This window comes from Chenopodium album, chromosome 11 (assembly GCF_948465745.1).
Source record: "Chenopodium album chromosome 11, dcCheAlbu1.1, whole genome shotgun sequence".
NCBI lineage: Eukaryota > Viridiplantae > Streptophyta > Magnoliopsida > Caryophyllales > Amaranthaceae > Chenopodium > Chenopodium album.
This window is the reverse complement of record NC_137844.1, coordinates 25,068,101-25,140,189: the sequence shown is the minus strand read 5'-3', so window position 1 is coordinate 25,140,189 and position 72,089 is coordinate 25,068,101. Positions and strand designations below refer to the sequence as shown.

At 39.3% G+C, this 72,089-nt stretch overlaps 2 protein-coding genes and 1 non-coding gene across 3 annotated transcripts; 1 reads left to right on the top strand and 2 right to left on the bottom strand.

Moving 5' to 3' along the window:
• Nucleotides 1-18,536: 18,536 nt before the first annotated feature.
• Nucleotides 18,537-22,323, bottom strand: LOC145568752 (uncharacterized). Its single transcript, XM_081628166.1, has 3 exons — nt 22,198-22,323; nt 19,109-21,412; nt 18,537-19,002 (listed from the first exon to the last, which is right to left on the bottom strand). Exons 2-3 carry the CDS (start codon nt 21,359-21,361, stop codon nt 18,727-18,729), a joined length of 2,529 nt encoding a protein of 842 aa, XP_081484292.1. The 5' UTR covers nt 21,362-21,412; nt 22,198-22,323; the 3' UTR covers nt 18,537-18,726.
• A 21,773-nt stretch (nt 22,324-44,096) lies between these two features.
• LOC145566476 (uncharacterized) lies at nt 44,097-44,660 on the top strand. Its single transcript, XM_081625885.1, has one exon. The coding sequence runs from the start codon at nt 44,097-44,099 to the stop codon at nt 44,658-44,660; it is 564 nt and encodes a 187-aa protein (XP_081482011.1).
• A 22,414-nt stretch (nt 44,661-67,074) lies between these two features.
• On the bottom strand, nt 67,075-67,180 carry LOC145569821 (small nucleolar RNA R71). Its single transcript, XR_014096350.1, has one exon. It is a non-coding gene; the product is annotated as a small nucleolar RNA R71 (small nucleolar RNA).
• Nucleotides 67,181-72,089: the final 4,909 nt, after the last annotated feature.

Here is a 72,089-nt window from a genome sequence, read left to right as displayed (position 1 = left end):
AAGAACTAGAAATAAAGAAGGTTATCCTAGAAAATAAAAATTACCACCCCGAAAAGATGCCTTTGTCCTCCCTAGATGGTTCGGTCTCGTGTTTGAGAATTATGAGTCAAGATTCAAGATTAGGTCCGCAATAGTCAAGGACCCATGCTGCTCATTCAAGTGATTGGAGAAGGCTTGAAAACTATGAAACCTCACAAAGATGTGGCAAAAACTCACTAAAAGCCTCAAATTCACCAAAGGGCCGGGGAATGATTGCGAAATTTCAAAAACAAAAGAATCCTGCTTCAAGGTCCCAATAGTTCTAAACGACTATCTTAGCATGTTCTATCCTACTGTCAACCAAAGATACTCTCAAAGCGTGAAAACCATTATTCTTAGGAAGAATGATAGCCTAAAGTGCAAGTCCAAGTGGTATTAAGTCCAAGGTAAAAGCAAAATTATTAAGAAAGAAAAGCAATGCCTCAAAACATATTTTTCATTTTCAAAATTTTTGTGATTTTTTTTAATTTATTTTTTCACTTTTTAAAAATTAAAAATTAAAAGAAAAACATAAGAATGCAAAGAGAAATGTAAAAGAAAAGAGATAAGGAAATCAAAAAGAAAAAGTAAAACAAAAAGGAAAAAGAAAAAGAGGAAAAAGAAACAAAGAAGAAAGATAGAAAAGCAAAGGAGAAATAGAAAATATCAAGGAAGTAAGCTAACATATATATCCCAATCGACAAACAAGTGAACATTCGGCCACAACGCCAATGTTCCCAAACACGCTAAGGTGTTAAATAGCAAATAACCTTAAACCGTTCAACTTCTCCTAATGTAAACCTATACTAAGCATCCAAGAAAAGAAAAGAAAATAAAAGGAAGAAGATTAGAAGGATCTCACCGGGTGTCGAAGCTATGCTATAACAAATAAGGTGAAAGAACAACCACAGTCATGGAGCACCAATAAGCATAGCACAAACTACGAGGTAAGGTGAGAAAGAAAATAGACTATATACAAAGAAAAATGTTAGTAACTTCAAGATAAAAGAAAAGAAAGATATAAAAGAGATATATGTACTCAATAGGGAAAAAGAAAGAATGTGTGATAGCATCAGGAACAGGATCAAGTAACGAAATAAGAAAGCAGAATCATCAGATAGAAGCAGAGTCAGAAAGCAAGACATCAAACAATCATCATCAAGTTATAATGATGCAGAGAGACACAACAGACAGCAATCAGTGAAACAAACAACAATATCAAGAACTGAAACAGAGAAATCATGTGAAATACAACATCATCATCATCAGAGAAGCAAGAGATACATAGTGATCAATACCGACAAGCAAAAGAGACCTAGAGTGAACTACAAAAGCGAAGGGGGAACGGAGAAGCACATAAACAACATAAATCACCCCCAAGCTTGAAAGGAACTACCCCCTAAACTCTAATCCTAATAACACATAGGCAAAAAGAGAACATCATATAAAGAACATAAGAAAGGGGGATAGTCACGATAGTCTCACTCCGCATTATGGTAAGGGGTAGAATGAGAACTCCCCTCACCGGTCTCTAAGACATGACTCGAGCTAGCCATTTCACTCACCTCTAAAGGGGCCTTTCCCTTTAACCTCGCCTCCCTCCTACCACGATCTATCGCGAAGAAATGAGACCAATCATCCAAGACCGGCTCGCCCGATAATCCCCACCTACCAAAAGTCTCGGGGTTCGGGAAAGGCATAGGGTTCGCGGGATCATAAGTATAATCGCATCCACCGGGCCGCTTATAATCGTAAGTGGCCGGGGTAGTGCCCATGATAGCACTAGGATGGATATGAGGACACTCCCAATAGGGGTAACAAGGTCTAGGTCCGATGGTAGGTTCAAAGGGTTCCCATTGAGGGATAGGTCCTTGTTAGACCGGGAGGTATGGATAGTTCAAGTAAGGGTCAATCTCCCCCTTCCTCACATGATAGTCATACACTTGATTTTCATGGAAATCGTAGCCAAGAGACGAATCCCGCCCCGAAGGCATGGAAAACAAGACATTAGTGATGGAGTCTAACTTGGCATGAATAGTAGATAAATCAAATGTAGAAGAAGAAGTAGAAGAAGGGATAGAAGTACCCTCCCCATTAAACCGGGGGCAATGCTTGGAAATCTGCCGATATAACATCATTGGAAGCGGTTCTTGTATGGTTAGTCTTCCGCCGAAGAGAAGGATCGATGTTGCATCTTGGAGGCCTCCAAGTTAATGAATCCTTTCGTATTGCGGTTGGAAACTTCCTTGCTGGGAATCAAGAACAATTACTTCACTCGAGAGACCTTTCAAATGAAAATATCACGTCTCTTGGTTCGATCGATAAACTTTTGGTTGACAAGAGCGTAAATGTTGAGGAAGTGGGAAGGTGTCTTCTCCCGAGGATCGACTATCGAAGGGAGTTCACAAAGAAAATCCTTATAAGAATCGTCAAGGCATAGGACAAGAATGGAGATCATGCTCCCAATTTGGATGCTCCCCGAAAGTGAAATACCATCTCGGATGTCTAGAAACAGATTGATCAAGTGTTATGTGAAATCTACAAGCTCAATCTCATGCGACTCTTGGTCGGCAATCCATAGGCAACAAATCTCTTCTCGGGAGATGGCTCCCAAAGAATCCTTCGAGCAAAGGGCATATGTGAGAATGCAGTTAAAGTATCTCATAGCCGGATGTACAATCGATGCGGATTTAGAAGTTTGAGGCTCATATTTCCCTTCGTCAGAGATACGTCGCCACCACCGGAGTTCGTCATACCCATTGTAACTTGTCATTTTACCATTAGCTGGGTAGACAAGATGGTCTTCATCAACGGCCCATGGAAACCGGAAGTAAGAACAAAGTTGTGACTCCGACAACCAATGATCATTGTTGAATAATTGAAAGGTCAGAGTTCTCGAGGAGTCACCACTTGTCTCTCGGACCACTTCTAGGGATGATAGAAACTTATAGGTCACCCTAGCATAGGTAGGGGCACTCAAATCCAAGAACTCTAAAAGACCGAGGTTCTTGGCTAGGTGGCGAACATCTTCATCAATTCCAAGTAGCTTGGTTGTTGTTTGATCATAGAATCGTGTTGACTTAAGCTTCCTCTTGGTAAGTTGCTTGAACCGATCCCAATACAATTCCTTGGAGAATTCAATGCCGTACGTTTCTACCACCTCGGGAGGAGGTGGAACAACGTGCCGGGCTTTGCTTGAACTTGATCGAGCATGCTTCTTTTGACGAATAGGGGCCATCTACAAGAAGCAAAGTAATTCATGAGCAATTCATTTACAATTATCATTGTTCAATAATATTCTTAAGAAAGTGTTCATGAATCAAGCACAAATATAATTCAATCAAAAATGAAACAAGAAATGGTCACACATGAACTATGCCATGAATATAGAAACATAAGCTTGAAGTAACTAGCCATGAATTAAAGGCAAAATTGGACACAAGAGACCAAATCATGAATCATTATGAGCAAATTAATCCCAAAACATTAAATTATCAAAGAATTGAAGCTATCATATAAAATACCCATGAGAGAGAAAATGACCAACAATGGTGATTCAAGGATTCAAGCAAGGTATACAAATTCATCATGAAAAAGCTTAAATATAACATCCAATAACATCATTCAACACAAAATACAAGCTAAAAGAACCAACAATGGAGTTCTATCATGAAAGCGGAAACAAGGGTTTCAAGCTTCAAGAAGGAGGAAGAAGATGAGTAAAGAGTGAGAAATTATACCTCAATGAAGCTTTAAATCACTTGAAAATTGCACAATTGAAGAGTATAGACCAATTAAAACACCCAAAGTCAAGTTCCAAGCACTAAATCAAAACCCAAAAATTTCAAAATTTATGCCTAATTTTCGAATTTCAAGTTCAAAAATTCTGAATTTTTTTTGTTGTTTTTGAAAGGATTTGATTATATGTTAGATGTAATTTGTGAAGAAATGAGATTAAGAGTATGTAATTGGATGAATTTTCAATGGATTTGGAAAGAGGTAGATGAGAGAGGAGTGAAAGGGGTGAGATGAGGGGGAAATCAGGGAGAGAGAAGGATATGAGGGGGGGTTTTGCGAGGAGTGAGCACGAATTTAGGAGGGGCGCGCTACCACGGCTGGTGCGTGCACGCAGCCTGGTGGTGCGTGCGCACCAGCCATAGTGGGGGGGGCTGATTTTTGCCTTGAAACGCCACAAAACGAGCAATTTTTCTGACCCCCTTGGTGCGCACGTAGCATGGTGGTGCATGCACACCAGGTAGGTTCATGGGGGGCTCAAATTTCTCTTGATAACGCACCTAATCGAGACAAATTTTTTGACCCTTTTGGTGTGCGCGCGCAACCCCTGGTGCGTGCGCACCAATCAAAGCCTAGGGGAGGAAATTTTCGCTCTTGAACACACTCTCGTGCTTGCGCTTTCATCGACGCTAACGAGCATCATGATCGAGTGCTTAAAAATCACACAAAAATATTTCAAAAATCACTCAGTCGTGAATAAAAAATCATGAAAACGCAAACACAAGAGTGCATATATTCAGCAAACTCCTTCACCTATGTTTAACCAAACCTCACGAAACCTTGAATAAACACCGAAATTAATGGAAATCATCAACGATTCAATCTCGTGGTACCTAAAATCAAGAAAACAAAGAAAAATAAGAAAAGTTCTAAAAAATAAAAGAAATAGAGAGAATTAAAAAATCAAAAGAAAGGGTTAGAAAACCAGGTTGCCTCTCGGGAAGCGCTTATTTAACGTCATAGCTCGACGTTCTCCACCTATTAAGGTGGTTGTCGGAGAAGCAATATGTGAATAAGGCCAACAAAAGCACCATCGAAATACTTCTTAAGTCGATGGCCATTGACCTTAAACGGAGATGAAGAATCCATCATTGAAACCTCTACAACACCACTAGGAAAGACATTTTTAACCAAGTAAGGACCGCTCCATCTTGACATGAGCTTTTCGAGAAACAACTTCATTTTTGAATTATAGAGAAGAACTTTATCACCAACACAAAACTCTTTCTTCTCGATAAGCTTATCATGAGTTTCCTTGGAACGAGCTTTGTAAGTACTAGCATAATCATAAGCATCAAGTCGAAGCTCCTCTAGCTCATGAAGATCTAACCACCTTTTCTCCCCCGCACTTGCCAAATCAAAGTTTATCTTCTTGATTGCCCACAAAGCACAGTGTTCGAGTTTTACCGGGAGATGGCATGATTTGCCATAGACTAGGCGGTATGGTGTCGTACCTATAGGTGTCTTGAAAGTCGTTCTATAGGTCTAAAGAGCATCATCCAACTTGTCCGACCAATCCTTCCTATTTCTTGCAACCGTCTTTTCAAGAATTAACTTGATTTGACGATTGGAAACCTCGACTTGGCCACTTATTTGAGGATGATATGGAAGTCCAAATCTTTGATGAACTCCATGCTTTCGCAACATCTTTTGAAAGGCATTGTGAATAAAATGAGAACCATTATCGTTTATCACCGCCTTAGGCACACCAAATATTGGAAAGATGATCCTTTTGAACAATTTCATTACCACCTTGTGGTCATTTGTTGGGGAAGAAATGGCCTTAACCCATTTAGACACATAATCCACCGCCACAAGTATGTATTGATTTCCAAAGGATGAAGGAAACGGTCCCATGAAATCAATTCCCCATACATCGAATACCTCTAACACAAGAATAGGTTGTTGAGGCATCTCATTTCGCTTGGAGATATTCCCAACTCGTTGACAACGATCACATGACTTAACAAAACTCTATGAATCCTTGAAGAGATGTGGCCACCATAAACCACTTCAAAGAATCTTAGTGGTGGTTTTAGAAACACCCATATGGCCACCACTAGGATTCGAGTGGCACATCTTCAAAACACTAGGCACCTCTTCATTTGGAACACAACGCCTAAGTAAGTCATCGACCTCTCGTTTGTACAAGATGGGATCACCCCACAAATAGTGTCTTGCCTCTCTCTTGAGCTTCTTTCGTTGATTCTTAGAAAAGGAAGGTGGAAACTCCCCACATGCAAGAAAGTTCACTAAGTGGGTGAACCATGGGAGCTCTTTTGCCTTAATAGCATATGAGAAGTCATCAAGCATTCTATCCTCAATTGGAGAACCATCATCATGAATTTAAGAATCCTCAAGGCGAGAGAGATGGTCCAACATTTTCCGCTCCTCTCTTATCCCTAATCTCAATATCAAAAGTTTGAAGTTCAAGTACCCACCGGATCAACCTAGGCTTGGATTCTTTCTTGGCAAAAATGTACTTGAGAGCCGCATGATCCTTGAAGACAATGGTCTTGGAACCCAACAAATAACAACGGAACTTCTCAAAAGCATGAACAATAGCCAAAAACTCCTTTTCCGTTGTGGTGTAGTTCCTTTGACCACCATTTAGAGTCTTGGACATATAATAGATCACATAGAGCTTCTTTTCCACTCTTTGACCCAGGACACCTCCAATTGTCGAATGGCTCACATCACACATCAACTCGAAAGGTAAATCCCATCTTGGGGCTTGAACAATAGGAGTAGAAACTAGGGCCTTCTTCAACTTATTGAATGCTTCCAAACACTTATCATCAAAAACAAACTCGACATCCTTTTGTAGAAGATCATTGAGGGGCTTTGCAATGAGTGAGAAATCCTTGATGAACCTTCTATAAAACTCGGCATGCCCTAAGAAAGATCTCACTCCTTTCACATTGATCGGAGGTGGAAGCTTCTCAATAACCTCAATTTTTGCTTTGTCCATCTCTATCCCCTTGTGAGAAATCTTATGGCCAAGGACTATGCCTTCCTCCACCATGAAATGACACTTCTCCCAATTCAAAACCAAGTTCACCCTCTCACACCTTGCTAAACATTTCTCAAGGTTTTCAAGGCATGCCTCAAATGAAACACCTCCTACGGAGAAGTCATCCATGAACACTTCCATCTCCTCCTCCAACATGTCCCCAAAGATACTCATCATACATCGTTGGAATGTTGCGGGAGTATTACAAAGCCCAAATGGCATTCTCCTATAAGCAAATGTTCCATAGGGACAAGTGAAGGTTGTTTTCTCTTGGTCGTCCGGGTGGATAGGGATTTGGAAAAATCCAGAAAACCATCAAGAAAATAATATAACTTGTGCCTCGTTAGTCTCTCAAGCATTTGATCAATGAAAGGAAGGGGAAGTGATTTGTCTTTATAGATGTGTTTAGACGTCTATAGTCTATACACATCCTCCATCTCGTGACCATCCTCATCAGAATGAGCTCACCTCTCTCATTCTCGACGACAGTCATGCCTCCTTTCTTTGGGACAACATGAACGGGGGAGACCTGTTGGGGTTTGGTGAGTCCGACTCACCGCAGAAACAAACCCAAAAACAAGACCACACTCGCAATAAATAAAACCATAAACATAATTAACTTAATGACAAGATTAAGATGATAATTATACCTTTGACGCGTGCTTCGCCCGACCTCGAGGGGCTCTTACTTCGAAAGCTAGCCTCGAAAATACGATGACCTCTAACAAAAGTCCACCCACAACTCGAACACCGACTAGGTCCAATGCCTTGGAGTTAGCAAGGCCCGATCGAAAAACCCGAGTTATTGAGTTCAAAGGTTTTTATAATGGTGATGCCTTTTTCAACAATTGAGTTCAAAGGTTTTCACTACTAGTGATGCCTTTTCCAACTCTTACTCAAGTGCTTTTCCCAATACCCCAAGTTGGGTATTTATAGGGAAATGCAAGAATGTGAAAAGCTCTCCCATCATGTAGGAGAATTTGATTTTCTCATTTTATTTAAAGCTAAAAAAAAAATAATAATCAAACTAGTAATAAATCAACAAGTGGCAAGCTAATAAGGAAGAGTAGGTAAGGACCTTTTTGAGGAGGAGGGGACCAAACTTGCCCCCCACTCTACCTCCCATAACCGGCCACCTCCTTTTCTATTCCTCTAATTGAGTTCGGCCACATGGCAGCTCACTTGGGCACCCATGGTTGCCTTGTGGGCTGCCATGGTGCGATTGTGAGGCTTCAGCCCACCTCACTTGCGCCCAAAACCGTGGGCTGCTAGCTGCCACGGCCTAGCAAGCCATGCACCAAGTGTGCGGGCTGCTAGCTGCCGTATGCTAGCACAGCCACGCGCACTAGTGCGGGCTGCTAGCTGCGGTATGCTAGCCTAGCCCCGCACTTAGTGCAGGCAGCTAGCATTTGCCGTGCCCCTAGCACTCGGTTTTTCCGATTCTAGGGGTATTTTGGTCATTGTTGATTTATTATTATTTTCACGTCTCACCTTTTACTATTTTCGAATTGATTTCTGATGCTCGGTTTCGACGCTCCAAGCTCGAATTTCCGACATCTAAATATTAATTACTCGGTCGACTTATTAATTAATTCCTAACTAATTCGTTGCTTCGGCTCGTTAGTTGCTTAGATGTGACCCGAAGGGTTCAGTCAAGATTAAGTTGTAATATTAATTATGCATTAATATTACTGATTGGAAGCGGCCTCTACCCAGGCATTCCGATCACTTGACCTTACTGAAACATAAGATTTCTAATAATTCCGAACCCCCTATCGGAATAATACACTTGTTAGAAGGACACTATTCCTTTTAATCTCCCACTTGTCCTTTCAGACAAGTGTGCTGTCAGTGTATAACCCTTTTCCTATGTCGCTTAATGTCTCTTCATGAACTATAAGGTAAGATTAATTTGTCATCCTTATTGCGTCCAGAAGTGTTTCTCGATTCCGAGTCCGATTGTCAATAAACAGATGATTTCTAAAATCCATCCGAGCACGGCCATGCATTTTACAGTCTCGCTCTACGAGAGGCCTTGTAAACAACAAAGACATCTTCCCTACTTTAGTAGGGGGACATTTCCAATCTTGTAATGTAGCTTCTCTTACTGAGAGGACCTAGCCGCCCGAGTGATGCCATTATAATCCCCTATTACGGAAGACATTTGAAAATCATCAAAGCGGACCAGTACTCAAACAAGAAAGCTCACAATACTCATGGTCGAGTAAAAAAGGTTCCGATAGCAACAATGAGAAGTATACTTATGACGATTTTTAAACTCTTAAAGTATTCTCATAGGTCGATCCAGTATGGTTCTAAACCAATACCTGTGTAAATGATTTATGTCGATCATGTCCTTGTAGCACAAGAAACGGTGCTATAAATCAAACTACACACTAATCTCAAATGGTTATTAATCGTCCATCGTTTAAATGACCTCGATTAGGGATAATTTTCGATTATAATATTCAATGTTCACTTAATAGGTGTTTCCTTACCAAGACTGGTCTTGATACCCTATTTTGAATATTCAAAGAATTGAATGGACTCATTACTTAATTCTAAACCACAATTAAAAGTCAACGGAGTGATTTAAATCGCATGAAAAATTAAATTACTCCAAAACTGAATGGTTCATCGTAGTGCTTTACATTAAAATTGTCAAAAAATTAATTAAAACACTAAAAATAAGGAAATCAAAGCCAATCTCCGACGTGCTTGATTCCCATTGCCTCAACATGCTTGTTGTGCTTCACTTGAGGCAAAGGTTTAGTCAGTAGATCGGCTACATTATCATCCGTTCCAACCTTACAAATTCTGATTTCACCTTCTGATTTCCATTCTCGAATCATGTGAAACCGCCACTTGACATGTTTGACATTCTGATGTTCTCTTGGCTCTCTGGCCTTAGCAATAGCTCCATTGTTGTCACAATAGAGGTCTATTGGACCCTTGATGGAAGGTACAACACCAAGTTCACCAATGAACTTGCGAATCCAAACTTCCTCCTTAGCTGCCTCTGATGCTGCTAAGTATTCGGCTTCAGTTGTAGAATCTGCAGTTGTGCTTTGCTTAGCACTCTTCCAACTAAACGCTCCTCCATTGAGACAAAATATGTACCCAGACTGTGACTTGAGGTCGAATCTGTCTGTCTGGAAGCTTTCGTCGGTATAACCCTCAACAACTAATTCATCTCTGCCACCATAGACCAAGAATTTATCCTTGTTCCTTTTCAGGTACATTAGGATATTCTTGGCCGCAGTCCAATGTGCCTCTCTTGGGTCTAATTGGTATCGGCTCGTAGCGCGCAAGGCATACGATACATCTAGCCTAGTACATATCATGGGATACATGATCGATCGAATTAGCGAAACATATGGAATCTGATTCATCCTTTCTCGCTCATCGGGTGTCTTAGGACACTACTTCTTGCTTAGGGTTATGCCATGAGACATGGGTAGGTGACCTCTCTTGGCCTCTTCCATTTGGAAACGAGCTAGTCCCTTATCAATATAAGTACTTTGACTCAATCCTATCATCCTTTTTTATCTATCCCTATAGATCTTGATGCCTAGTATGCACTGAGCCTTTCCCAAGTGTTTCATTGAAAAACATTTTTCGAGCCAAGCCTTTATAGACTCTTATAACGGAATGCTGTTTCCAATGAGCAATATGTCATCGACATATAAGACTAGGAAGGCGATGTCACTCCCACTGACCTTGTTGTAAACACAAGACTCATCTGGATTCTTGATAAAACCAAACTTACTACTGGCTTCATCGAATCGCAGATTCCAGCTTCTGCTTGCTTGCTTTAATCCATAAATTGACTTCCTAAGCTTGCATACCTTTCTAGCGTTGTTTTGGTCGACAAACTCTTTAGGCTGTGTCATATACACAGTTTCATCCAAAATACCATTTAGGAAGGCGATTTTGACGTCCATCTGCCATATTTCGTAATTGTAATATGCAGCAATCGCTTGGAGAATCCGAACGGATTTAAGCATTGCGAATGGAGAAAAGGTTTCATCGTAATCAATACCATGAACTTGTCTAAAACCTTTTGCTACCAATCTAGCTTTGTAAATGAATACAATTCCATCTTTGTCGGTTTTCAACTTGAAAATCCACTTACATCTGATAGGTGTGTAACCTTCGGGTAAATCGACCAAGTCCCAGACTTGATTTTCAAATATGGAATCCATTTCCGATCTCAAGGCCTCTTGCCATTTAGTAGAGTCGGTGCTTGCCATCGCTTTCTTGTAGGTTGCCGGTTCATCTCCATCCATGATCAGGATGTCCTGATTCTCAGTTAATACTAAACCAAGATATCTATCAGGTTGAGATCTCGACCTTTGAGACCTACGTAGGGTAATGGACTGAGCATTTGCCTTGCCGGTTCGACTTTGCATATTTTGATCACTTAGACCTTCGTCAATAGATGTTGTTTGAGCACTTTGACTGTCATTGTTATTTTGTTGCTCATCCTCACGAACTTCGTCGAGTTCGATTTTCCTCCCACTTGTCATTTTTGAAAGGTGCTCCTTCTCCAAAAAGACACCATCACGAGCAACAAACACTTTGTTCTCCGATTTGTTGTAAAAGTAATACCCTTTGGTTTCTTTTGGGTAGCCCACAAAGTAAACCTTATCAGATTTGGGATGAAGTTTGTCAGAAATCAATTTCTTGACATATGCTTCGCATCCCCATATCTTTAGAAAAGACAACCTAAGAGGTTTCTTCGTCCATAACTCGTATGGAGTCTTTTCTACAGCTTTTGATGGAGCACGGTTCAGTGTTAGTGCCGCAGTTAAAAGTGCGTGTCCTCGGAAAAAGATAGGAAGATCACTAAGACCCATGGTTGATCGTACCATGTCTAACAAGGTTCGATTTCTCCGTTCGGATACTCCGTTCCATTGTGGAGTTCCCGGAGGTGTCAGTTCTAAAAGTATGCCATGATCTTTCAGATGGTCATCGAATTCTTGGCTCAAGTATTCACCACCTCGATCCGATCGAAGGGCTTTGATTTTCTTGCCAAGCTGATTTTCAACTTCACTCTGAAATTCTTTGAACTTTTCAAACGATTCAGATATATGCGACATGAGGTAGACATAGCCATATCTACTATAGTCGTCTGTGAAGGTGATGAAATATCGATGTCCATTTCTTGTGGCAGAGCTCATTGGTCCACATACATGGGTATGTATTAGACCCAATAAGTCACCTGCTCTTTCTCCCAACTTGGAGAATGGCTGCTTTATCATCTTGCCTAATAAACATCCTTCGCAATTCTCAAAAGATTCTAAATCGAAAGAGTCAAGAACGCCTTCTTGTAGAAGCTTCTTGATGCGTTTGATGTTAATGTGGCCAAGACAACAATGCCATAAGTAAGTTTGATTTGACTCCATGGTCTTAGCTCTTATGGTATCATTATAAACAATTTTGCCTAAACACACAAAAATGTCATTTCGATAAATATAAACAAGACATGAAACAAAAGTCTTGTGATCAAAGTTAAAATGACGTCTAGAGTCATGAGATCAAAGTATGGTAGATAAAACTCAACAAGTTTTAGAATTTAGACAAAACACATGAGATTACAAGCTTTCTTTGAATAAATTATCTTCATCTTCCACTTGTGTACTCATGTCCACTTGAAAAGTGCCGCTCACTTTGTTCCTGAAATAGGAGCATAGAGTGAGTCAATTTTCCGGTATCTAATACCTTATAAATTGCTTGTATTCAAGTGTCAAGATGATACCTGAGATTGAGGCTCCTTTTCCTCTTGCCTCATCTTCCAGATACTTGCTACATTCTCTTTTGTAGTGACCTTGTTTGCTACAATAGAAGCAGTGCATCTTATCCTTGTTCTTGAACTCCTTCTTCTTAGGCCTTACAGCAAACTTAGCCGCCTTGCAAGAATAGGTTTTCTGGAGCTCTTGAACAACTTCCTTGTAGAATAGTTTATCCCGATTGTTGGTAATTTGCATCTTAATTGCAATGTACCCCGAGTGGAGTGAGCTTAAAAGCATATGATCCGCTTGCTCATCCTCCACCGTCCTACCAATCAGTTCCAGATGGTTAAATGACAAATTACAATGCAATCTAGCGTAATTCTCAAGGCCTAATCAAATTACACACATGCAAACTTACATTAATTACTTTAATCTCAACAATCAATTAACATAATTCCCAAATTAATCACAATCAATCAATCATACAAATTTCACACAATCCCTAGCCAAACAACTACTCAAGAACCATCATCTAATCAACAAGTAACTAAAGAAATCAAAAATCAACAAAATATGGAGAACAATTACATTAATCAAGAATCAAACATCAAAATCAAATCAAACAAACTTGAAATTAAACAAAGCAATAAAATGAGATAGAGTTAGAAATCCTCATTGATTGATTATGGAGATTTTTAATACAATTGTCACTTTCAATCTTGAATCTCTCAAATCCCCAATGAAATTCCTCACTTTCTCTCTCTAAATCTACTCCTAAAACTAACCCTAGATCTACAGAGAGAACCTCTCAACCTAAGCTAAAATATGAGAGAGAAATTCTAAGCTAGTTTAAAGTTTTCCAAAAATAAAAAGGTCTCTAGATCTAGAAGCTTGTAACCTTTCTGCCCATAAGGATAACCAAGAAACACACATTTCTTGGCTTTAGCTTCAAACTTATCTCCAATCTTTTGTGCAGCATAACACAAACACCCAATCACCCTTAAGTGATTATAAAGAGGAGGTGTACCATACAGCAACTCATAAGGTGTCTTCCATGCCAAGACAGAACTAGGTAATATATTAATGATATATGTTGCAGCCAGAAGACATTCACCCCAAAATTTCAAAGGTAAGGAAGCATGAATCCTAATAGACCTAGCAGTCTCCAGTAAATGCCTATGTTTGCGTTCTACTCTTCCATTTTGCTGTGGATTTCCTAGAATAGTCTTCTGATGAACCATCCCTTTTTCAGCAAACAACTGAGAACAGAATTCTTGAACAAATTCTGTCCCATTATCACTTCTAAACTTCTTAATTTTCAACCCAAATTGAGTCTCAACATAAGCAAAAAATGATGACAAAACTGCTGGAACTTGAGTCTTATCATGTAACAAATAAGTCCATGTCAACCTAGTATGATCATCTAAAATAGTCAGAAAATAGGTAGCTCCTGAAAGTGAAGGCCTCCTGTATTTTCCCCAAAGATCAACATGAATCAATTCAAAAGGTGAAGCAGCAATTGAATCAGAAACAGGATAAGGGAGCTTATGGTATTTACCCAAAACACATGCTTCACAAGTAAAATCACAGTTATTATTGCCAGTAATAGGAACTATTACATGCTTAAGTGTGCTGGTAGAAATATGCCCTAATCTAGCATGAACTATCTCAATGCTAGGCTTTACATTTGTAGTGATTGTATTATTCACAAAAGAAGCTACAACATTATTCTGAGAAGAAGAAAGAACAGAAAAATCACTAAATCTGTATAAACCAGAGTCTCTAATCCCAACAGCCTTGACTTGTTTAGTGACAAGGTCCTGAAACATGCAAAAATCTCTTTCAAAATGAGCAGACAGCTGATTATGGTCAAGAAGTTTTCCTACTGATAGCAAATTATGATGGAAATCAGGGATGTATAACACATGTTTCAAGGTTATTTGAGGAGTTAAACATACTACCAGCATACAAGACAGTTTTAATAGTTCCATCTGGCAATCCCACTTTAACTGGATTTTTAAGCAAATTATGTGAAACAAATAAGCTCAAATTACTTGTCATATGATATGTAGCACCAGTATCAATTATCCAGCAAGTATTATCATAATCAATAGCTACAGAATCAGCATTAGAAGCAATAGTGATACCTGCAAAATTGACCTCAGAAGATAAAGGATTATCCATATGAGAATTTCCTTGTTGCACCATCTTCAAGAATTCAGAATACATTGCAGCAGAATCCTGTCCTATTCCAGAAACTCGAGGAGAAATAGAAGTCTCTATAGGTTGCTTCCCAAGAATACCAGGCTCAACACTGACATTTGCAGCCACTCTTGCTGTACCCTTGCCTTTTAGAGCAGTATACCACTCAGGAACTCCATAGAGCTTAAAACAGTCATCAACACTATGACCTCTCTTCTTGCAATGGTTACAAATAAGATCACTCTTAAGCCGTTTAGAAACATCACGTTTCTGCTGATAAACAGGCTTAGGAAACACCTTAGGTTGAAAGGAACCATGAAAATGTGCATGCAAAGCACTCATCTCAAGGGATGTAGTAGTCAACAGATTGAGTTTGTTCTGTTGCTCAATCTGCTGAAGATTGTGATAAGCCTTATTAAAGTAGGTAAAGGATCAGAACTCAACAAATTAGTTGTGACCTGATCATAATTCTTGTTAAGTCCAGACAAAAGCTGCATCAACTTCCTTCTCTGATCCATATCAAAAAACTTTCTTAAGAATACCACAACTGCACTTAGCTAAGGCACCACAAGAGCAATCTAGAAATCCTTCCAGAACTTGCAATTCATCCCAAGATCTCTTCAATCTACCATAGTATTCAGCAATACTATCATTATTTTGAGCTGCAGAACTCAAACTCCTATGCAACTCAAACAATTGAGGTGCATTACTATGTCCAAATCCTGGAGAAGGAAGTGTTCCATCCACGAATTGCAATTTGTTCCTCGCAATCAACGCCATGCGTACACTTCGACTCCAATTCACAAAATTAGATCCAGTAAGAACAGTATTCCCAAGCTGCATGCCTGGATGATCACCATTGCCAAGGAAGTAAGGATCATTGAAGTTCACACCAGTATTAACTGATTGAGAAGAAACTTCAGGCGCCATTATCGCAAGAAAATGAAGCTCAAAAGAACTCAAGAAGATGAAGAAAAACAAAGAATCGAAGATCGAAGAAATCAAATCGCAATCGGAATCGCAATTGCAATCAAGAAAATCGTAATCAATTAAAGAAAATAGGAACAATTGAATCAAAGAATTTGTTCAATTGAATCAACAAACTCCAGATTTAGGAAATCCAAAACAAAATCACTAGGATTTGCGATTTGCTCTGATACCATGTAAAGTTTCAGCACTATCTGAAACTCAGAGAAAAAAACGAGAGAAAATAGAGAGAGAAAATCTGTAGAACAAGAGAAAATTTGTGTAATTTTGATAATCTTATCATTAATGGAGAAATCAGCCTTTAAATATTACACAGTAAGAATGAAAGCTTCTAACAACTTTCCTTAAAATCCGGGAAAGTCTAACAAACTCTATCCTAGTCAGCAACTATACAAACTTACAAAATATTACAAAATATCTTATACTCAACATACAGACTAAAATCGTTGTTAACATTAATAAACACTACTACTCCATTGCCTTACACGGCCTACATGTGAAGGTAAAGCATGCACATTTGAGTGTTCCATCAATCGCAGACGCTTAACCATCTTTAGGATGAAATTGTTGATAAATAGGGTGTACTGCGAAAGCGGAAAATACAAGTTCAATAAGAGTCCGTTGTTATAAAGTCTGTGTTGTAAACACAGAACAATATGAATTTAGGCCAATGCCATCCGAACTGAAGATCATGTTTAATCGAATTAATCGTATTGAGTACGAATTCAATCCATTCTTATTAATCAGTACATACTAATAACTATGTGCAAATGTGAAATATGAATCGTATATAATTAAAAAATTTCACAAAGCAATGGATAAGTACATTCATATAAGCTTACAAAAATTACCAACGCCATTGACTAATTAATAACAAAAAATAGATCTACAATCTGGTAAATGGAATCAAATTTAAATTGGAATTGACATTTAGTAAGTAGAAAGTGACATCTAACCTGTTGCTGTCCAAATTTAAAAGGTGATATACTGGGCAAAGGAGCAAATTGAAATTGGAATTGACCTTGGAATCTTGTAAATGGAATCATCTTTGGGCAAGATATTGGCTGCAGATCTACAATCTTGTAAATGGAATCAAATTGGTGAAGAATTTTGTAAATGGAATCGCCTTTGGCCAAGATAGCGGATGAAGATCTACAATCGATGGTCGTAGAGCTGGATTCGAAACAAGGATCGAAATTTTGGATTATGATTTTTGATAAAATTGAGGCGAGTTTTTAGAAAACCCTATGACAAGATGTCGGCGATTTAGAATGAAACTGTATTTTCCAAATAAAATTTGGGAAATTTTAGGAAGAAGGTTGCGAAATTTTCCAATTTGAAAAAATCCTAACAGAGAACGTCGGTTGGTTAAAAAAATTGGGAGATCGAAAATTTTTTGACCATGTAAGTGAGTGTAGTAAATCCTGAAGACACAGAAACGGCGTTAGCTAGGACGTCCTGAACTTGAACATCCACATAAGCAGCTGATGTGGCCTTAGTAACATGTCACCTGATACGCAATAGTAGATGTGAAGGCAGGAATTACTTTCTTGTCCCCGTTTTAGTAGCGAAGTTTAAGAACGTACCCCTTGATATGCTTGTTAAGTTTATCAAATTGATGAACTTGTATTTTGTGTAGAATTCTTCATTTTAATTTAAAAAGTTTCTCTTTTGAATTTCTTGCTAATTTCGATTGAATTACGCATCATTAAAGTGTATATATATATGAGCATGCCCAGGTTAATATCTGATAGAAACAAAGGTTGTTTATATCTTTTTGCATGTAAAAGAAATGGTAATTTTGTCAACATTAGTTGGATGGACTTATGCTGTTAGATGGGCGTTAAGAGGATAACACTAACCATGGTTAGTGAATAGTGATTGTCCGCCTCTCACCTACCCAAACCCAAGAACATTGATTTCTTTCAGCGACACGTAAGCGTCTTCGATCTTCTTCAATTTGACTGGTTGCTTCTTCAATTTATGTAAAATTTTGATCTTCAATTGAGCCAAAAACTTGACTGGTTTCTTTTACAAGGCCAGAAAATCTCCAACAATAGTACACAAACTGGAATTTTGCATCTTCCGATCCGAAAAAAATGAAAAGTCGAAACCACCAATCGCCATGGCTCCATGCTTGAATGCTTGACATTACCTAGTAACTTACTGTCCCCTATCTTCTTCACCCTCTTTCACCTTTCCGGCGACGAATTTTCGGCGACTTCGCCGTCGAATTAAACGAAAAACCCTAGAAAAATTAGAGAAATTGGGGCATGGTTAACCCTTAAGGGCAAGGTTTGCTTCCTTCTCCATTGAAGTTGTTCGTGCTTCTCGATTTCTCCATTAAAGGTTTTACAAAGCCATTTTCATGTACTATGTGAGCTTGCTTATTTGTTTCTCTCTCGTGACAAAGATGAAGACAATTGCAAGAGTGAGCTTAACTCACCCTCAAAGTTGGGTTAAGGTAGATGGATGGAGCAATAACAGCGTGAAGTGTTCTTTTTGAAGCCCATGTGCCCAATGTCAGAGTTTTTGCTGAGAAAACAATTGTTTATTGGTCCAGCACGAAAATCAATGGACTTTTATTGCAATTTTGCCACGATATAAACAATACTCGTTTATCACGAATATTAACTTGGATTTTCTCTATATATATATATACTACCTTCGATTTTTTTTTAGTTATAACTTTGGAGTATTATTTGAGAAATATAAAATATTTCAAAGTTACAACTAAAAAAAATCGGAGGTAGTATATATAAAGCAAGAGAAGTTCTATGCTTTGGTGATCATCAAAACTGAAATTTTGGGCTTGGTAAATCTTCTGCACATGTATAACCCTTTATTACTGGTATGTCTAATAAGGTTTAACATTATACTGGATACAAACATAAAATACTTACTGATCTCTACTACCCAACTCATTTCTGAAGCAATGTAATTGCCTCGCGAGTCTACTTCTACTGCTAGTATGACTTACACTCTGCCAACAGGGGACAGAGGTGGATGCGGGGCACGCTTTTCAGGGCCTTCATTTCTAATAACCATGGATGCCTGTACCCTACCAAACTCCGGTTTTGATTCAACTTGCTCAGTTGTGTTTGCGGAATGAACCGGGTTAAGACTATTAATCAGTGCAACAGATAACGAAAATGCTTGCAAAGAAGAAATTTTGGCATCAAATTCCACTGAAAAGAGTCCGTCTCGAAGCGGAATCAAGCTAAAGAATGGTCTGCGTTGCTTAGCATCCCCCTAAATGAGAAGAAAAGGAGCATTTATCAGAAAATGAGCATGAGATATACGATTTATTAGTAAACAAGGGGCAGAGGCAGCAGAAGTGAAGAACAATAGAACACACCTGATCATAAAGATCACATGGAGCTTGTAAATTCTTGTAGCGTTGCCATTTGTCTGTCAGAATCCTCAATTTGCAACCAATATCCCAACCTCCACAATCACATAACCCACCAGTTCTCCAACGATTAATCAAAGATGAAGGCAGTCCTTCACGAGGCAAGCTGTGGTCAGCACCTGGTAGTATGACAGCTACATTGCCCAATTTGTCATGTTCAAAGTCAGGAAACCAGTCATAGTTGCTGCATTTGCCAACAGTACCTGGCAGGTTTACAACTATCGCTGCCAGCTCCCTGCTTATCGTGAATTCTGAAGTTGCAGCATCTTCTTTGCTCATATCAACACTATACAAGACTGACTCTTTGACCATATTTTTTTCTCGGGATTCCTGGTTGCACCAACTAGGAAAATAAGGTTCTGAAACCTTCATTTGACCTACAACATTGTACCCAAATCCAGAAGGTTTAACCCTTGGATTTTTCCAGCCTCCACTCCTCTTTCTGAATCTATTAAGAGAATAAAAAGTGTATAACCAGCTAATGTGATCCTTGTCGAGTGTGCTAAAATTTTTCACTGTGGATGCAAAGATCTCATTATTGATTTCAACCACAAACTTGAACAAAGGTAGCCCACTCTTATCTGATAAATGCAAAAGTGCTTTGATTGTTGTTGCCTCGCATTTTTCGTTCTCAGACACTTGTATTGGAATGGGCGGATTCATTCTCAAGTCATTTGACTTTTCATTCAATTGGTTAGCAAACTTGGACTTCAATAATGGATCAAGCAATCTTCTGAAAGGGCTAGCTTTTGCTCTGCCACTCAGATTTGCTTTATTTCTGTTTTGAGAATCGGTATAACTGGAAAATCCAGGTTTAGCAGGACCAGACTTGGCACTCACACAAGTAGAGCTAATGGGAGGTTGAACTGACCTCTCCCTAAAGCTGAGGCTTTTTGTCATCCTAGATATATCAAAGCTAAATCGCCGATGCCTCAAACTATCTGCAGACATTTCAAATGAAGTACCCGTTGCTGATTCTTCAGTTGCATGGGAAGGCATATCTGATGAGTTGACTGGACTCTCAAGACCCTGAGCTTTGACCAACGTATCAAGCTTCATGTCCAATTCTGTTTCTGTCTCAACTATATGATTTATGGGGCATGAATATGTGATATCAGAAAGTGACTCATCAGGGTGGATCTCATCGACAGAGAAAATGTCAGAAAAGCTACCCCAGTTATGTGAAGCTGATTTGCCATCAAGTGACGCTCTATTATGCACCCCTGAGCTTCCAGAACCTGAGAGATCTTTGGGCAAAATAAGAACAATGCTCTCCTGGTTACCAGAGATATATTGCTCTGGAGTATCAATTCTATGTCCTCCGATGTTGTCTGAAAACTTTAATGCTTCACCATCTGAATTGCTGACTTCTCTGCCCATGCACTTTAAAATCTCATGATCATAGTTATTCGAGCTGGATAATGATTTCCCTATCAACACACAGTCATCGTGACTTGAATACTTGTCCTTGCATTTGGAAGACTTACTCACATCATCTTGTATTTTAGTTGTGTCATTCTTGCATGTTTTCTGCTTCTGGTCAATGTCTGTTTTTGATGAAGTCTGTAACCCTGGGTGGTTCAATTTCTTTCTACTATGGCTTTTACCAACTGTAGAAAAATCAACTGCGTGTCCTGTATTACTATTGGAAACACTGGGTTGCTCTCTGCAGAGAAATAAAGCCTCATTATTTGCCATAGCAGATGAAGAGCCATTTCCAGCACCAGGTCTAGATTTTCTTTCACTGACTAAAGTTTTTTCGTGTTTGTGTGTCCATTTCTCTAAACGCCCCCAATCAAGAACTCCAATATTAAAAGCATTATCTTGGAGTCTTTCTCCTCTTTGTAGAAAACCAGGGACTTTGGACATGTATTTGACAAGCTCCTCCTCCTTACTCGTACCACTCCTCCCCTGAGGCAGTTGTTGATTGTTAGAAAGCTTTGTCCGGACAACAAACTCATTATTAACATCCTTTACAAACTCTAAAGGAAGATCTGAATGTGGAGGACGAATGGAGTTATCCACTTTAACGACCTTATCTTTGAACTTCAAACCTTGACTAGCTCGCGGAGACAAAGACTTCTCTCTAGCAAACCTCGACGTTTGGTGCTGTCTTGCATTCTTTCTGTACTCCAAGCCATGCTGATTGTCATTAGATAATGCTGAACTCTCATTTCTTGACAGTACTGTCGGAGGCATGGTATCAGCAAAAGTCGATCTCCTCTAACCTCATAGGTGCCGTGTTACTCCCTGGCAATAACATTTTCACATAAAAGATGTAAACACCAGCAGAATCATATCAAACAGACAATAAAGGCTCATCAAATCTGTGATTGCATAATGCGATTAGCCGATTATATAATCCACAAATTATCATAGCATTATCAAAAAGAACAAAGAAAATTACGGAATCAATCATAAAAGGACGGAATCAGTTAACTTCAGTTCATAGAATATGTGAAGTTCATTCCAGACATTACACGTACAAATCTCTCCCGTACAAAATGGCCAACCATCATAGAAATGTCTATTGTAACAGACATTATAGTTAGCAGAAATTAAAACAGATGAAACAAATTGAATATATCAACACAAAAGCCAAAATAGGTATCAGCACAAACAGATTATTAAGTCAGTTACCATCACAATTGTAATGATTTATTTTCACAAAATCTTCATATCATTTATAAACACAAACTAAGAAGAAAAAAAAAAGAAGGGCTAGAAATTGTCATGTCTTATTAATAGCAACAATTGTCAATTTGATGAGCAAAATTTGCAAATTAATCTTTTAATTTTTTTTTTTTTTTTTTTTTTTTTTTTTTTTTTTTGGCAAGCAATAATTTTTCACATAAATTATAAAAGATTAAGAAAATTAACAACCATAAAATTCAGCAAATTAAAACATCAGAAGCAGAGATCAGTCAAAAAGGCCTTAATTTAGCAAGTATACTTGAGCAGTTGAGCACCAAAAAAATAAATTCAGCCATGAAAAACAAATTTAGACCAGAAAAATAAAATAAAATTAAGCTCACCTTAACTTATTCTGATTTTAATTAATGCAGAAAAAAATTTAAATCTTGGACAGAGGTCGCCGGTGGCTTACGAAACGAAAGAGTAATGTCGTAAGTACGTAAATTGAAAGGAAAGTAAGGTACCAATTATATTATATTACTACTAAATACTAATACCCACTGTAACAGAAAGATAGAGAGTTTAATTATAGAGATATCGCTGTCAAATAACGGTGAAAAGCAAAATGGTGGTAATATCAGGAGGAAGAGGAGGAGGATCTGGAATGTGGGACCCAAAATTAACACAGATCCCAAAGGGTTTTGTGGGTCCCAATGGACCGTCAAAATGATAGTACGTCAGTGTGACTTTTGTGCACACATAGCTATAAAATTAAAATTAAAATTAAAATTGAAAAAAAGAAAAAATTGGGTTGATGGTTTCTTTGGGTTTTGTCTTTGCATTTGGTTATTCGGCTTGCTTTTTTTTTTTTTTTTTTTTTTTTTTTTTTTTGTGGCAACTAATTATTAGGCTTTGCTATCTTATCTCAATTTTTTCTTTTTTAATACTATTGCTTTTCCTCTCTTTTTTCTTACCTTTTTCTTTTTCATTTCAATCTCTTGTGTTTGGTCCAAATTTTCAACAAGAAATAAGGTTATACTTACTCCCATATTCTATTTGAGACATTTTAAAGGGAGTTAACATTATATATTCGAAAAAATATAAATTTATAACTTTGATAAACAAAAATCGTTTATCAAGAGGTAATGTTGTCTTTTCATGTGATTTAGTAGGGCATTTACGTCCAACAACCGGTCATTTTTAACTTGGGCCGAAAACGTAGTATGCACATATTCAAGCTGCGTTATCTTACTTTATGAACGACGTTATCTCTTGGAGTTAATGAAGTAATAAAATGTCCGTTACTCGTAACTTTTACCCATGAGGTAAATTTAATCACTCTAGCACTCCTGCTTTTGTTCATCTGACTTTTCATTCGAAACAGAATCTGTTCTTCAATTTCAAATTATGGACGTCGTTTCTAAGGAAGTTTTCCCCACCGCCAAATCAGAAATTGTGGAAATTGTGTTGTGCTGCTGAACGATTTCCAGCCACCAGTTTGATACGATTATTTAAGGTAATTGATTGTAGTTGGTTATACGTTTGGATGGACCTTTACAAGTAACTTAATATTCTCTATTTACAATGATTTGAGTCCCACTGTGATAATGCACTTAAGTATGGTGGCGTCCAAAGGGAAGGAAGCTAGAGCAAAAAAGTCGCCAACAAGTTTTAGTAACTTGTAAACCGTTCATAAGGTGAAGATTACATCCCTTCACGATCACAGAGATCGCTAACTCCATAGTGGTCCTGAACCATGACTGGATATTCGGGGATAAAGGTACAAATCCAACCTAAAAGAGATTGAACATGCCCTAATAGGCCTCTACTTTGTTCTTCTCATACTCATGTGCGTTTTCTGATCAACATACAATCAATATATTAATGCTAAACCTGTTTAATTTATGTTGGTTGATTATTAATGCACAAATAAATCTATTATTGGCGATCACTTGAATTAAAATCATATTAGCCTAAATAAAATTATTAATTATCTTATTAAGAGTGATTTCAAGTATAAATTCCCTTTAAACCTGCAAGAGAGGGCGTGATAAAGCAATAACAATAATAATATCAAGCAACATATAATATTGACACAACAATCACCATCATAACAATATTCTCAAAGCATAATATTATTAGCAAGACCGTAGGCATGATACTAACAAGATTAATAACAAATTCTAGCATGTCACTAAATATTAAACATCAAGGCTTTAATCCTAACATGATACTAGAAAGCAATAAAGACATCCTAACATGATACTAGGAATTAATAAAATAATCTAAGCATGATTTCTATATCAAAAGAATAATTAAGTAATCAAATTACTTACTTTGATGCCTCGTACCTCTTTCTATCAAAACAATACACACGTTAGTAAATTCAAGGAAAATATTAAATCAAACAATTTAAACGATAAATGAAATTAGATTTGGGACCAAACCGTCAGAACTATCAACCTTTCACGTCGAGGTCTAAGGCAACTTCGAGCTTGGTCAGGGGCGTCTAAGACTCGTGAATGACGTATGGTGTATTTTCATGAAAAGGTGTAGAAAAGGATTAGAAAATCAAGAGAGAAAGAATAAGAATAAGTTTTAGCTTAGAGAGAGAAAAGATGATGATTGTTGGTGAATAAAAACGGAGGAAAAAAGACCCTATTTATAGAGAAAAACGACCGAAAACGATTATAAAATAGTCAGAATTCGGATTAAAATTCCTTTTATCGCGTGGCAATAGATTTATCGCGTCGCGATGGCTCAATCACGGCTCAATAAAATAGTTTTTTGCGGATTTTGTTTTTATCATAACTTTTGATCTAGAAATCGGAATAAGATAAATAATATGTCGTTGAAAAGCTCTTGAAGTCTACTTTTTAACCCAATTGGAATCAGATTAAAATACTTTGCAAAATAAAAGACATGGCCGAAATAGTGAAAGGGTATTAGTTTTAGATAGAGTTTCGTATTTCTTTGATATCTTTTTCATTATAGCTCGAAATTCATATTTTAATATATCATTGGAAAGATAATTTCAAGGGCTATCCAACCTTTTAAGATTTGGAAACAAATAATGAGGTACGAAAATATTATCTGACTGTCTTTGAACATCTTTCAATTCGAATAGAATTAGGACTTTCAGAAAGAGAAGTTTTATTTAATTTTAAACTCTTGAATCTTATCTTTTCAAAAAGGATAATTAAGATCTTTTAGAAACTTATGGAAGCATCTAATTTATCCTAATTGGTTTAGGAATGAGATTAAAGCCTTTGGACCCTCCACATGATCATTGGGTCGTAGGTAAGGTGGGCTTAAACCCAGTTTAGTATTTTGGCCACAACTTCTTCGTTCTAAGTCGGATTTGGGCTTATAATATATCTTTGGAAAGTTATTTTCAAGCCGGCTGGTGAACACATCGATATTCCTCTAGACAATCTCGCATGACGGTTGCCTTTGAAAGGCTTGGTGCAGACTTGCACCATTTACTAAAGGAATTCAAAGACATCTTTGCCTTTGAAGTGGAGGAGATGCCAAGCATCAGCCCGGATCTCGCTGTGGATCCAAAAAAGAAGCCCATCCGGCAAAAGAAAAGAAATCACGGCGAGGAAAGAATTCAAGCGGCAGCTGCCGAAGTTAAAAAGCTGTTTGACGCTGGGTTCATTCGGCCATGTAACTTCCCTGACTGGGTTACGAACGTGGTGCTTGTAAAGAAGCCGAATGGTACCTGGCGTATGTGTGTTGATTACACAGACCTCAACAAGGCATGTCCAAAGGACAGTTACCCGCTTCCAAAGATCGACAGTCTGGTCGACTCTACAGCCGGGCATACCTTAATGAGTTTTATGGATGCCTACTCCGGCTTGCATCAGATACCCCTGTGGAAAAAAGATCAAGAGAAGACGGCCTTCGTCACTGATCAAGGGTTATTCTGTTATACGGTCATGCCGTTTGGCTTGAAGAACACGCTGGCTATTTTCCAACGGATGATTAATACAGTCTTCATTAATCAGATTGGAAGGAATGTATAGGCGTACATTGATGACATGATAGTCAAATCCAAGCTACAGACGGATCACCTTGCCGATCTCCGAGAAACCTTCACCACACTCAAGCGGCATAAGGTCATGTTAAATCCCAAAAAGTGTGTTTTTGGTGTTGAGTCTGGGAAGTTTCTCGGATTACTAATTGACCAAAGGGGGATAGAGGCTAACCCCGAGAAGATACAAGCGGTGATTGACATGAAGTCACCCCGCTCTGTCAAGGAAGCTCAGAGGCTTACCGGTTGCCTGGCTACGCTTGGGAGATTCCTCAGCCGATCAGGTGACAAATGTCTTTACTTCTTCCAGGCAATCAGGAAGAAGACTAGATTTGAATGGGGAGATGATGCTGAGGCGACCTTTCAGAAATTGAAAGAACATTTACACTCCTTGCCAAGGCTTATTAGCCCTCTGCCAGAGGAGACGCTCTTCATGTACCTAGCCGTCTCAGATCATGCCCTCAGTGCTGTTCTCCTTGCTGAGAGAGACGACAATCAGCTCCTAGTCTACTTCATTAGCCATGTGCTCAGAAATGCCAAACTCCGGTACCCCATGGTCGAAAAATTTGGCCTCACTCTTTAAATGGCTGTTAAGAAGTTGAAACCATACTTCTTGGCACATCCGGTGGTGATCTACACAGATCAGCCCCTTAAGCGGCCAATGACAACCCTGGACTCATTTGGAAGAATGCTCAAATGGGCTATTGAAATGCAAAGTCCTTAAAATCACCTACGAACCAAGAAAGGCAGTGAAGGTTCAGGCGTTTGCCGACTTCATTGTCGAAATGACAAGGCCGGTTGCTCCGGATAACCTTGATCGGGTTTGGAAGGTGCATGTAGATGGTAGCTCTACTATAAATGGCTGTGGTGTAGGCATAATCCGTGAATCCCCGGAAGGGGACAAATATGAGTATGCACTACGGTTCAAGTTCCAGGCCTCAAACAACGAGGCGGAATATGAAGCCTTGCTAGCCGGTATCCGCATGTGTAAGGCGGCAGGAGCAACAAAAATTGACGCTTGCTCTGATTCTTAGTTGGTCGTTAGCCAATACCATGGTGAGTATGAAGCCACCCATCCGGCTATGATCAAATATTTGCAGGCGGTCAAGGCTGAAGCTGGGACACTTGAACAATTTCATCTAAGTCAAGTGCCCCGGTCTGAAAACAACCAGGCGGATGCTCTGTCTAAGTTGGCATCCTCCGCCTCCTGCGATACGCCTCGGTCAGTCTTTTGGGAAGTAATGGAAAAGCGAAGCATATCTGATGACGAGCCCATTGGAATTCTGGACCGAAGTTCTACTTGGATGGATGGCATCCGGGCGTATCTCGCAGACGACACGCTCCCTGATTCACCCTAGGAGGCAGCCGTGCTGAAAAAGCATGCAGAAAACTTCGAGATAAGAGAAGGAGAGCTCTTCAAGGCGGGTTTTCTGAAGCCCTTACTAAAGTGTGTTACCCCGGAAAAGGGGAAAGAAGTTCTCGAAGAGTTTCATGCGGGATACTGCGCCTCTCACTCAGGCGGCAGATCCCTAGCCGTCAGAGCCAGGCGGCATTATTTTTGGCCCACTCTGGAGTCAGATGCCATGAAATTTGTTAAAAAGTGTGACAAGTGTCAAAGATTTGGCAAGCTCATCCATCGCCCGGCTACTGATCTGACGGCAATCCACAGCCCAGTCCCATTTGCTAAATAGGGCACGGACATTCTAGGTCCGTATACGCCTGCACAAGGCGGAAAACGCTATATTCTTGTGGTTGTGGACTATTTCACCAAGTGGGTGGAAGCAGAGGCGGTCAAAGGCATCAAGACAAAGGATGTCATCTCCTTCATATGGAAGAACATTATCACCCGGTTCGGGGTACCTATGTCTATGGTATTTGATAATAGACCCCAATTTGAGACACCTCAGCTCAAAACTTGGTTGGAAGATCACGGGATCTCACATTATTTTGCATCAGTCGGCTGACCCCAAGCAAACGGCCAAGTTGAAGCCTTCAACAAACTCATCTCAGACGGTATTAAGAAGAAAATTGAAAGAGTCGGTGGTTTGTGGGCTGAAGAGTTGATTCATGTCCTATGGGCCATCCAGACAATTGAAAAAGGGGCAACCGGTGAAACCCCATTTCTCATGGTTTACGGTGCTGAAGCCGTCTTGCCCATCGAGCATTATGAGCCGACTCTACGAGTCATGCTATATGATAAAGAGGCAAACTGGGAGGTCATGCGGCTAGCATTGGACTCACTCCCGGAGCACTGGGGCAATGCTGCTTTGCTTCATGAGATTTACCGTCTGAGAATGACTCGTGCATACAACAAGAGAGTGCACAAACGGCCCTTGAAAGTTGGGGACTTTGTGTTACGAAAAATGGAGGCAATCGGTAGGGCCAATGAGCAAGGAAAGCTAACTCCTAACTGGGAAGGCCCCTACCGGATCTATGAAGAAGTAAGAAACGGCACCTACCGCCTGGAAACTCCAGACGGCAGGCGGCTGCCTAGAACTTGGAATGTAGATAACTTGAAAAAGTACTACTTCTAAGACCTGTAAATTTTTGTAAATAAAAAGCCTATCAATGCAAAGTTGCTTTTTGTTTTCAATGTTAATTGCTTTGTATATATACATGCGCAACCATAATGCTACCGCCTGTTGAAAACACAGACGGTTTATTGAATAAATAAGCTAGGTTAAAAACCTAGCGGCTAATCTAATATTTAAAAATTGGTGGACCATCATCAGTGCAATGCACAAACGGCCCCTATAATAAGTAAAACCAAGCTAAGTTAAGAGACTTAGTGGCTAAAATAACATTCAAACCGAGGCCAATGGCCGGATGCAAACTTATTTTATAAATTCGCTTGCTCCTATTTGAGTAAGGCGTCCGGCGACGCCCCTCCGGGTGTTATCGTCGCAGAGGGCATCCTATCGTTTGCTCTACAAGCATATGCAGACGGCAAAGATTGAACGACCAAATTGGTCAACTCATAGCTGTCTGACCAAAACAGTCTAAAAGAATGATTAAGCTTAACACCGGATGTCAAGTGACATCAGCCGGTTAATTACTGAAGTTCTTTTTTAGGCTGTTCAATGAAATTGTACCAGTCACTCCAATGGGGCAGACGAACCGGGTGCAATGGATTGCAGGTATCCCAGACGGCCATTAAGCTGTCTGGGGTCCATCAGGTAGGCGGACAATATGTTCCTTGCTCCACTAACTGTCAGGCGGCAATTTCCCGTCTGGCTCACAAGGAAGTTATATTCGAATACCCGGTTGAGTAGAATGACAGTCGTAGACGGCTGTGTACTTGGTTTGGGGCAATCACTACTGTGATTGATTGACTTAGGAATATTCCATACTCTTTAAAGTATCAAGCATTCCAAATTCCATCAATCAAAGTACTGAAACCAACCACACAGCTGCCAGGGGCAAGAGTAGCCGGTAAACTATCTGGATTGCCGCATGCTTTAAAAAGTTGGGCAAAAATTCAAAAATTGAAACAAAATAGCAAATTCATCAAACCGACTCAGTCGGAAAATTTCATTCAAGCCGGTAAAAACCGGATATTACTGTTTACCGGATAACATCCGGGACAAAATAAAAATTGTCACCCGACTCCTCAGTCGGTAAAAATACACAAGTACTCGACACGCAGGCTGGAAAAGCATAAATTTGGCATACTGCCGCAGAAAATTCAAGGCTAGGCCGCCTGGTTCTCCTCTTTGGGATTCTCCCCATCAGATTGAAGCTCAATGGCTTCTCCTTTTTCAGGGAGCTCCTTGGCAGGTTCCTCAAGCTCAGCGTTTGCCCAGGCCTCGAAGGACTCGGGCTCCGGCTCCCCCTTCTCTCTTAAATACACTAAATTTTCAGCATATTGAAAAGCCAGAGCCCACAAACCATAGTCCTTGTTGGGGTAGAGAGCTTCCCAGGCGATCTTCATCCGGGCGTCGGAGTCCGCTTCATTTTCAGCAATCAGGCGGTCTTGCTCCGCCTCGATTGTTGCCTTTATATTCATTTGGACTCGCTCCGCATCCTTCTTCAGCCTCTCAACCTCCGCCTTGAGCTTTACATTCTCCTGGGAGGCACCCTGCAAGGCCTTGAGGTCTTCCTTCGCCTTCTTGAGGCTGGTTTCAGCCGTGTTGGCCTTCTCCTTAGCCTCATCCAGGGCTTTTTGAAGACCCTTGATCTGTTCCGTCTGTTGCATCAATTCGGCTTTAGTTTCAAGTTCATTAATTGTATATTGATATTCAGCAAATCTTGAGAATCCCTAGCTGATCTAGTGGCTCTCTTTACCTCCTCCCTCTTCCGAGCATATGGCCGTTTGAGTCCATCAACCTTGAGCATGGCCTGTAGACACAAACGGTGTCATTCATGCGGGATATATTATACTTAAGTTACAGCAAAGGGGAATAAGGTATACCTCAGACAAGAGTGCAATGATACGTTCAACATTGAACGTCTCAATGCCCGGGATGGCATCCTTCTTCTTGGGAACGACTGTCAGCATGGACCGGGCATGCGCCTGCACATCCAGCCATCGGGGGATTGATCTGCACCATATGTGAAAGGAGTGAGTGAGCTATATAGGCGGCACCAGCTTGATAATGGCTGTCGGACGAAGAAGTCTGTTAAGAGTGAGATTTCACTCGCAACGGCCATCCCAACTCAAGCGAGGATTCGAAGGGATTGTATTTACCTTTAGGAGCTTGGGGGATTGCACCACCCCCAGGCATAAAGAGGCCGGATGGGACCATATTAAAGCCCACTCCAAAGCCTCCAATGGTGACATTTCTCCCCCCGATGCGGAGGCGGGTCCTCTCAGAAGAGCCTTCAGGGCCAGTCTTACCTAAAGCCGCTTTGGCAGATTTTGCAGGTTTGGTTTGGGTGGAGGCAGTCTCATCCCGTCCCCGTTTGGCTAAGTTCTTAGTAAAGGACCTAGGTGCCTCTCCACCCTGCAATTAGCGAAGTATTAAATATACAACCGACAATGTCTGTTGGAAACAATAGTCCAAGGAGTTAGACGGTTCTTACCTCAGCCTTCAGCTTGGCGGCCTTAGCCTTCGCCAAGTCCCTCCGGATTTGTGTAGAGGACCGCTTGGGAGTCTTCTCGTCAGCCACCATGTTCAAAGCTTCTTCTGCAAAAATAATGAACACATGATTAGTGCAAAATCATAATTGGTTAACAATAGTACAAGCGGAGTTAAACCGGATGTATATCAAACATACGCTTTGGAAACATCATGCTAAGCCCACAGGCGGATAAGAACGCCTCATCTCTAAACCATGCGCACATGGGAATCCAATTATTAGGGACTTTTATTACGTCCCCGATTGAGAGTGTCTCCGTATGGAGCTCAAAAAACTTGGTTTCCATGATAGCGTCATAGTCGTTCCCTGGAATTCGGGGAAGGGCACATTTGCGACCTAGTAGGTCGGGCTTTTTATTATACCGGCGCAGCTCCCGGTTCTTTCGACGGGTTAGGGCAGACAGCAGATAGAAACGTGTTTTCCAACCGCCATATTTGGACACTTTGTCCAATGTCATTTGGTACTAAGGGAGAGTGGTCAAGGTGTACCACGCCCTCCAACCGCCTGGGTTGCGGCTGAGATAGTGCATGTGAGCAAAAGCCTCCCCAGCTGGGATTCAAGTCTTGCATCTCACAGGCGGCAACATACCCTAAAATGTTAGCCCATGAATTCGGGGAGAGCTGCCAAACGCCCAGGCCATAACCCCTGAGTATGGCTCTCACAGCATGGTGAAGCGGGAACCGGAGGCCTGCTAGGAATGTCGCCTCATAGCATCCAAAGTAGGCGTTGGCGTTCTCCTGGTCATCTTTCCAGGAGATGGTGCCTAGCTCAGGCGGCACCTGGATAGTATATCCATTTCCCAAAGGTCGTTTCTGTACAAAGCTTTCAATGCCTTTTAGCATTGCCCGCTTGTCTTTAGCGGAGATATGGATCAGAAAGGGATCATCCTTTGCTTCCCATTTTTTCCTCTCTTCGGCCTCACTATCCTTAAGCGGGGAAAGAGGGGCATCACTATTATCCTCAAAGCTAGACCCTGAGGCGGAGCTTTCACCGTCTCCCGTGTCGCCGTCTCTATCTTTGGGGCCAGCTTCATCAAGGTCCATCTGGGAAACGGCTCCCTCCCCGTCTCTACCCTCATCGTATAGGATTGTGTCACTTGGGGTTCTAGGAATCCCAGACGGGGAATATTCCCCTGAGCTTCCATTGCTATCTGACCCCTCAACCGGGGTTACCTCATCAGACGACACTTCCAAAGTACCGTCTCTTCGACGCCGTCTGGTGGTTGTCTGTTTAGTTCTAGCCATCGTGTCCTGCACAGACAGATAGATGGTCGGTTGAGGAGAATAAAATTGCTCCATGCACCCAGAGCCGGCACTCCCAGTCCTAGACTCAACCGTACCAGGAGACCGGCTGACTAATGACCTAGGTCGTGCCGTGTGTGTTGGTGATGAGTCCATTTATTGAATGAATTAAAGCAAATGTAAATGAGCTGAAGGGAGTAGAGGCGGTACCTTACGTTTGTCTCTGAAAGGGGGGCCAAACGGTGATGACCGACTGAGATGCTGCTGAAGTCGACTTTGCTTGCTTGGGGCACAGGCGGTTATAAACCGGCTGAGGCAGGCGGAAAATGAACAACGCTTGTGTGCACGCGGACAGACGGCAGACTTTCTTTCTCTAGGATTGGTGATTTTCTCTCCCTAGAATGTTTTGGAAACGTCCAAAATGAGGGGAGTAAATTGTGTATTTATAAAGGGGTAAAAAACAGGGGCATCTTGGTAATTTCCCCGGAATGTGAAAGGTTAAAATTTCACATTAAAAAAACTATTTCCTATGGCTGAGTGACATGTGTCACAGATGCCACGTGGCGCGCCATGTCACAAGGGGGGCAAACGGTGATGACCGATTGAGATGCTGCTGAAGTCGACTTTGCTTGCTTGGGGCACGGGCGGTTGTAAACCGACTGATGCAGGCGGAAAATGAACAACGCTTGTGCACGCGAGCAGACAGCAGATTTTCTCTCTCTAAGATTGGTGATTTTCTCTCTCTAGAATGTTTTGGAAACGTCCAAAATGAGGGGGGTAAATTGTGTATTTATAGAGGGGTAAAAAACAGGGACATCCTGGTAATTTTCCCGGAATGTGAAAGGTTAAATTTTCACAGTAAAAAAAAAAAAAAAAAAAAAAAAAAAAAACTATTTCCTATGGCAAAGTGACATGTGTAACATCTGTGAGGGGCAAATATTTTGGGTAATTTTACCCATGCCACGTGGGCCAATCAAGTCCTGACACGTGTCCTAATTTGGTTGGTCCGAATTGGACCAGTCTTCATTTGACACATGTCCCTCCTAGAGCTTGGGAGAAAAAAGCATCCTTTAAGGGCCCAAATCCCGAGAAAGCCGTAATACGGCGCAGCCCGGCAGAGCTAGGTCAGAGTGACCTAATCAAGGGCACGTTTCCTCATTACCCTACAAATAGGGAGATTCCCCCATTTTCGGGACAAAAATTAATTATTACAGCAGACCCTACATTCTTTCACGTCAGAGAAGCACCTGATCTCAGAATCCGAGAAGATCTTACTTTTCATTTTTCCGCATCTTCTCCTACATACATTCAAGTACTAACTTGACTGTCGGAGGCGGAGCTCCAAACACCCGGAGTCTCCGTTGTTTTGCAGGTACAGGCGCAGTCGGATCAGTTTTCGAGCTGTAACTCTCTCGAGGGACAAAAACACCCAAAACACTTCATAGTTCTTAATTTTTTTAGTGTTGATTTTCATACTTTTGGATTCATGCATGTTTCAGACTTTACAAGCCACTTGTATATATATATATATATATATATATATAGGTTGGTTCTTTGCGGGAGTAACCCTGTATTTGGATCCATGATGTTTGAGCCCTCAAAATTATATGAAAATGTTTTTGGCGCCATAGCATTGACAATTATAATATGTTTGTAATAACATGGGCCTAGTACCAATAAATGTGCTACCATAAATATGACTACTTTAACACATACACCTTCTAACTTTTCTTGTTAGTTCTAAAATGTCTAAAAGACACTAATAACCAACAATTTGTACGATTATACATGATTATTTATTAGGATTAATAGGTTGCTAGTTGATTTGAGCATACTCAGTAACAATACAATACAGCTGCTAGATTAACAAGCAACTATACTTCATACCAGTACAATACACCTACAAAATACTTTCAAGGGGTACTTAATACCAGTGCAATACAAAAACATTAATGTTTTAATCAAATAACAACTCTATTCATTAACTGAGGTGGTGGTACATGACAGAAGGTGTGCATGAAAAATCTTATTAGACTGAATTCAATTATTTATTCATCTCGCTGTCCTTATCGTCATCCGCTGAATCATCGAAGTAATGTTCTCGGGCAGCTACATCAGAAGGTCCAATGTCTGTTAACCTCTTAACTGGCTGTTATTTGAAGGGAAACCATTTGACGTATTAGTAACTTCAATATTGCAATTTCAAAAATAATGAATTTATATGTTTTTCCTCATTTACAAGTAATAATCACGATAAGAACATATGAGACTCCTAACATATTACTCCCTATGACCTAAATTACTCGCAATATTTTGACTTTTTGCACTATTCGCACATCCCACTTTGACCATCTTTTTTAGTTATTATATGAAGGCGAATGTAGTCATTTAAGATGTTGTTGGGTCTATTTTAGTGTATAGTCTCTTAATATAAACCTTTTTTTAGCTTTTATAAATATATAATAAAAGATATCGACAGTCAAACATGTGCATCGGTGACGAGGGATATTTTAGGTCGTTGGATTCTAAAACTCCTTCAATCAAACAAAATTAATAACAAACCTACTCCTAGTATAGGGGTAAGTCCGAGTCGAACCCAAAGGAATAGAGGTAAGTGTTATGGCCTTAGGTCAAGCTATTCCGAAGTTCAAGCAAATCGGTTTGGTCAAACATAAGAACTAATCAACACTACAATTTGAATATGAAAATTAATATCAAAGATACTAGGGAATTAAGATCCACATGCATTCACGATAAACATGCTAATTGGATAGGAAATCGATCAATTGAATAATGCGAGGGAAAGTAGTAATTGCAATCAAAAGCACTCGAAAAGCTATTTCCTAGGCGTCAAACTAGTGGTCTCTACGAATGACTATCATAGGAACATCACAAGTCAAGTTCAGTCGATAAGAGTAGCTTCCAAATCAATGTGTCGTATCAATGAAAACTAAAATGTAATCTAGCTTGATAATGAAGGTTGATCACTCCTCAACAAATCAAACACATGCATAATTTCTACCAACCAATTTACTCACAATATCAAATCAATCAAAATCCCCGAATTAGCAATAATCTATCTTTCATACATGCTTTACCACATCCCTAGCAAGAAATCTACTCACTACACATTGTAGAATTGAAGAACAAAACTAAACAAATCATCAAATTCATCATCAACGTTGTAATCAAATTATAAAAAATCAAATCAAACTATCAATTGGAAATTCAACAAAATATTAAAAATCAAACACTAAATTGGATTAAAAAGAAAGAAATTCTTACAAAACTTTGATCAATATCAAAGTAATTGGAGATCAAGTGTAGCAATCATCAAATTTTCAAGTTTCTTTCTCTAGAATCTAAGAGCTAAAGTTTTCCCAATTTTTGCTTCTCTCTCTTAAAATCTAATTCTATTCAATTTCTAATACCATTATCTCTCTAAAAAGGAAGAAACTCTATATATAGTAAAACTAACAAAGGAGAAGTTAGTTAGACGTCAAAAAAGAACCCGTACAGGTGCGCCCTCTCCTCATATTGCGCGGCTGTGAAGAAGTGGGTACGGAACGGGGGAGTAGGGGCTGCGCACCCGCATAGAGCTCGTGCGCACCAGCGCCCCTGCCTTGCACGCTCGCGCCTAGGAGCAGGGCAGCTCTCCTCGTGCGACCATTGATGCTTTCGTGCGCTCAGCTTGATGAACATTAGTGGTGGCAGTTTCTAAATACTCCCACGGTGGGTTCAACACCATTTTTTATGCCCACGCAGCATGAGAGCGCGGCCTTGAAGACTTGGAGCTTGCACACCTCAACTCTTGAGCTTTAAAGGGAGAGATCGGCTTGCATCTTGAGCTTTATAAATCCCGAGAAAGACCCATGGAGATCCTTGGACATCACCGTTCTCCTGTAAACAAAGAAAAGCAAACAAAATAAAAGAGAAAAGATGAAATAAACTAAGAAATGCAAGAAAACGGGAAAACAACTAAGGAAAGCACAAACTAAAGAAATAGAAGATAAAACAAAAGAAAAAGAGATAAAAGAGCTATAAAATATCCTAAAAATCAGCCTAAAAGAGGGTAAATGAGTGCCATAAATGACACTCATCAAATTCCCCCAAACTAGACTTTTGCTCGTTCTTGAGCAAAACAAAAGATAGTAGGAAGGATGAAAAACTTATTAAAACAAGAAAAAGGAAAGAAAAGGATAAGAATATACACTAAAACTCACTTTTGTACGAATCACAGTTGTTTTTAGCTACAACAAGCCCTTTAAACCTCAATGTCGCCAATGAGGACGAGTGAGGTCTTGTAAGGGTATCCAAAGAGTTTGACCCATAACTCTTAAAGGTAAAAATGAGGCAAAGCATAAAAAGGAAAGTAAAATCAAAAAGGAAAAGGAAAAACCAAAAAGCTTTTGAAATGGAGTTTTACAAATGATCAAATACAAGTGAATAAACAACTTTCTATACAATAAGGGTATGCACGTTCCAAGATATCCAAGGTTGATTGAAACATAAAATATGCTAAGCATATAAAACTAATGAGACACAATTCACCTTCATCCCAAACAATCTTATCGTGTTTCCCCTACTAGTCTCAAATCCACCTTTAGTGAGCATCTCAATGATTCCTCAAATGAACCGGAAAAGAAGAGATTTTAGGGCTATTCGACATCTTGACTATGAAAACCGCTACATAGGATTGACTCATATCTCCCTCTACCGACTTGTGACTCAACCAAAAAGGTCAAAAGATCTTGAAAAGGGTTGTAATGCAAAGGCGAAAAGGATGAAAGTAGGCTAAAATTTGAAATTTGGTAGTATACCGAAATTGTGAAGCAAAGATTGACCAAATCTCAATACCAAAACCAAGTAATCACCAAACAAAAATACCAACATCCCCAAGCTTATTCAAAGCCATAATCACAAACATATGTACAAAAGCATAAGAACACTTCCCCCAAGCTTAAACCTAGCATTGTCCTCAATGCTCATAATAGGGAGAAAAAGGCTTACATCAAAATATTTTTGTACGTTTTCAATTTTCTCACACTTCTACAGTTTTTATCAAATGCAACGACTGAAATACAGCTAATGTAATGGTCAAATACAATACCGTTGCAATAGCTTAATCTAATGTGATGACTACTTCATAGCTAATGTAATAACATATTCTAATGCAACGGCTACACCCTAATGCCACGTCCTGTCACAGCCGTTGTATTAGGGTTCATCACCGTGGCATTAGGGTGGTCATATTACACAGGCGCGTCATATTCCCTCCGGTCAAAATATGAAAATATTACACACGCTCGTCATATTCCCTCCTTTATTTTCCCTAAATTTCAAAACCTTTTTTTTTTTTTTTTTTAAATTTTTTCTATGAAATCCTAAATAATTCCAACCAAATGTATGACTTCTCTTTTCTCATAACTCTACCATCTCGTTCTCTCTTCTTGCGGTGACAATACCACCAGTCCACCATTTTAAAATCGGGTTTAAAGCCTCTCAAACACCTAACCCCCATTGATTTCAATTGAGTGGAGAGAGATTTTGTTGACAAACGAATCAGGATTTAAAAGTCTGAGTTTGGTTGCAAGTTTCAAGCCCATATTTGAGATTATGATAGCAGATTTCTAAACGGTTGAGCTTGTTCTCGAATTCAGTCAAGGAATATTTGAGTTTAGAAGCTTCTAGTATAGTTTAATCGGCTACAAAAACAAGCAACTGCCATTGGCTGCAAATTAGGGTTCTTGTTCTTTGAATTGTTTGGATTTTGAGGATTATTGTACTTCTTACTTGCAAGAACTCCAACTTCTCAATAGACTCCATTAAAGTAATTTCTGAGTGACTCTTTCAATCCATTGAACCGACTCATGAGGTGAGATGATCTCTCGACAATTTTTAGTTTTGTTTTTCCTCTTTTCTGCTACATGTTGCTATGGCCCTGCTACTTCCCTGTCGTTTCATTCCTTCCTGTCTTTTGTGGTGCTGTGCGGTTATGTAATTGTGTGCTAAGAGATGATGATTTGAATAAAGTTAATGGAATTATTAATCGAGTAATTGTTATTTCTAATTAATTGAATCCTGAGTTTTAGTGCGATTAAAATTATGGGTGACTACTGATATATGTGCTATTGAGATTAAGAATGGCATAAATAGTTGATTTTTTCAGCTTAGAGAATTTAGTTATAAACTAGATCCGAATCTGATTACAATTATTAAAGGTTCCCAACAGTTTTCTATACTCGCTGAGCCACCGAGGTTCGTACTTTTTCAGATTAACTTGGATTAACCTGCTAAATTTTACAGGAATTTTCTGGTGTCTAATATTCTCTATTAATTATATGGTCCTTAGCATGTATGTCAAAGTCTTTGATCAAATACTCTTTATCGTATGGATGTCCAACCATGACATATATGACCGACATTATTTCATGAATACAAATATGCTTATATACATGGACTAGCTTGTTGGGTTCAGAAACTATTACTCCGTAAATCAGTTGGTTTAATTGTATGACACAAAGATTAGAGTGGAGTTGATTTGCTAATATTTTGGATGGTTGTGTTTTTGTGGTTCAATTTAATGTTATTGACCTTGTATTTCATTTTAAGAGTTGTTGGGAAAGATTAGAGTGGAATCGATCCATTAACCGTATATTTGGGAATATAAATTAAGTTTCTTGTTTGATTTTAATTTGTCCACAACTTACATAGAGATTTGCTCCAATTATGGACTTTTTTTTTTTTATATACGAAACCATAGTAGTTTGTGGCTCAGGAATGAGGTCCTCATTTTACTCTCTATATGTTGTGGGAATGGATGATTGGATATTGGAAGATGATTTTAAACACTTGACACCTTAGTTAAGGGGAATTGAGTTTCCCATTTTTCTCTTTAAAACACGTCATTTTTAATATTTTTGAAAGGGTAATGCCTCATCTTCTTTTTTCATTGCTTAGTCAAATTTGTCATTCACTAACAGGTTTAGGCTTTGTTTCTATTTGGCTTGGTGTACCTCAAGGCTGCAAGAATCTTAGATTGTTTTGTTGTTGATGCAGGTCTAGCATCACTTACAGTGACATCGGAATGATATGTAACGTGTTCACCCGAACATTATCAAGATTATTATTGCTAGAACTTTGTCCTAATATTACTTGAAGTTAATTCATATTCCTTGCCTAGATTTAATTATGCTACTGCAATACACCCACAACCTCAACCTCTCTTGGTGTACAGCAGGAGACAAAGGCAGGGACAAAAGCAACAAGCGTAGCAGAGCACTTCTCCTTCACCAACACAAGCAACGGGTCTCTGAATTGGTAGGGGACACTGTTTTGGTTTATTGTCTTTTCACTGTGGTAACTTTAGCTTAGTGACAAGTTGTAGTAAATTAGCAATTAAGGCTTTTGTCCAATTATGTAGTAGGTATGGCTGTATAAATAGAGGGAGTGAGAAGAGAGAGAGTATGTGGAATATTGTATTGAGAACTCAGAGAGTGATGGCCTAAAGCCATTGTTACCCTTTTGTGCAAGCTTGTAGCTTAATTAATCTAATTACAACCTTTTGGCCCTTTAATTAACTCTAGTCCACGCATTCCGTTCCATTTGGTATCAGAGCAACCATGCCGCCGACGCCGCTGACGGTAACGCCTGACACTCGAGGAGAGAGTGGAAGGAATTCTCGAGAAATTAGGCGAAGGAGAGAACTCACTGCAGCAAAACTTGTTGAAGAGCCAAGACGACGCCATTGACAGAATCAGACAAAACATGGAGGGGAGAATGGATCGATTTCGGAACTAGGTGACCCAACAGATCGCCTTAACCACGAGCAGACATGACAAGGTCTTGGAAGAGATTCGAGGTGCCATCAAGGCCCTGGGAAAACAGCCGACGCAACCTAATATGATGAACGAAGAGGTGGAACAACCATAACCACTAGGGGGTTTCAACGGCCCACCGCACATGAATGGTGGGTTTAATGAGCCACCTACGAGAACAGGGGGCTTCAACGGGCTCTGTTTTGGCAACTGGAAAGCAGGTATTGGAGGAGAATTCCGCAACCACGACGACCAATCGGAAAATCGAGGTAATTTGGAGGTACAGAAAACTCGGCATGCCGATGTTTGACGGGACCGACCCGGATGGGTGGATCCTATGAGGGGAGCAATACTTCCAGTTTTATCGGCTTGCAGAGGCGGAGAAGCTACAGGCAGCGGTGGTGGCCATGGAGGGCGACGCGCTGAGGTGGTATCAATGGGAACATCACCGGCGGCCGGTGATTTATTGGGAGGATATGAAGATGCGGGTGTTGACTCAGTTTAGGCCGGTCAACGCGGGGTCCCTCCACGAGCAGTGGTTGGCGGTGACCCACACGAGCACCGTGGTGGAATACTGGCGGCTGTTCATTGAGAAAGCCTCACCTTTATCTGACATCCCCGAAAGTATCATGAAAGGGCAATTTGTGAATGGCCTTAAGGAGGAAATCCTTCGGATGCTGAATCCGATAACCCTCGAGGATGCCATGGATCTGGCGATCCGGGTCGAGTAGCGAAATCGAGTCAACGCGCTTAAGAGACCTAGTGGGGCATATGCCAAGCTAAGCCCATACTCCTATTTCAATCGAAGCCCAGCTTCAACAATATTAGGGGCGGGCCTAACCCAAACACATAACCCAACCTTTCAACCCACTTCTTACACAAACCCACAAAATCAAGCCAACCCACCTTACCGTAACCAACAACCCAACTACTCAACCCCACAAAGTTCAACGGCTTCTGTGAGTCAACCCACACCTAATTTTCAACCCCGGAACAGCCAGAGCTCCACCCAATTTAAAGGCAATGTCAGGAGGTTGACCGAAAGAGAAATTCAAGAAAGGAAAGCGAAGGGCCTGTGTTTTAGATGTGATGGTCGTTGGACGGGTCCCACGCACGTGTGCTCGGCTAAAGGATTGAGCGTGCTTTTGGTGGATGAAGAGGAGAGTGAGGAACTTGGTGAGTCTGCAGCCATGGGAAGCGCGGAGGAAGAAGAAGAGATAACAGCCATCGCCATATCCATGAATTCCATTGTCGGATTGTCCAATCCGAAAACCATGAGACCTAAAGGGGAAATTAAGGGGCAGAGTGCGGTGATCATGATTGATCCCGGCGCAACACACAATTTCATTTCAATTCCAGTGATGGAGAGACTCGGTTTGAAAATTACTGGAGACGGAGTGTTCGGGGTGTCTCTGGGAAATGGTGAGACTGTCAAAGGTAGGGGGCAGTGCGTTGGAGTACGGGTGAAGTTGGCCGCCGATGTCGAGATTGAAGAGGATTTTCTGCCCTTACAACTAGGCAACTTCGATGTCATACTCGGGGTACAGTGGCTGGAAAAATTAGGAGCCGTGCTCACTAATTGGAAATTACAAGAGATGAGCTTCACCTTAGAGGATCGAATGGTGACCATTAAGGGAGACCCGTCCCTCGCAAAAACGGGTATCACTCCCAAAGCCATGATCAAAACACTACGGAAGCAGGGGAATGGCGTGCTAGTGGAGTTGAACTCCTTGGAAGAAAACAAAGAAGAGACAGGGGATGCGGTGCCAGCTTTTCTTAAGGAAGTTTTGGGGGAGTTTGAAGGGATTTTCAAGGAGCTGAAAGGGCTACCTCCGGCGAGGGGACACGAACATTTGATAATACTCAAGGAGGGAAGCAACCCCGTGAGTGTTCGTCCCTATAGGTATCCGCAATTTCAAAAAGATAAAATTGAGAAGTTGATTCGAGAAATGTTGATGGCGGGGATCATACGTCCCTCTATAAGCCCTTTTTCGAGCCCCGTGTTGTTAGTGAAGAATAAGGACGGCTCGTGGCGTTTTTGTGTGGATTATCGGGCCCTCAACAAGGAGACGGTCCCCGATAAATACCCTATTCCGGTGATTGATTAGCTCCTAGATGCGTTACACGGGGCCCAGGTGTTCACCAAGCTTGATCTTAAGGCCGGTTACCATCAAATCCTTGTTGTTAAACCGGAAGACACCCACAAAACGACATTCCGGACACACGAAGGGCACTATGAATTCCTAGTGATGCCTTTTGGCTTGACCAACGCTCCGGCCACATTTCAATCTTTAATGAATGAGGTATTCCGTCCATTTTTACGTAAATTTGTCCTTGTGTTTTTTGATGATATTCTTTTGTATAGTTCTAGTAAGGATGAACACATTGCTCACTTGAAATTGGTGCTTGCTACGTTGGAGAAAAATTCACTGTTTGCTAATTATAAAAGTGTGAATTTGGAAAGGCCAAGGTTGCTTACTTGGGCCACATTATTTCTAGTGAGGGGGTGGCAGTGGACTTTGATAAAGTTGGATCCATGGTAAAGTGGCCCACTCCAAAGACCTTAAGAGAATTAAGGGGATTTTTGGGTTTAACAGGGTACTACCGAAAGTTCATTCACCATTATGCACATATTGCCAGACCACTCACAGAGCAACTAAAGAAGGACTGTTTCGGGTGGTCACCAGAGGCCGAAGAGGCGTTTCAGGCCTTGAAAGAAGCGATGGTGTCCGCTCCGGTGCTCACTATGCCGGATTTCTCCAAGATTTTCATTGTGGAGTCGGATGCTTCCGGGGTGGGACTCGGAGCCATTTTGATGCAAGAGGGCAGACCGATAGCTTTCTTCAGCAAAGTGCTCGGTCCTAGAGGTCGAAGTAAATCCATTTATGAGAAGGAACTCATGGAGGTGTGTCTAGCGGTGGAGAAATGGAAGCACTACCTTCTGGGAAGGAAATTTGTGATTCGAAGCGACCAACAAAGCCTCAAGTATATCACCCAACAACGTGAGATCGGGATGGAGTACCAAAAATGGGTGCGAAAATTAATTTGGTTCGACTTTGAGTTGCAGTACAAACCCGGGGTTGCGAACCGGGTGGCAGATGCCCTATCACGGAGGGGCAGGGATGAAGGGGAATTAGAGTGTGGAGCACTGGTAGTCACACAAACAGTGGATTGGCGCAGCTTGAAAGAAGAAATTGAGAAGGATGAAGGGTTGTAAAATTAAGAGCTGAGATAGAAAGTGGTCAGGGACCTCCGGGCTATGTGGTGGAGAATAATCAGGTGATGTAAAAGGGGAGGGTTGTTATCCCTAGGAATTTCGCCCATAAGTTATCCTTGTTTAAGGCTTATCACGACTCACCCGAAGGCGGGCACATTGGAGAGACGAAGACTTACTTGAAAATTGGTGCGGACTGGTTTTGGGCAGGATTACGTAAAGACGTGGCCAATTATATCCGTGAGTGTTCGGTCTGCCAACAAAACAAGCAATCCCAACAATCACCGGCGGGATTGTTGCAGCCATTACCATTCCGGAACGAATTTGGGAGGATGTGAGTATGGATTTCATAGAAGGCTTGCCAAAATCGAGAGGAATTGATATGATTTTGGTAGTAGTGGACAGACTATCCAAGTTTGCCCACTTTATTGGGTTGAAGCACCCATTCTCGGCTTATACAGTGGCTGAAACTTTTGTCAAGGAGGTCGTAAGGCTGCATGGTGTTCTGACCAGCATTGTTTCGGATAGAGATCGGGTGTTTCTCAGCATATTTTAGAGGGAGCTGTTTCAAATGCAAGGCACCGAGTTGAAGAGGTTTACTTCTTATCATCCCCAAACGGACGGGCAGACCGAAGCGGTGAACAAGAGGTTGGAAACTTATCTCCATTGTTTTACTAGTGGGCAGCCGAAGGCTTGGGCTAAGTGGCTTCCGTGGGCCGAATATTCGTATAATACCATGCCACAATCTTCGACTCAAATCACCCCTTTTCTGGCAGTGTATGGCAGGGAACCACCTTAATTAATTAGGGTGGGAGCAGGACAGTCGGCTGTGGGCACAGTTGAGGAATTATTGCACGAAAGAGATTTGATGCTTGATGAGCTGAAGTTTAATCTAGCTCGAGCCCAGTAGATTATGAAGAAAAATGCGGATAGCAGGCGGAGGGACGAGGAGTTTCAAGTTGGGAATTTTGTGTTTCTTAAGCTCCAACCCTATAGACAGAGATCGCTGACTCGACACCCCTATGAGAAGCTAGCAGCACGCTTCTACGGACCGTATGAGATAGTTCAACGAGTGGGAAAGGTTGCTTACAAGCTGAGTCTACCAGAGCAATGCCGAATTCATCCCGTTTTTCATGTTTCTCAATTGAAGAGAGCGGTTGGAGATATTCCCAGCTCTCCTACAATTCCCGCTCAACTCACTCCTGAGTTGGAATTAATAGTTGAACCAGAAAGTGTGCTTGAGCTGCGAAGAAAGGGAGGACAACATGGACGGCTCGAGGTGTTAATCAAGTGGCTGGGGGTGCCCGAGTTTGAGTCCACTTGGGAGGATGCCGAGGCAATTAATGAGCGCTTTTCGAGCTTCCACGTTGAGGACAAGGTGGGTCTTTTGGGGGGCGGTATTGCAATACACCCACAACCTCAACTTTTCTTGGTGTACAGCAGGAGACAAAGGCAGGGACAAAAGCAACAAGCGTAGTAGAGCACTTCTCCTTCACCAACACAAGCAACGGGTCTCTGAATTGGCAGGGGACACTGTTTTGGTTTATTGTCTTTTCACTGTGGTAACTTTAGCTTAGTGACAAGTTGTAGTAAATTAGCAATTAAGGCTTTTGTCCAATTATGTAGTAGGTATGGCTGTATAAATAGAGGGAGTGAGAAGAGAGAGAGTATGTGGAATATTGTATTGAGAACTCAGAGAGTGATGGCCTAAAGCCATTGTTACCCTTTTGCGCAAGCTTCCAGCTTAATTAATCTAATTACAACCTTTCGGCCCTTTAATTAAATCTAGTCCACGCATTCCGTTCCAGCTACCTTGATATTTTTTTTTATTGCTTTCTATTATGTATTATCTATTTGATTCTGAATGTATGCCACTTTCTGCATATGAACAAGTGGTATTCAATTTCAATTACCTCTTCTGGAGTAAATGGGCTGTGGTATGTTTATTTGTGATCCTAACAGGGATGATGCTTCTTTAGATGTAAGAAATGACAAGCGTTCACAGAAAAGTAGCAAGTTGCATCATATATATACTTGAAGCTTATTATTAAGCATAGTCGGATGAAGAAACTTAGCTTGTGGGGTTGTTCTGGCTTAGATGTGAGTCCCTCTACTTTATATTGCCTTATTTCTCGTAATTGTCACACCTAAATTCATTTCTGATTTCGTGAATATATAAAAGGTCGTCCCTATACTTAAATTGTTTAGAGCTAATCTTACCTCTTGTAGAAACTTGCATCCAGGTTATTAATTTGAAATGTTAGATTTATAATGGATGCTTTTCATTTTAGCCCTTTAATGTATATACATAAGCACTTTGTTACACTGAAATTTATTCTCTGGATAACCAAATCAGGGTTCAAAGAGCTACTGTTTTTTTGTACCTGTAATTTTCATATTCTAATTTGTTTTTAGTTCGCATCTAGATGCCATGTTATACCGAATTACTACTTACAGTCAGCTATTTTCTTTGTTCTTACAGAGCAAAACAAAGCCTTTCGATGTGTTAATGAACTTATGGCAGAAGATAAGTAAAGGGGCTGGCGGAAATGAAATTTTCAAACGCATAGTGAATGAGCATCAAATGTTGAATATTGAGAGGATGACTGAGAATTAAAGAGGGAAATTATAGAATTTCAATTAATTCTCGTGAAATTCTTGCTTAAGTTTTTGTCATGCTGCTCTAAACTAGGTTGAAGTAATGTTTTGATAAAGAAACATGTAATTATTAATTTATTGTAAGTGATAATTTGAATTTGTAGTTTCTGTGACATTGTGTACATGTAAATCTTTTTAAATTTCAATGAAATTTTCCTTTTTGTCATATTTATATAGATTCATATAATAATAATAATAATAATAATAATAATAATAATAGTAATAATAATAATAATAATAATAAAAATAAATATGAATAGCCGTTGTGTTAGGCTCTCAATTGATATGGGACATACACCGTTGTGTTAGCTTTTCCGTTGCATGAGGTGTCGTAATCATGTTTATTATAAAGTAGTAAGCTAATGCAATGGATAACTACTGCCGTTACATTAGGTATTGATCTAACACAACGGTTCATTGGTGCTGTTGCATTAAGTTTCAAATGTCGTTGCATTAGGCCTATTGCCACGCCAGCAGATGCCACGATACAGGGCCGTTGCATTAGGCCTAATACAACGGATTTTGACGCCTAATGCGACGGATTTAGGGGTTGCATTAGCTCAAAAACGTAGTAGTGTCATTTTTTCACTTTTGCCAAAGCAATTGAGTGTGCTTTACATTTTCTCATTTTTTAAATTTTTTTTTCACTTTATTAGATTTCCTCGTCTCTTTTAACTATGGACGACTTTTTTAACTTTAGATTTGCCTTTATTCACAAGATATTCACAACACAAACTCGCTTACATTATAATAACCAAATAATCAATCACATTCACCAAATACTCCAACAATAAAGACCAATTGCTTCAAAAAAAACCAAGGATGGAAACAAGAATGAAACAAAAGGCTCAAAAGCTAAAGATATGGCTTGAAAAGAAGGTATAAGGCTCAAATGGTTAGCAAGAAGGAAAATGTAAACCCAAAACAAAGAATTGAAAACTAGCCTAGAAAAATAAAAATTACCACCCTAAAAAGATGCCTTTTTCCTTTCCAAATGGTTCGGTTGCGATCTTGGGAGATAAGAGTCAAATTCTAGATAAGGTAAGCAATAGTCAAGGATCCATGTGCCGCTCATTCAAGAAATGTTGATAGCAAGAAGAATAGAAACCTTACATGGTTGTAGCAAAAACTCACTATTAGTTTCAAATCCATTATAGGGAGCAACTCCTTCTTACCACAAACAAGTAGAATTCGGCTTCAAGGTCCCAAAAGGTCTAAACCACTACCTTAGCATACCTATCCTAGAATCAACCAAGCATACTCTCAAAACGTGTACACCGAAAATACATAGGAAATTATTCATTCAAAAGCAAAAGCTCAGATGGTATTATGTCAAATTCAAAGGCAAAACATCAAAAGAAAAACAAAATTAATGCCTCAAAATCATTTTTTTTTAAATTTTTGTGTTTTGTTTGTGTTTTTTTATTTTTTTTTTATTTTTTTTCTCTTTTTTTTATAGAGAATTTTGAAAACAAAATGAAAGATAAGAAAAGGAAAAGAAAAGGAATAGAGATAGAAAGGCGAAAAGATGCATGCTAGACATTAAAAACCCAATTAACAAACAAGTGGTCATTCGACAACATCGTAATTGACCCTAAACACCCATATGGTGTTAAAAAGCAAACATCCTCGAACCATTTAACTCACCCTAGACTAATCCTAATCTAAGCAATCAAGAAAGAAAAGGGTATAGAAAAGAAATAGAAAGATCTCACTGGGTAATCCAAGCAATGCTAATATAAAGAAACAAGGAGAATCATAAACCTTCACGATGCTCCAAAAAGAAAAAGCAAGAATTAAACGTCATGTGAGAAATAAAAAGACTATATACAAAGAAAATTGTTAGTAACTTCCACGCTAAATCAAAATACAACTAAGCTGAAACAAGAATGATTATGGAACAGGAGATATAGAATGAAAGGAAGAAAATATACTCATCCATCCAGAAAATCAATCAACATTAGTAAAACATCCATCAACAACAAACCAAGAACACAACATCATCAGTAGACAGAAGCATAAAATCATAGCCGCAGTGAACCACAAAAGCAAAGGGGAAACCAAAGAAGCACACTCAATCATAAGGATACTCCCCCAAGCTTATTATGAGCTACCCCCCCCCCCCCCCCCCAAAGCTAAAATCCTAACATCAAGTATGCATAAGAAACAATATTAATGCAAACACAAGCAAATAAGGGGGGTAGCTAACATGGTATCACTCGGCGCTATAGTTAGGGGTAGAATAGGTACTCCCCTCACCAACCTCGAAAAACAATCGTCTTACAACATCATCCACCTCCATAGGCGCCTTACCCTGCAACCTAATGTCTCTCCTTGCCTTATCCATAGCAAAGTAATAGGACCATTCATCTAGAGTAGGCTCACTCGAAAGTCCCCATCTACCAAAAGTCTTTGGATTAGGGAAAGGGTTAGGGTTAGCCTCTTATAGTCATAAGTGGCCGGGGTGGTCCCAAGAATAGCATTAGTGATAGGAATGATGTCCTTCGAACAAGTGTATTATTCCGATAGAGGGTTCGGAATTATTAGAAAAGCTAATTATTCAGTGAAGTCAAGTGATCGGAATGCCTAGATCAAATACAATTTATACAACCAAAACAAACCTAATATGAGTATAAGGCAAGCATAGGGGTCGAACCACAGGGAACGAATACACACCACCAAATGTTATCGACAACTAAGCTAGTCCGGAATAGGAGATAAGTAAGCTAAAGTCTAAAATGCTAAAATAAGAAATAAAACACTAAGGGAAACGGTTTAGGTATAGCATTCACTCAAACATAAACAAAGGCATAGAAGTTGAATTAATCATGAACTAAACATGCATGAATATCGATATAAGGGGTCCAATCTAGCCACCTTTCGGGGTCAATTGGCTTCTCCTAACATAGCCTTTATGTTCTCACATTAGAACCATATACTAGGAGGTGCAATCAAATAACAATCGATACAAATGAATCTTGCTAGCTCCGCTATCGCATCATCAAGCAATACTTCACCCTCAATCAACTAATAACATGCATTTTGCAAGTAGATTGAAGAACATAAAACATATAAAGACTTTAATCACAAACAAATCAACTCCAAACCCTAAAACATGCTCAAGATCCAACTAAACCACAACCATCCCCTTAAGGGGGAAATCACTCACCAATCATGCTAACAAAAAGATTAATTAATAAATAACCAAGCATAAACATGATTAACAAGCAATACTAACAACTAAAACACTAATCAAAAGAAAGCAAATAAAATAGAGGAGAGAAAGTTAGAAATTCTCATTGATTGAATGTGAAAGTCTACAAGCAAGATGATCAATCTTCCTCTTCAAGATCCAAGCTCAACAATGGTGAAACCCTCACTTTCTCTCTCTAAACTACTCTAATCCTAAGCTAAACCTAGAGAGAGAACCTTTCCTAAAACTAATTAAGAGAATAGAATAATAGTTGGTTGTAGAATAATTGTTGATTACCCCAAAAATAGGTATTTATACTAAACTAAGAAAATAGAAAAATAAAATAAGGGAAAATAGAATAAAGAAAGAAAGAAAATAAAATAAAACTAAAGAAGTAATAAGAAATAAGAAATAAGAAATAAGAAAAGGAAAATAAATAAAAGGAAAAGGAAAACAAAAATAATAATAAAAAGAAGGCAAATCCCACCATAATCGTCTTCCTCTTTTATATTTGGCTGCTTGTTTCATCACCACCATTCATCAACCATCAACAACAATCATCAACGGTGATCATCAAGCATCATCTTTCATCTTCGATCGTGGCCGTTTAAACCTTCATTAAAAAACACGCGCAAGGCTTGTGAAACGGTTCGGTCGAATCGTGGGTTGGTGTGGCCGAACTATGGGTGTGTTCGATCGAACCATGGGTGTGTTCGATCACACCTCTTCAAATTAGAAAACTTCTAATGTTTCTGACTCTTTTAGCACTTCGACCGAACTCCTCAACGGTTTGCCCGAACCCGATCAATTTGCAATTTACACTTATTTTGGCTGTTGCTTGATTGTAATTGGTGGTTTGGGGTAGTCTGGAATTGGTGCGCAAAGGTAATTTGGTTCGGTTTAATTGGTGAAGGAGGCAGCAGTAGCAGTGCGGGGTTGCTGTTGTTGCGGTTTGTACGAAAACAAGAGGAGTTGCGGTGATTTGGTATTTTGTTGCTGTGCGCGAAGGGTGGACGGAGGAGGTGGTTAGTGGCTGTGACTGTTGGTGATTGAGAATGGTGGTGCGGCTGGTGGTTTCGGTGGTAAGGTGATGTGAGAGATGATTAAGGGCAGTAGGGGCTGCTCTGTGGTTTGGGTTGCAACAGAGATTGATGTGGGCTGGTGGTGGTTATGGAGGCAGCTGCGGTGATTGTGAAGGGGGTAATTAAGGTGGCAGGTGGTTGATTTGAGTGTGCAAAGGTGGGAAGATCGAGGGAGTAGGGGAGTTCTGATTGGTGGATTGGGCTGTGATTGTGGTGGTTACGGTGGATGCAGGGGATTCGAATGTTGTGGTGATGGTTAAGGGATAGTGTGGTGGTGGATAATGGTGGCAGCAAGCTAAGGTGTTTGGTGGTTGCGGGAGTTTGAGGGTATTGTTGACTCCAAACCGAGACTTAAACTCACTTCATTTGAACTTTGTAGCACATGCCTCGAACCCACATGCCTCGAACTCATGAGCATTCGCCTACACAAAACACGAATCGAGGGGAGAAATGGGACAAATAAGATAAATAAAATAGAAATAAATAAACTAAAATAAAATAAAATACGAAATAAAACTAAAACTAATAAAATCAACCAAATAAACTAAAACATGCCAAAATTACCAAAATAAACAAGAAACGTTATTAAAGAGAAAACAACAGAATAAAAGAGAAAAATATGAGAAAACAAGCATGAAAACATCTAAACACTACCCCTAGGAGTGACATAAATTTCACTCATCACATTCGGTTTGCTTAGGGCATTTCGATTTTAGGGGTATTTTGGTAATTTGTTAATTAATTATAGATTTTACCGTCTCGTCTTTTATTAATTTGACTCGACTTGCGACGCTCGGTCTCGACGCTCCTAGCTCGATTTTCGACTTCTAAATATATAATACTCGTGCGACTTATTAATTCCTTCCGGATTAATTCGTTGTATCGGATCGTTAGTTGCTTGGGTGTGACCTGAAGGATTCAGTCAAGATTAAGCTATAATATTAATTATGAATTAATATTACTAATCGGAAGCGGCCTCCAACTAGGCATTCCGATCACTTTGACGTCACTGAATAATTAGCTTTCTAATAATTTCGAACCCTCTATCGGAATAATACACTTGTTCAAAGGACACCATTCCTATTAGATCTAAACGCCACACATGCAATAAATGTAGAAGGCTAGAACAATATAGATACATCCTCACAAGAATGACGGTAGTCGAATAGCAAAAATCACCTTTAAAGCTTCAACAAGCTAGAGTGCGACAAGGAAGGAGTATAAAAGTAATAGGAGGCAATTAAGCATATAATTCCCAATCGACAAACAAAGATCGTTCGGCATCATACCAATGATCACCAGATTTCATAGTCTCAAATGAAAACAACTTCGAACAATCAACTCCATCCTATTCTAAGTAACTATGCACACCAAAGGAAATAAAAGAAGTTAAGGAACGGTCTCACCGAATGCCGCTTGAATTAGAAGACAAGACAATTATGCAATCTCACCTAGGTCTCCGGAGCTTGAATCGCTCCTAGCCCTTCTCTTGTGTCTCCTTACTTTAAGCGACAATAAGAGTGAGAAAAAACGAAAGAAACTACAACTAAACCAGAAAAGTTAGTAAACAAAGAAAAATATCAAAGTTATAAACAAAAAGAAAATGAAGAATCAAAAAGCTATATACAAAGTTTGGATCAAGGGAATTTGGATTATTAGGAGTTTGGATTTTTCTCAGTAAGAGCACCTTCGTCTACACAAACGCTCAAAACTTGTCAAATTAACATTAGAAACTCATCATCAAAATCTCGAAATCATCATGCAAAATCATCATCAAAATTATCAAAGAAATCATCGTAAAAATCAAGAAACATAACAACAACCAACATCAATAAGGTTAGAACCAACCAATCATGCAAAATTTACCACCCAAAATAGAATTCCCCCACACTAGCATGCCACTATACCTTCCCCCACACCACACAAGAACATCCCTTTGCAACTTACACCCCCCACACTAAAATAAAGCACCATACTCGGTGTGACACATAAAAAACCATGGGAAAGGGGAGTAAAGGGGAAAATAAAGCAATCAAGAGGGGGGGGAGCTAGTGGCTATTAGGGCTGGCTCCATCATCATGCCCATCACCCACTGAATCATATGAAAACCCGTTCGGGGGGACACCATGAGGGTCTCAACCATCGGTGAAATCGTGGGGCCAACCGTAGTGACCTTGAAAGAGGTCTTGTTGCCATTGAGGCAACAGGTCAAAGCACGGGGTTGTCGAAGAGGGTCAGGGTGAGAAGGATCAATATATGGGTAGTTGGGGTCACCCCTAAACTCACTCCCATCCGGGGCAGTGTAATCATACCTGGTCTCCGTCGGGTAGTCTATTCAGGGGACATCAAGGGAGGAAGGCCCTTGACAATAGGGCAAAGTAGGGTGTGATCCACTCCATTGAGGGACCGTGCCTTGTTGGGGTGACCAATAAGGATAATTGACCGGGGGGGGTGACCTCAACTCTCTCCACGGCTGCACCATAAAGAGCTTGAGTTTGCATGAACATACCTTATTGGTTTTCAAGTATGCTTTGCATGCCAAGTTGCATGCTCATCATTTGTTGCTCAAGGCTACTCATGCCTTGTTGATGTTGATGTTGTTGATGGTGATGATAATGTTGTTGTTGTTGTTGTCGTCGTTGTTGTTATTGTTGTTGTTGATGTTGTTGTTGATGTAGATGTTGTTGTTGTCGTCGTCGTCGTCGTTGTTGTTGTAGTTGTTGATGTTGTTGTCCTTCTTCTTCTTCTTCTTCTTCTTCTTTTTCTTCTTCTTCTGCTTCCTCGCCAACTATCATATTCCTTGCTCCTCCCAAGGCAGTAAGCAACACACCATTATCTTTGGGAATCATCCATACATTCCTAGCATCCCACCCTCAATGTGACAGCAAAGTCGCGTGGTGATAGAGTCATCGTCTAGCGACAGACTCTATTGTCTTGCGCCACGTTCTTCCAATACCGAGCCAGAATTCTACCTTCTTGTTTTGACCAATTCTAGTACTGTTTGCTCGATTCTACTTCCTAATTGAGTTTTTCTCACTTTTCTGAACCCATATGTGTTCTACATATGGCCATAAACCTTTGGGAATTCACGCTCCATCTACCCAATCGAACGCTCATGGCAACGAAGGGTACATCCGAGTTTGTGAATTCACCAAACCGTGGAAGCAAGTTTAACTTGCGGGGTCCCATCCACACGCACCAACCCTTCCAAAGGTAAGGCTTCTACATGGTGCATCCAAACTCATAACCATGGACCCTCTTTGACTAACCTTTATCCTTAAACTTTAGAGAACTAGAGCCATGGTTAGGTTGCAAACTCATTGCATCATATTGTGCCTACTTGACTACTTGTGCATCTCTTGTTTGTGCATATTTACTCTAACCTTTTGTTTGACTTGTGTTTGAGTCTAAATAAACTAATTAATGACTAAAGGACTTTGCTTAATTAATTAACCAATAAATATGAGTTTTTTAAAGTCTAAATATATTGATTGAACTTGACTTAGTACGTCTATAGGAATTTCCCTCTAAGCTAGAATACTGGAAACAGACCTAAACTGACGTTTTGATGGGTGTCATAAATGGCACCCATTTTATGAGTATTTAGGTTGTTTTTACCTTTTTTTCATAGCTTTTCTTCTTAATAAATGCTTAGTTTTATGCTTTAGGTCTTTGTTTTACCTTTTCTCTCTTATTTTGTGGTTTTGTGCATTTCTATGGTTTTTCTAGTCTTTTCTCCTTTATTTGCTCTATTTTCGTGGTTGTAGGTATTGTACAAGGTTCGGGTCTTGATATGGATGGATTACTAAGGTGGAAGATGCTTTTGGAGCAAGCTCATGGCAATAGGAAAGCTCAAGATGCAAGGAAGTGGATTCTCCAAGTTCTAGCTCTTGAGCTCTCAAGCCGTGCTCTCATGAAGATGGGGTGTTGAACCCATTGTCAAGTGCTTTTTGAAACTGCCACTCTTAGTGTTCATCATCATCATTCGGTGCGCTCATTTGAAGCCATTAGCGAACGCACGAAGCCTTGAGAAGAGCCGAAGAAACCCAAAGGAGCGCGGGCGCGCAACCCAACGGGCGCGGGGGCGCAACCCTGGGTCCCTGCTTTGCTCGGTTTCGTTTCGTGCCTCCTATAAATATCTACTTGTAACTCGATTTTTGAGAAGGGAATTAGAAAAGTAGAATTAGAATTAGAATTCATAATTTTAGCTTAGTTGAGAGCTTCTCTCTCTAGTTTTAGGGTTAGTTTAGGAGTAGATTTAGAGAGAGAAAGTGAGGAATTTCAATGGTGATTGAGAGATTGAAGATTCAATGGTGAAAATTGTGTTGAAGATCTTCTCTATTATCAATGAGCATTTCTAACTCTATCTCATTTTATTGCTTTGTTTAATATTCATGTTTGTTTGGATTGATTTTGATGTTTGATGCCTGATTAGTGTAGTTATTCTTGATATTTTGTTGATTCTTGATTTCCTTAGTTGTTAGTTGATTAGATGATAATGTTAGAGTAGTTGTTTGGCTAGAGATTGGGTAAAACTTGTATGATTGATTGATTGTACTTAATTTGGGGATTGTGTTGATTAATTGTTGAGATTAAAGTGATTAATGGAACTTGTGCATGTGTGTAATTCGATTAGGCCTTGAGAATTATCCTAAATTGCATTGTGAGTCTACATTGATATGGACCATTGATTTGTAGCTCACAATTGTCGATTGAGTTTGGTTAGTGACGTTCCTAGTTAGAGTCGTTCGTAGTTAGCGCTAGTTAGACCTCTAGGAGATAGCTTGTTGAGCTCTTTTGATTGCTCTTACCATTAGTCTTGCAACCTTTGATTTGCATATTGTTCCCGAGTTGCTACAATTATCATGATTACTTGTTGATCCCCATTCCCTAGTGTTTTATTTGTTTGGTTGTTTGTTTGTTAGTTGTTAGTGTTCTCTCTTATCTTTGGCTTCGACCTAGCTTAGGCGCATAATTGAGAGCGCTTGAACATTACTGTTCCTTTGGGTTCGACCCTTGACTTGCCTCTATACTTGTATTTAGGTTTGTTAAGTGTTTATAAATTTAGTTTGACTGAGGGAGGATTAGTCAACGACCTACATTTTCCCTACGTCAAAATGGCGTCGTTGTCGGGGAACGGTGTCTATGTTTGAGTGTTTTTGATTGCTTGAGTCTAGGTCTTTGTATATACTTTTCTTTTATTTGATTTTTGCATGTTTTGAAAGAAAAAAAATGGAAAGTACCTTGTTTTCTCAATTTGAGAATTAGCCATTTTGGGTGTACTTTATTAGACTAGAGAACTTCATTAGTTACCATGGTTGTGATCTTTGGGAGGCTTGCGAGATTTGTTATCATGATTTGAAAGAACAAACTAGAGACATTATTGAAAGCATGTTTAATGGTAGATTTCGAGCATTGTCAATCGATGATGCTAGGGACTTTTATGCATGGTTTGCTAGAGATATTTATGATCATGGTCATGGTTATTCAAATGTTTCTATTGATAATTTTGATGTTCCATGTTCCATGTATGATGAATCTTGCATGCCTACTTGTGCCCCCATCCCCCATTTTGATGATGCCACTCATATCTCTAATGTTGATCCGCGAATGCTTGTACATGATTCCTTTCCCCATGATGCTCCTCAATGTTCTTCACCTTTCCAATCTTTAGAATCTAGCTTTGAGTCTCCTCATGAGATGAGATATTTGGAGATTATGAGAAGCCAAATGGAAATGTTGAAAAAGTTGGAAGAGAGTAATGAGGACGTTCTTAGGAGGAATGAGGAGATGAGAAATGAATTGTCATCAATGTTGAATGTAAATGAAGTTTCTACCACATTGGTAGATATGGAAGATGATGATGATTGTTTTGGTAGCTCCAAAATGTGTGAGGAGGATGTTAGAGAGCCTATGAGTGAGGAAAAGGGTGTAGAGATGGATGTTCCTAAAGAGAGTTTGCATTTTGAACCTCCTTCCCAATTTGAATTTCGTTCCATTGAGCTTTTAGATAGAGTTGAAGAGAAAATAAAATTTTTGGCTTCTCTTAATGTTGAGGAAATGGTAATTCAAGTTATGAAGGATGGGACATTACAATTTTTGAAGTGTGGAGATGTTGTGAGGAAAGAGAGAGATAATGAGGAGGATGAAGTAGTTTTCATGGGAGATTGGATGTTTGAGGGTGATGAGGACCAAGAGTTCTTGAGTGTTGAAAAACCAATTAGAGAGTCAATTCCCCCACCCACTTCCCTTGATGGTGATTTCATTCCTCCATTCCTTTATTTTGAATACCAATCTTCTTCCACCCCATCTCCTTTGCATGATAACCATGGTTGCTTTGAGGAGAATGTGATTGAGAATGAGCTTAATTTGAATGATGATGAGTTGGAGGAGAACCCTTTGGATGTGAGTTCATTGGATGGGAGAGCTTATGTTTCTATGGTAAGTGGTGTAAGTGAGCAACCAATTCCTATTCCTTCACCTTACACCTCATTTTCAAGAAAGCTTGATCTTGTTCCCTCCTATCCCATGTCATTACCTTCTTTTCTCAAATCCCTCCTCTTGAAGAGCCTTTAGTCCCCCAAGTGCCTCATTTGATGACCTTTGAGGATAATGGTGGGATTTCCAACCAAAAATATTTTGTTGAGAAGAGTATGCCTTCTTCTTTTTCTTTTATTTCTCTTCTTTTTTCTTACATTCCTGTTTTTCCCTTCTCTTCTTCCCCTTCTTGGCATACCTCTTCTCAACCCAATAGGTGTGCATTGTGCTTGTTGCTTGCCTTCATTTTGTCATGTGCATACTTACTTTCGTATGAAATGTGTAGCAGTGCATTTGACAAGCTCTTGTGTACGTTGAATTATTATTTTCTAGAGAGGTCAAGCTTGGACCTTAAGCAAACCTTTCTCGGGAAGTAACCCGTGTTTTATTGCTTTCATTTTCTTTTCTTTTTAGAATAGATTTTCTCTCATGGAAATGTTTGTGTGCCTTTTGCTAGGTACATGACTTGATATACTTTGGTGCATTGGTTTGGATCAAGATTCAAGAAAGTATGATTCAACATTTGCTAGCATATGGAAGACAAGATTCAATTAAAGAGGAAATCGTCTTTAAAAGGTTGAATTGGGTCATTTGCGGGTATTTACACCCACTTAAATCCGGTAATATCTTTCCTTGCTCTTTCTCTAATGGCTGATGATTTGTTGGTCATGTGTTGGTATTGTTGGTTTGATTTCTTTCTTCTCCCCTGGAAAATTTGCAATGTGTTTTGTTTTGTTCTTGCTTTGGACATAATACGTTTGGACTTGTATAGTTGAATGCTTTTCTTCTTAAATGGTAGTGGTTCGCACGGTTTGAAAGTATCTTTGGTTGATTCTAGGATAGAGTATGCTAAGGTAGTTGTTTAGAACTTTTGGGACCTTGAAGCCGGGTTCTATTTGTTTTTGAAAATTTGCAATTGCTCCCCTTTGGTTAATTTGAAACTAATAGTGAGTTATTGCTACAACCATGTGAGGTTTCAATCTTTTCAATCCTTCTACATATTTTGCATGAGCGGCACATGGATCCTTGACTATTGTATGCTTTATCTAGAATTTGACTTTCATCTCCCGAGATCGTGACCGAGCCATTTAGGAAGGACAAAGGCATCTTTTCGAGGTGGTAATTTTCCTTTTTCTAGGATAGTTTTCTTTTCTTTATTTTGGGTTTTCATTTGCCACTTGCTAACTTTTTAAGCCATAACCCTTCTTTTCAAGCCACATCTTTAGATTTTGAGCCTTTTGTTTCATTCTTGTTTCCATCATTGGTTTTTGTGAAGCATTTGGTCTCTATAGTTGGAGTTTTTGTGTATGAAATGAATTGTTTGGTTCTTCTAATGAAAGCGAGTTTATGTTGTACATATTTTGTGAATAAAAAGAAAATGGAAATTTGAAAAAGCCGTCCATAGTTAACAAAGGCGAGGACATGAAATAATGTGAAAACTGAAAAAAATAAGAAAAAGCAAAGTGATGTGTTTTCCATTTATGGCACTCTTAAGGTAGGTTTTCTCCGTAGTTTTATGATTGTTTTTAGTCTTTTATGTCGTGTTTTTACATAATAATGCTTGTTTTGCGTGTTTATGTATAAGTTTAGAGAAATGTGTGCTTTTGATGGTTTTCTTATTATTTTATTCATTTCTCGGATATTTCTCTCGCTTCTCCGTTTCTTTGACTTGTTTTGTAGGTGTGCCGAGTTTCCCGGCATTTAATTATTGAGGAGGAAGCTCGAGCGCATTCAAGGAAGTTAATGGAGCTAAGTTCGAGAATCCAAGCATGCAACTCAAGCAAACCAAGCTAGCTCCGCAAGCACAAGCACCAAGGAAGCAATGAAGAGGTCCGGAGTGTACAAATGCTTGAAGAATAAAAGGCTGCCCTCCTCACGGGCATCACCTCGAGTGCACCGATGATAGGGATGCTCAGGAGCGCGAAGATTGATCAAGCAAGTAAGGGGAGCTAAGCCTCGAGCATCACAGCAAGGGTGCGTGCGCGCAGACCCCTCTGTGCGTGCGCGCTCACCTTGCTGTGCGTGCGCACGGGGTGGCTGGTGCATGCGCACGGACTACTCTGCACCTTGCTGTGCGTGCACGCAGGAAGCTGGTGCGTGCACACAGTTTGCTCTGCTTCCCTTCGCTCATTTTATTATAAATAGCCTTGACCTTTCTATTTAAAAAGGAGGAGGACGAACTTTAGACTAGCTTAGACTTTCTCTCATATATCTTAGCTTAGGTTGAGAGTTTCTCTCTCTAGTTTTAAGGTTAGTTTAGGAGTAGTTTTAGAGAGAGAAAGTGAAGGATTTCAATGGTTATTTGAGAGATTGAAGATTCAATGGTGACAATTATATTGAAGATCTTCTTAATCAATCAATTGTTGGGGTTTGGTGAGTCCGACTCATCGCGGAAACAAACCCAAAACCAAGACTGCACTTGCAATTAATAAAGCCATAAACATAATTAACTTAAAGACAAGATTATGATAATAATTATACCTTTGACGCGTGCTTCGCCCGACCTCGAGGGGCTTTTACTTCGAAAGCTAGCCTTGAAAATACGACGACCTCTAACGGAAGTCCACCCACAACTCGAACATCGACTAGGTCAAATGCCTTGGAGTTAGCAAGGCCCGACCAAAACCCGAGTAATTGAGTTCAAAGTTTTTCACAATGGTGATGCCTTTTTCAACTCTTGAGTTTAAAGGTTTTCACTACTGTCAAGCAGCAGCGTGCTGCAGCAGCATATCTGTGAGCGCTAGCCACTGCTTGGTGCGGGCTTGCTGCTCGTGTGCGGCTTGGTGCGGCAGTGGTGTGCGGGGGATGTGCTACGAGGCTTGCGGCATGGTGCGCATAGCTAGCAAGCTTGTGCTGCCTCGTGGCTTGTGTTCTTGCACGCCCCGTAGAAGAGTCGACGCGTATGCGGTATTCTAAGCTATGGGTGTGACGCTTAGCATGAGTCATGGCTATGCGCACCTCCCCTTAATTAGCACATAAACCCCGGGTTTTAAGGCAATGCTATTTTGCGGATTACGCCATTTTAATTATTTTTATTAATTTAATTTGGTTTTAATTATTTTAATAAATTTTAAGAGGCTAGGCCTTGGTTTTTAAGCGGCGTTTGCAAAAAAATTCTATTTTGGCAAATAATTGGGTTTTACCGGCTTATTTAATTGGATTAATTAAGTTGGATGCAGAATTTAGTGGGAGCTTCAAATATTAATTGCGCCTATTTACATAATCGGTTAAAACAACTTTGACTAGTTTTAATTAGGCGTGTTAATCGGATTAACCACATAGATTAGTTACTAGTTATCGCGTGTTTATGCATTGTTACTTGTTTTATCGTTGTAAAATGCATGGGCCATTCACAAATAGTGAATGGATGAATGGAATGTATATTCTCTCAAAGGTTTAATAAAATGGCAACTAGTGGGGCCCGATTAGGATAGAAAATACGGACTGCGATCCGTGATGTATTTTTGTAAATCTAAATACGGTTTGCGTACCGTTGAGTATATTTGTACCTTAATATTTAGATTATTCCTAATCGTAGATACTTGTAGTTGCATAATTTTGGTCAAGTCTTGAAGACGGAGGTTCTTGGAAGACGAATCCATGAAGTTGCAAAAGAAGACCTTTTGAAGACTTGAAGAATTCAAGGGGTCATGCTAGTTGCCAAATATCCATAAAAATTCTTATGCTTTACATATTTATGATCATTTATATATGAACTATATGTTAGATGCATGTTTAGGATTTCGAATGTTGTGATGATTAACTAAATTCACTTAAATCAACCAACATAGAAACCCTAGGTCCCTAAATATTGAGTAAAATTGCCATTCCAAAACAATACTTGTCGACCTATTGAGAGTAGTGATGGGCTACGCCAAAGCGAGGCATCACTACTACTCCCTAAACTCATAAGGCATATCGGGTATGCAAGTTGGTTTTGGTTGTGCTCAACGATATGAGTGATGAAGTCCTAACATGTCGTGACAAAGTGAATAAATTGTTGAGAGAGCATTAGATGCGACGATTTATTCAACTAAGAGTGGCTTGGAGCCATTAGCAAAGCGTTTCTTTCCTTGGGAGATTGAGTGCTAAGACAAACCAAAGCATGCTTAGCCACTCTTTGTTTCCTTGGATCTTGGAATCGACTTATTTTCACAAAATAGGGACAATTTTATGTGTAAATAAGACGTTAAATAAGTTTGAAATATGCATGAATTAAATTCAATCTTATTTAAGTATCATGAATGGTTTTTCATTAAAATTCTTTCAATTGTAGAATCATGTCTTCAAGTAACTCAAACAACCAGTTTTCATTGCACTCAATTCTCGAAAAGGAGAAGTTGAGTGGGCCAAATTTTCTTGATTGGCAAAGAAATTTGCGAATTGTTCTCATGCAAGAGCAAAAGGAATATGTGCTTGATGAGGAAATGCCCGACGCTCCTAATGAGGAGGTGACTCAAGCTGCCCTAAACCGATGGCAAAGTGCTAATCGGGATGTCAAATGCATCATGTTGGCCACAATGTCTCCCATGCTTCAAAAGACTTTCTTTGAGAAGGAGACAACTTTTGAGATCATTTCTGAGCTGCAGAATATGTCCCAAGAGCAGGCCCGAACTGAGAGGTTTGAAACCCACAGACAGATCCTTGAGAGCAAGCTCAAGATAGGAGAGTCAGTCAGCCCACATGTACTCAAAATGATAGGATTATTTTAGATCATGGGAAGGCTTGATGCAGGGTATTCAACCAAGATGGCAATTGACATCATTCTCCACTCGTTGCATAAAGGTTATGATCAGTTCAAGATGAACTATAATATGCACAGCATGGAGAAAACCCTCACTGAGCTTCATGGTATGTTGAAGCAAGCCGAGCAAACGCTCAAGGATGAGGGAAAACATGATATGCTCATGGTCAAAAAGGGCAAGCCGTTCAAACGCACGGGCAAAAAGAAGAAAGGCTTCAAGGGGAAAGGTAAGAAGAACTTTCTGCCTAAGCCGAAAGCTACCAAGGACAACAAGGAAAAGAAGGTAGCTTCTTCTAAATCTGATTCCGAATGCTTCTATTGTAAAAAGAAGGGACATTGGAAGAGAGATTGCCTCAAATTCAAGGAAGATAAGAAGAACGGAACCGTTGCTTCTGAATTAGGTATATTCATTATAGACTTAAACTTCACTAGCTCAACATCATGGGTATTAGATACCATATGTAGCTCACACCTTTGTTCCTATTCTCAGGGTCTAAGGAACGTTAGGAAGCTAGCGAAGGGAGAGGTTGAACTCCGGGTCGGCAATGGAGCTAGAATTGCCGCCGTATCCGTAGGAACTCTCAATTTGTCTTTGCCCTCTGGGCTTGTTTTGGAACTTGAAAGTTTTTACTATGTTCCCAACATTACCAAAAACATTATTTCAATTTCGGCATTGGACGCCAAAGGTTTTGAATTTCGAGTAAAAGACAATGAATGTTCGTTTTATCTCGATAATGTTTTATATGGTATTGCACATTCTGAAAATGGTCTTTATGTGCTTTCTTTAGAAAAACAAGTTTATAATGTGAATAATACTACCAAAAGAGCTAAGACCATGGAGTCAAATCAAACTTACTTGTGGCATTGTCGTCTTGGCCACATTAACATCAAACGCATCAAGAAGCTTCTAAAAGAAGGCGTTCTTGACTCCTTTGATTTAGAATCTTTTGAGAATTGCGAAGGATGTTTATTAGGTAAGATGATAAAGCAGCCATTCTCCAAGTTGGGAGAAAGAGCAGGTGACTTATTGGGTCTAATACATACCGATGTATGTGGACCAATGAGCTCCGCCACAAGAAATGGACATCGATATTTCATCACCTTCACGGATGATTATAGTAGATATGGCTATGTCTACCTCATGTCGCGTAAATCTGAATCGTTTGACAAGTTCAAAGAATTTCAGAGTGAAGTGGAAAATCAACTTGGAAAGAAAATCAAAGCCCTTTGATCGGATCGAGGTGGTGAATACTTGAGCCAAGAATTCGATGACATCTGAAAGATCATGGTATACTTTCAGAACTGACACCTCTGGGAATTCCACAATGGAACGGAGTATCCGAACGGAGAAATCGAACCTTGTTAGACATGGTACGATCAACCATGGGTCTTAGTGATCTTCCTATCTCTTTTTGGGGACACGCACTTTTAACTGCGGCACTAACACTGAACCGTGCTCAATCGAAAGCTATAGAAAAGACTCCATACGAGTTATGGACAAAGAAACCTCTTAGGTTGTCTTTTCTAAAGATATGGGGATGCGATGCATATGTCAAGAAATTGATTTCTAACAAACTTCATCCCAAATCTGATAAGGTTTACTTTGTGGGCTACCCAAAAGAAACCAAAGGGTATTACTTCTACAACAAATCGGAGAACAAAGTGTTTGTTGCTCGCAATGGTGTCTTTTTGGAGAAGGAGCACCTTTCTAAAATGAGAAGTGGGAGGAAAATCGAACTCGACGAAGTTCGTGAGGATGAGCAACAAAATTAGAATGACAGTCAAAGTGCTCAAACAGCATCTGTTAACGAAGGTCAGAGTGATCAAAATATGCAAAGTCGAACCGATAATGCAAACGCTCAGTCTATTACCCTACGTAGGTCTCAGAGGCCGAGATCTCAACCTGATAGATATCTTGGTTTAGTATCAACTAAGAATAAGGACATCGTGATTATGGATAGAGGCCACATTAACATCAAACGCATCAAGAGGCCATGAGATCTGAAATGGATTCCATGTTTGAAAATCAAGTCTGGGACTTGGTTGACTTACCCGAAGGTTACACACCTGTCGGATGTAAGTGGATTTTTAAGTTGAAAACCGACAAAGATGGAAATGTATTCATTTACAAAGCTAGATTGGTAGCAAAAGGTTATAGACAAGTTCATGGTATTGATTACGATGAAACCTTTTCTCCAGTCGCAATGCTTAAATCCGTTCGGATCCTCCTAGCGATTGCTGCATATTACAACTATGAAATATGGCAGGTGTACGTCAAAACCGCCTTCCTAAATGGTATTTTGGAAGAAACTGTGTATATGACACAGCTTGAAGATTTTGTCGACCAAAACAATGCTGGAAAGGTATGCAAGCTTAAGAAGTCCATTTATGGATTAAAGTAAGCAAGCAGAAGTTGGAATCTGCGATTCGATGAAGCCATCAGTAAGTTTGGTTTTATCAAGAATCCAGATGAATCTTGTGTTTACAAGAAGGTCAGTGGGAGTGACATTGCCTTCCTAGTCTTATATGTCGATGACATATTACTCATTGGAAACAACCTTCTGTTATTAGAGTCTGTAAAGGCTTGGCTCGGAAAATGTTTTTCAATGAAAGACTTGGAGAGGCTCAGTACATACTAGGCATCAAGATCTATAGGAATAGATCGAAAAGGATGATAGGATTGAGTTAAAGTACTTATATTGATAAGGTACTAGCTCGTTTCCAAATGGAAGGGGCCAAGAGAGGTCACCTACCCATGTCACATGGCATAACCCTAAGCAAGAAGCAGTGTCCTAAGACACCTGATGAGCGAGAAAGGATGAATCAGATTCCATATGCTTCGCTAATTTGATCAGATTCCAACTCATGAAGCTCTAGGACTTTTTGCTCACCCGCGCAATGGAGATCGAAGTTTATTTGCTTGATAGCCCAATGGGTCCGGTTCTCCATCTCTACGGGTGTAGACACCTAATTATGTCTCCCCAAAAACCAAACCCAGTGATGAGTATCTTTCACGTTATTTGATTATCGAACGAAGTGAAAGTGTGAAAAGTCTTATGATGCGGTGGTTTTAAATATCTTCTTTCTGGTTTCGAAATGTGCTCTATTTGTGAAAATGTCCAGTCCAGTTTAGTTTTCTCCATTATAAGGGTCCAATAATAGTGTATTTGGATTGGGCTCGAAAAGAGCTTTCCAACGATATATTATAAGCCCAATTCCGATGAATAATGAGGAAGTTATGACAAAAATACTAAATTAACCCTGAAATGGTTTTATGGCCCAATGATCTAGTGGAGGGCCCATTAATTAATATTCCTAAAATTATTAGGATTGATTTTAATCTTCTAAAAAATCTAGAAGGTTAATTTTAGTTCTAATAGAGTTAGGAATAATAATTATATCTTTTATGAAAATAAAGAATTCGATTTGGATTAAAACAAGTGTATTAAAGAGATTAAATCTGATTTTCAAAGATAAGTACGGACGTTATTAGATGAATTTAATTAGATTAAGGGTTCCGTACAGGTTTTTAGAAAACGCTTAAACCAACGCAAAATGACAAAGCTGGCGCGCCACGACCTTGTCACTCTGCAACAGGGGCAGTTTTACTCCTGATAGGATTCGGTCTTTTTTTTATCCTTTCCGGGCTATTTTCTCTAAAAATTGGGTTAATATTCCCGGTTTTTAAATCATCAACAATCATCCACAATAATCAACAATCATCTTTCTCTCTCTCTTAAGCAATAGTTTGTTCTTTCTCTCTCCCTTTTCAAATAAAAATTCCGCATTCACGAGTCTTAGACACACCTAGCCAAGTTTGAAGTTGCCTTCGCCCTAGATGTGAAAGGTTGATAATTTCTAAGGGTTTGGTCCTAAATCCCTATTACAATTATTTAAATTAATTGTTTGATTTAATATTTTCCTTGAAGTTACTAACATGTGTATTTTGTTATTAGAAAGAGGTACGAGGCAACAAAGTAAGTTGTTTTAATTACTCTATATCCTTAGAAATCATGTTCTTTATATTATATTATTTCCTAGTATCATGTTAGGATGTTTTTATTGCTTTCTAGCATCATGTTTAGGTTGCTTCCTATTTCTTATATCATGTTACTATCATGTTATGGCTAAAGCTTTGATTTTTATTGTCTAGTGACATGCTAGGGTTTATTAATCTTGTTAGTATCATACCTAGGATCTTGCTAATATTATTAAGCTTTATTGAGATTTTAGTGATGATTTATATCAATGTTATTGTGTGGCTTGATATTATTGTTATTGCTTGATCACACCCTCTCTTCAGGATTAAAGGGAAATTGTATTTGTAATCACGCTTAATAAGATAATTAATAATTTTATTTAGCCTAATATGATTTTAATTCAAGTGATCGCCAATTATAGATTTGTTTGTGCATTAATATTCAACCAACATAGGTTAAATAGGTTTACGGTTAATATATTGATCGTATGTTAGTCAGAAAGCGCACATGAATATGAGAAGAATAAAGTAGAGGCCTATTTTTAGGGCAGGTTAAATCTCTTTTAGGTTGAATTTGTACCTTCATCCCCGAATATCCAGTCATGTTTCTAGACCACTATGGAGTTAACGATCTCATGGATCGTGAAGTGGTGTAACCTTCACCTGTGAACGGTTTACAAGTTCCTAAAACTTGTTGGAGACTCTTTTGCTCTAGCTTCCTTCTCTTTAGACGCCACCATACTTAAGTGTATGATAACAGTGGGGCTCAAGTGTGGGATGCTTGAAATATTTCCTACAGTTTTTTTGTGACTCCACTAGGGAGGATTTCTATTTTAATTCCTAAAATTATGGCAATGATTTAGAATGAGTGGTTGAGACTCGAAAAATTCTAAATATTCATGTGCGTAATTTTGATTGACATTATTGGCATAAGCATAAAAAGGTCCGCATTAGATAGACCATCTGTAATGCGCCAAAAACATAGGATTTTTGCACATAGGAAATTTGGGAAATATCTGTCACAACTAGAATTAAAATAACGCTACGAAAAACTGGAAAATTCTTAGAATAGAAAGTTGTTGAGGCATGTAGGATCTGGAGTTGAGAAAACAGTGCCTGTCGCAGTGCAAAAGCAATGTCGCGTGGCGAAAGAGTCATCGTCTCGCGACAAGCTCTTTTCTCTCGTGCTATGTTCTTTCAATACCGAGCCAGAAATCTACCTTCTTGTTTCGACCAGTTCTAGTACTGTTTTCTTAATTCTACTTCCTGATTGAGTTTTTATCACTTTTCTGAACCCATATGTGTTCTACATATGGCCATAACCTTCTGGGAATTCACACTCCATCTACCCAATCGAACGCTCATATAGATTTGAGAGTGGGATTGCTCCACCTACAACACCGGCAAATGACTTTGAAATAAGACCGACAATGAACACTTTGATAGAGAGGCGACAATTTAGCGGGGCCAAGCATGAAAGCCCGCTAAATCATCTCAAGGACTTTGAAAAATATTGCAATACTATCAAGGTGAATGGAATTTCCCAAGAATTCATCCACCTCAAGTTTTTTCCCTTTTCACTCATAGGGCGTGCCTTGGAATGGCTAGACAAGGAGGTCAAGATGAATTCTCTAAGGACATGGGATGAAGTGACCAAGGAGTTTCTATCTCGTTTCTATCCACAAAAGAAAACGGCAAAGGCTAGAGCTTTGATTCAAGGTTTTAAGCAAAAGCCTAGTGAGAGTCTCTATGAAGCATGGGAGAGATACAAAGAGTATAAAAGAGAATGTCCTCACCACGGAATTCCTACGTACCAAATTATTCAAATTTTCTATGGAGGTCTTAGTCCTCAAGGAAAATCATGTTTAGATGGAGGAGTCGGAGGTCCTATCATGAACAAAACGGAAGAGGAAGTGGTAGACATAATTAAAGACGTAGTGAGGTATTATAGAGATTGGCAAGATGGAGAAAGAGAGTCAACTAGCAAGATTAGCTCTTCGGTGTACTCGGTTGATCATCTAAATGCAATCAACAATCTATCCTCACAAATAAAAAACTTGGGGAAGGAGATGTCCGCTATCAAGGCGAAGTTGGAAAGTGCTACCTACCAAGTTTCAAGTCTTCCCTCCCAATCTAAGGGGAGAGGTATGTCTTCTGATTCTCAACCCCCTCCCTCTCCTAGTAACATGCCTAATGGATGCTTGTTTTGTGATGATTGTGGGTCGTATGATCATGATGTTTCTAATTGCCCTCATGCATGTATGGATGTTTGTGATGATCAAGATGGAAATGTGAATGAGCATGTGAACTATGTGTCAAATAATAATGAATCTAGGTTTGAGAATCAAAGAGGTCAATGGAATAGGAATTACAACAACCATGACAATTTTGACAACAACAACCAAGCTGGTGGTAATAGGAACCATGGGAACCAAAATTCCCGAGGTAACTATAACAACTAAGGTTATAGTAGCCAAAATCATAACCAAAATTATGGTACTCATAACCAAGGTTATGGTAACCATAATCAAGGTAGAGGTAATTGGAACAATCAAAATAGGGAAAATTTTCAAAATAACTCTCAAAGGGGTCCCACACCTGGTTTTGCTCTAAAGACCAAAAATGATAATTCCTATGTTCAATCCTCTTCTTCTTCTCATGGAACCAATTTGAAAGAAATCATTGAAAACCAAACAAAGTTGTTGAACACTTACATGACCGTAAGTGACAAGAAATTTAATGAAATGATGACTCATAATAAGATGCTTGAAAACCAAATTTCTCAACTTGCTAATGCTTTGAAAGACCATGGTAATCTTTCTTCTTTACCTTCCCAAGGCCTAGATCCCAGGAGACCGGTCAATGCTATTGTCACAAGGAGTGGTAAGGTTCTTGAGGAGAGTTTGCCTAGGAAGAGTGAGACCAAGGAGGCCACAAAAGAGGTTTTGGTAGAAGATGAGAGAGATGGTGCATCTTTGAGTGAGGTTGAGATTGAGAAACCTAGTGAGGTGAGATTGGAGAAAGAAATTGTGAAACCCAAGCTTCCTTACCCACAAAAATTCATGAGACACAAGTTAGATGAACAATTTGGAAGATTTATTGACATGCTCAAGCAACTTCACCTTTCTCTACCATTTACCGAAGCTGTCACCCAAATGCCCAACTATGCGAAATTCCTCAAAGAAAGTTTGAGCGGTAGGAGGACTTGTGATGGTGTAGAAACAGTGAACTTGACCGAGAATTATAGTGCAACATAATGAACAAGATGCCACTTAAGGTAAAAGATCTCGGAAACTTTTCCATCCCTTGTGCTATTTACAAAATGCAAATCGAGAACGCCTTGTGTGACCTAGGAGTTAGTGTTAGCCTTATGCCATATTCGGTGTACCAAAGACTTGAGCTAGGGGAACTCTTACCTACTAACATCACTCTGCAATTGGTCGATAGGTCAATTAAGTTTCCTAAGGGTAAGGTAGAGGATGTCCCTTTGAGGGTTGGGAAATTTGTTATTCCGGTGGATTTTGTGGTGCTTGAGATGGACGAAGATGCTAACATTCCTATCATTCTAGGGAGACCATTCCTTGCTACTTCGGGTGCTTTGATAGATGTGAAAAGTGCTAAAATTTCACTCAAAGTAGGGGATGAGGTCATAGAATTTGACTTGAATGATAGTATGAAGTATCCAAGTTATTCTCTAGAAAATTGCATGTTGATTGATTCTCTTGATCATGTTGTGTCTTCCATGCATGAGCAATTGCTCACTTCTAACGATGCTCTTGAGAATGTTTTGTTGAATAAGGAAAAGATATGTACTTCTAGCAAGGAGATGGCTTTGTATGAAGATGTGCTCAATGGAAGCCTTGAGGATGTAGAAGAGCAAATGTGTATGAGCATTTCTAGCCAAGAAGGCGTTGCTAATTTTGATAAGTTTTGTTTTATTTTTGATTTTGGTCAAAATTAGCAAAGCTTAATAGATTCTAATTGATTTTGGTTAAAAAATATTGATTTTGGAACATTATGATTATGCAATTAATAAAGATGATTTGACAAGTTATAACTCCAGGTGCTTTAAAAACCATGAAATCTAAAATAGATTCTAAGTTTGTAAGCAAGCGTATGACACTAGATTAATTTGCCTAATTGGGTGAGACCCATTATAAGCAAAACAGAAGAAAGAAAAGTGTTTTATAAACAAAGCAAAGACTTGTTAAAGTATTTAACTGATTCATAGTATGACTTTGACTGCGATGAAACTTTTACATTGGTCATGTTGCAAAAATCTATCAAAGATATTTTAGTGATTTCTACCTTATGAGATTTGGTAGATGGCTTTCAAAACGCTTTCTTGAAATTGTTTATGAAGGAAGGTTTGTATATGATACAATCAGAATGATTTTGAAAATCCAATAATCCCAAGGATGCATAAAAGATCCTTTAATGGATTGAAGTTAGCACCATGAAGTTAAATGTTCTTAATTTTTGTGAGTTAATCAAATGTTTGATGTTCTCATAAATGAAGGTGTTATGAATACAAGATGTTTAGTGGGACTATACAGTCTTCTTGGTCTAGTATAAAGTGTAATTATTCATTGCTTGAAGAGTCAAGTAATGGTTAATGTATTTTTTATGAAAAACCTTAAAGAGAAAGATGAGTACAGTTGGGATTCAAGATCTATAGAGATAGGTTTTGAAGTATGTTTGAGCTTAGTTAAGAATCTTATATTGATAAGATTCGTATAAGGTTCAACATTATATTAAAAGGAGTTTTAATCCCATGTAACATGGCACATCGCTTAAAGATTCAATGCTTTGAGAAAGGTTGATGAAATTAAGGTTTTGAATGATGCTACTTATGCAGTTTGCAAAGGATGCATCATGCATGTCATGGACTATATTCATCTATTTGATTCACGTGTTTTAAGAACAAGTGATGATAGATTTCAATCGAAATCCAATGTAATGTTGGAATACAAATTAGAAATTCCTAAGTTCCTTGCGAAAGGACGAAGGAAGATTCTTAGTGTAAGGAGATGAATATTATTATAAAATTTAGAAGTTGCAAAATTCATGTTCATGAGAAAGTCTCATGAATTGTATTTACTAAACCCCTTCCATAGCCAAGGATGAGATTGAGTCATACTAAGGTTATTTGATTGAGGCAAGTTATGTAATTAAGGTTGTATATATGTTTTGAGAAAGCATATCACATAGGTAATACATTAACTTGCAGAATTATGTTTATCAATTGAAACAAAGTTTCAATCTTATTTAATCATGGTTTATATGTTAAATAAAATGTCCAAAATAATTATGAAGTGATAAGCCCATCAGGTTGATGACCTGGTAAATGAAACCCCACAAGTGAACAAAATTCATATATTATTTAAGTTCCTAGTTTGAAATCATTAAATTAGACATAAATGATTTCAATAAAAGGACTAGAATGTAAGATTGATTGGATAGCGCAGTTTCATGGGCTATAGGAGCGTAGTGATGCTCGGTCAATCACATGGATATGCATGAATGATGCATGATCGAACTATAGAACTACTTTGAAATTCTAGTACAAAGCTTCAAGATATATTAGTTGAAAAATAATTTCAAGGTCTATCGAAACATCTAAGATTTGAATAAAAATTATGAGGCACGAAAATAATATCCGACTGTCTTTGAATGTCATTCATTTCGAATAGAATTTGGACTTTCAAAAAGAGAAGTTTTATTCAATTTCAAACTCTTTAATCTTATCTTTTCAAAAAGGATAATTAAGATCTTTTAGAAACTTATAGAAGCTTCTAATTAATCCTAATTGATTTAGAAATATAATTAAGATTAATGGACCCTCCACATGATCATTAGGTCGCACATTAAACTCGTTTTAGGCCCATTTTAGTATTTTGGCCATAACATTCTCGTTATAACTTGGAATTGGGCTTATAATATATCGTTGGAAAGATATTTTCAAGCCCTATCTAACTACACAATTATTGGACCCACATTATGCACCAAACTAAAGTAGGTTGGACGTTTTTCTTAAATAGGATACGAAATGAATGATTTTCGAAAACAGAAATGAATTATTTTTATTAAAACATTTTAGAAAATAGGGAAATTCACGAGACTCTTCAACATTTCACCTTACTCGATATCAATGATGTGAAAAGTACTCAGCACTGGGTTTGATTTTTGGGGAGACACAATCAAGTGTCTACAGGGACAAAAGAGTTTACGTGAACTTTTGTACTAATAATTGAAGTAATTAATAACATTTGAACCACTAATCACCTTAAACTTTGTGTCCAGAGTATTCTTCAAACTAATATAGAATAGAGGGAGTAATTAAATTTTTCTCATATACGGAGTACCTAGTTAAGTTATTAATCTATATATCTATATTTAGTATTTAAAAACATAAACTAGAAGATTGGATTGATTCCATTCAATGATTGATTTAACTGTGGTACATTAAAACGTCTTCCCGTAACTGGAGATTATAAAGGATGTTTCCTGGTTACTTCAAGAATTGAGTGGGAGCTTTGGTTGCTACAAGATTTGATTGATTCTACCCATTTAATTAGGAATGAGTCTTGGCCCCTTGAAGAGGGAGGATTCGGAAAATGCATGGTCATGCTCAAATGGATTACATAGTAATCATTTCTTTTGTAATTCTAACTCAGATTTCAAGCAAAGATTTGTAGAGTATTATGATCACG

Excerpts from the sequence above, each read along its gene's own strand:
- LOC145566476 (XM_081625885.1), top strand. The coding sequence starts at position 44,097 with ATGAAGAAAAATGCGGATAGCAGGCGGAGGGACGAGGAGTTTCAAGTT.
- LOC145568752 (XM_081628166.1), bottom strand. The coding sequence starts at position 21,361 with ATGCCTCCGACAGTACTGTCAAGAAATGAGAGTTCAGCATTATCTAAT. Across the intron at positions 19,003-19,108 it reads CATGTGATCTTTATGATCAG|GGGGATGCTAAGCAACGCAG; the intron begins GTGTGTTCTATT and ends CTTCTCATTTAG.